The 72,089-nt window shown below is 41.0% G+C and overlaps 2 protein-coding genes across 3 annotated transcripts; one reads left to right on the forward strand and one right to left on the reverse strand.

Annotated features, from left to right (window-relative positions):
• The first annotated feature begins 2,149 nt into the window (after positions 1-2,149).
• On the forward strand, positions 2,150-22,774 carry sts (steroid sulfatase (microsomal), isozyme S). The gene is made up of 12 exons (XM_084051093.1): positions 2,150-2,170; positions 4,683-4,905; positions 6,172-6,293; positions 7,649-7,771; positions 9,730-9,818; positions 10,494-10,633; positions 11,918-12,103; positions 13,062-13,198; positions 16,197-16,334; positions 17,073-17,232; positions 19,363-19,514; positions 22,107-22,774. The coding sequence occupies exons 2-12, from the start codon at positions 4,721-4,723 to the stop codon at positions 22,493-22,495; spliced, it is 1,821 nt and encodes a 606-aa protein (XP_083907219.1). The 5' UTR covers positions 2,150-2,170; positions 4,683-4,720; the 3' UTR covers positions 22,496-22,774.
• An 8,798-nt stretch (positions 22,775-31,572) lies between these two features.
• Positions 31,573-41,294, reverse strand: pnpla4 (patatin-like phospholipase domain containing 4). Of its 2 annotated transcripts, XM_084051159.1 has the most exons (7): positions 41,262-41,294; positions 38,895-39,091; positions 37,487-37,581; positions 35,453-35,588; positions 33,969-34,034; positions 33,010-33,162; positions 31,573-31,828 (listed from the first exon to the last, which is right to left on the reverse strand). In XM_084051159.1, the coding sequence occupies exons 2-7, from the start codon at positions 39,072-39,074 to the stop codon at positions 31,697-31,699; spliced, it is 762 nt and encodes a 253-aa protein (XP_083907285.1). In that variant the 5' UTR covers positions 39,075-39,091; positions 41,262-41,294; the 3' UTR covers positions 31,573-31,696. The 2 variants fall into 2 exon arrangements, with proteins under 2 accessions (XP_083907285.1, XP_083907286.1); XM_084051160.1 differs by lacking the exon at positions 33,969-34,034.
• Positions 41,295-72,089: the final 30,795 nt, after the last annotated feature.

Raw genomic sequence — 72,089 nt, forward strand, 5'->3', positions numbered from 1 at the left:
GGGACAAATTTCATTTCATCGACACATATGCTGACCTGGCCTGGAATCGAACCTGGGGCAACCAGGGCATCTGGCTCCCTAGGCGGGCTCACTAACCATTCAGCTATGGCCGCAACATTTATATTTAAAATAAAGTGATATAATACTAATGAATAAGACCTTAAAGTATACTGCGTTAGTTTCATTGATCCAAGGTGGAACACAATCGATCGATCGATTCATTGATCGATCGATCGATCCTTCAAATAAACACGCTCTGAAAATGCACGCGGCCCGCTAGGTTCTATCGTGAGCTTGTAGATCTGCTATTTGCGGTCCCAGAGATAGAAATGCCATTAAAAGGGGGTCCGTAGCCTTAAAACGCACATCAAACGGCAGGGGTCCTTGAAATTAAAATGGTTGAGAATCTCTGCTAGAGCCGTAAAAAAATAAATCATCTCTTATGGGGGTCCCTGGCATATCTTTTCCAATGGGGGTCCGCGGGCTAATATGTGTCAATGGGGGTCCTTGACATGAAAAAAGGTTTGAGAACCACTGAGTTATTACATTATAGGTTAGGTATTATTCCCCGGTTAGCAGTAGTGGAAAGTAACTAAGTACATTTACTTAAGCACTGTACTTACAATTTTTAGGTAGTTGTACTTTACTTGAGTATTTCCAATTTCCAAAACTTTTACTTCTACTCCACTACATCTCAGAGGCAAATATTGTACTTTCACTCCACTACAATTATTTGAAAACTTTAGTTACTAGTTACTTTGCAGATATAAATTATTACATTATAAAACATACATTAACCACTTTAGCCCTATCTCATACCGAGGCTATTTAAAAATAGCAGATCTACAAGCTCAACGCGTCGTGCTTGTAGATCTGCTATTTTCAAACATTTTTAGTACTTTTACTTTTGGTACTTTAAGTACATTTTGATACCAATACTTTTGTACTTTTACTCAAGTAATGTTTTAACACCAGACTTTTACTTGTAAGGGCGCGCTCCCACCAAAAGTTGGCTGGCTGCTGTTAAACGCAGGTTGTGCGCGGCCACAGTTTTTTGCAGCCAGCGGATTCTAAAAAAACGCTGTGACGCGCCTGTCACTCACATTCAAGACCGTCCCCGTAGCCCGCACCGCCACTAGACACTAGCCACTAGACAAAAAAAATTCTTTGCACTTTCACACTTGGGGTTCGTACATCTACATACACATTCAAATTTAAAATATAAAATATTTACCCCATGGCCACGGATGTTACAATCATGTACGGGTCCTCATAAGTATCCGTATCTTCCGTATTGTTCAATAAAAAGCATTTTAATCCAATCAGTGGTCATTTTCTCCGTATGCTTTCAACTGCGCGACCCTAGCGGTTGAGAGGTGTATTGCACTGTTGGTACATTATAACTCTATGGGAAAATGGCCACCAATCGATTAAAATGCTTTTTATTGAACAATACGGAAGATACAGGTACTTCTGAGGGCCCGTACATGATTGTAAAATCCGTGGCCATAGGGTAAGCACTTTATATTTTAAATCTGAATGTGTATGTAGATGTACGAACCCCAAGTGCACAATCATAAAGTACTGGGTGAGATGCAACAGCTACAACCAGTTGGTCCACTGAGAGCACCGTGTTGCTTCCTGAGTCTTGGGACGGTCCGCCTTCGACTCACCCGATTGGACAGAGGGGGAAAATCAGCTCCTGCCTCCAGCAGTTTTATGCTTCTTCGTGCAGAGCGGATAAACGCAAGGTCTGCGCGACAAGCGGAAAAATCTGCTCTTGCGTGAATCCACGCATTTACATTGACAAAGCATTGGCAGATTCTGCCCCAGAGGTAAAATAAAAGTGCGGTGGGAGCCAGCAGGGGTCAGTATGTCTCCATGGAAGTAGCATAAAGGCTCTGTCATACTGATTGTCACGTGACAGTTCAAAACAAAGTGCTGTGAACTTCCTGCTTTCTGTGTGTACACACACACACACACACACACACACACACACACACACACACACACACACACACAGTTGAAGGGTTTGTACCATAGAACTCTTAGTAGTGACACATTAACATGTTTATCATGATGACACACACACACACACACACACACACACACACACACACACACACACACACACACACACAGCTGAACAGTCAGTACAGCAGCTTTAAAGGTAGGCTACCTTACTTTCATTCAATGTGCAGACACACAGGGCTGTTTAGTCTACACATACACCTGCTTTTAGTTGATTTACCTTACATTTCAAGGTGGTGGCAAGCTATAATGTCTGGTCTCTACAGGTCTTTTAGTAAACACAAAATAAATGCATTTCAGGTGATGAAACAGTCAGACAAATAAACAAACTAACAGACACAATTGGAACTGGAACACTATAGTATCAACGTGAAGCTGAAAAAGTGATTCTCTCTTCTGAGTATTATGTATGAATCTTAATGATTAACCAGTGGTGGAAAAAGTACTCAGCTTTTGTACTTAAGTAAAAGTATCAATAGCCTACTGCAATGTAGAAATACTCTGTTACAGTCCGGAATTAAAAATGTACCAGAGTAAAAGTGCAAAAGTATTGGTATCAAAATGTACTTAAAGTACCAAAAGTAAAGGTACTCAATTTTTTTGGGGAAAATAGCAGATCTACAAGCTTATAGATCTGCTATTTGCATATAGCCTATGTATAAAATAGTGCTAAAGTGGTTAGTTAATCATTTATATCTGCAAAGTAACTAGTAACTAAAGTTTTCCCAAAAAATTGTAGTGGAGTACAAGTAAAATATTTTCCTCTGAGATGTAGTGGAGTGGAAGTAAAAGTACTGAGTAATTGTACTGAGTTACTTTACACCACTGATGATTACTATAAGGTTATGTCATACTGTACATTATGTAGGGGGGGGGGGGGGGCGGTGACATAGTCATTTAGCTGAGTCTGTTACTCCATTGTGAGTTTTCATGTTTGTTTGTTTTCATTTGTATGTTGCACTCTGCTACAACAGTGGTTCCCTGTTTGGAATTATTATTTATTATGTATTTGTTTTGGGGGGATGAGGGTCCCTCAGACGATTAGCTTTAATGTCCAACATTGTTTTCTCACTCAACAGTAAACAAACCAACAGTATACGTGATACAGGGTATCTGCACAGTTATACATTTACAATTTAATGACTGTTAAGACCTTTTTAATACCAAATTGGCCAAAATGTCAAATATTACGTGAGAAAGAGGCAAACGTTGTGAAAATAGCCGTTCTACAAGCTCACAGTCAAACTAAATGTAATTCCTCAACTCCTACAATTCCAAGTCCTTGTCAGGGTGTTCAAATATGATTATTGTGGGGGGTCGCGGCCTGAAAAGTTTGTGAACCCAAAAAAGTTGCATTGAGATCATTCTCTGTGACGCCAATATTGAAATAAAACCATCCCACAAAGCCTTTAACCAATTAAGCTCTATATTTGTGTACAAAATATACCAGTGGTTCTCAAACTGTGTTTTATTTATTTTCCAAGGACCTCCAGTTTGGTATGGCATTAGGGATTAGGCCATAACAATTGCCTTGCGTTTGCCCGTTGCAAGTTACGAGTCACTGGCCATCTTTCGCCGCAGGCTGAAAACCCACCTCTACAGGAAACACTACCCTTCCTCTTTGCCTGGCCTCCTTGTTGTCAACTAGTTGTACGAACTCTTGTTTTATTGTTGCATTGTTTTATTGGATCTTGTTTAGTCGATACACTTATTTGTTTTAGCTCTTGCTCATTTGATTTTGCTATTTTGTCTCATCTGTTTAAGAAAGTAGGTAGCTGATATATTGCACTTTTACCTTAGCGCTAGGTATACTCTTGGTTGCTTGTTTTTGCAGGAAATGCACTTAAGACTTCTGGTGATTAGTAGTTTCGTACCCTACCTATGTTGAAGGCACTTATTGTAAGTCGCTTTGGATAAAAGCGTATGCTAAATGACTGTAATGTAATGTAATGATGTCATTTGTCCATGTGTGGTCTATCCCTATGGAATTTATGGAATGCATGTGAAAATAAATTAAAAAACGTAATACTTCCTAAGGTTAAGATGAGCATCAAATCAATATTTTAAATGTTTTTTTTTGCTCATGCATTCCATGGACCACACATGGCAAATGACATCAACATCAACTTGCGACGGGCATTGTCCCCAATAAGTGAAAGATGAACTGTTTCTAAAATAAACACAATATTTAAGGTGTTTTTTAGTTATAGATGGACAGTTATAGAGGACAATTATAATGTATTAACCCATTAAGACCTGAGGCCGATTCTACAAAAATGTCTTCTAAATCCTAACTGTTTTTTGAAAATATGTATGTTTCTACGTATATGAGTGGTTCCCAAACTTTTTCATGTCAAGGACCCCCAAAATGATATGTATTTGGCCGCGGACCCCCATGTCAAAATAATTTGTTCCAGGGACCCCCCCAGAAGCAAAGATTTGAGTTACAAATGTTCGCTTTAAAAGAATATATATATAAAGATTTGCACACATTTTCATGATTTTTCAAAAATAGCACTCGGTGCCGCGCTACGAGCTTGTAGATCTGCTATTTTTGAAGAGCCAAAGTGTAAAATAATGCATTTATTGTCTTTGCACAAAAGGAGAAGGTTTGCGAACCCTTTTTTGTTTATTTTTCTCCTTTTTTGCAGTGTAAAAGAGCGTTGCCTGTCTGCTGGCTGTCCTGACCATGCTGTCCCAGTCCCTGTGTGTGTGGCTGTGCTGGCTGGCTGTCCCACTGTGGGGTAGGGGGGCAGGCTGCACCTCTCTTCCTGGGGAACGGGGCAGCAGCAGCAAAAAGCCCAACTTTGTTCTGATCATGGTGGATGACCTGGGCATCGGGGACCTTGGTTGCTACGGCAACACGACACTGAGGTAAAAAAAAATAAGAAGAAGGAAAGGAAAATAAAACCTTAACCCATTCAGACCTGAGGCCGATTCTACAAAATGTCCTCCTAAAAGTTTTCTGAAAAATGTTGTTGCTATGTCAGTGGTTCTCAAAGTTATTCATGTCAAAGACCCCCAAAATTGTATGTATTTGGCCGAGGACCCCCATCTCAAAATATGTTGTTCCAGGGACCCCCCTGAAGCAAAGATTTGAGTTAAAAATATTTGCTTAAAAAAAAAAAAAAATATATATATATATATATATATATATATATACACAAAGATTTGTACAAATATCCACAATATTTAAGAAATAGCAGATCTACAACGCCTCTCAAACGAGAGGCGTTTGAGAGGCGTTATATGGGCAGACCATATACTGTATGCCCCCATATACTGATAACATCATGGATCTCCATATATGTCCATAAAAGGGAGACAGATAGACAGACAGACGGTTAAAACGGGTGCCATGACAACGGGTATAATGTGTATTGCATAACAGGCATCCATTCCCTATTTTCACTGTTCCCAACTTGCATCGTTCCCAAGTAGGCCGGTGCCCGACAGGCACAGGTCTAAAGTCTCAAATAATTGCAATTAGGCGATCATGTGATAATTGTGACGGCCTAGTTGTTGACAGCATGTGTTGCTTTCGTCGACTAAAACTATGACGAAAAATGTTGGTCGACTACCTTTTTACACTGACGAAAACGAAATAAAAACTAAATAAAAACTAAGCTACGATGACTCGAACTATGACTAAATATACCGACCATTTTCGTCAACAAATAAAAACTAGACTAAAATGTTAGTGAGGGATCTAGTGGAGAAGAGATCCAGTGGAACTAAAAGACAAGTCATTTTATGTTTGGTTGCGCTCTGAAAATAGCAGATCTACAAGCTCACAACGCGTCGCAGCGTGACACGTTGTGAGCTTGTAGATCGGCTATTTTCAGAGCGCAACCAAGTGTAAAATCTGCCATTACGACACCATCAAGGCACCGACAAAATGCATTACAGTCGACTAAATCAACTGTAGGTTTAGTCGACTGTAATCTTAGGATATTTAGTCGACTAAAACTAGACAAAACATTTCAGATGACCAAAATATGACTAAAACTAAATGGAATTTGATTCAAAAGACTATGACTAAAACTGAATCAAAGTTTGTTGTCGACACTAATTGTCAGGTGTGGTGTGGTGTTGGGTTGAAGGTACGGTGTGTTGTTACTTGTGTACTGTACCCTGCAGGACCCCCAACATCGACAGACTGGCCCAGGACGGGGTGAAGCTGACCCACCACATCGCGGCCGCACCCCTCTGCACCCCCAGCAGGGCGGCGTTCCTCACCGGACGTTACCCCATACGCTCGGGTCAGTTCAGCCACTACTGTACCACTTAACACCCTGATGTCATATTGGTGTTAGCTTTAAATTCTTAAAGGGATAGTTCACCCCCAAAATGACTTTTTTCCCCCTATCCATTAGTCACACCATGGAGACTTGAATTCGTGGATATTTTTTTGTTTTTGTTGCATTCCTATAAGCCAATAATTTGATGACCAGCAGCGGTTCCGGTAGGAAACACACAGTCTCCTTTGTGTCTCCTACCGGAACCGCTGCCTACCGGTCCGCTGGTCATCAAATTATTGTTTTAGGATTAGGAATCTGACTAAAACAAAGAAATATCCACGAATTCAAGTGTCCATGGAGTGACTAATCGATAGAAAATAAGTCATTTTTTGGGTGAACTAAAGTAATCATTGCTATAAAGCAGGGGTCTTCAACGGTTTCAGTTCAAGGACCCCCTAGTTGAGAGAAAGATGAAGCAGGGACCCCCTCTATATAGTATAACATTTAGTCTCTACACCTATATACCTCTTTGCCAAAAATAGCCGATCTACAAGCTCACAACGCCTCGCAGTGTCAAAAAATTACATATCACACAAAGACTTTGGCGGACCCCCTGTAGTAACTCTGAGGACCCCCTATTGAAGACCTCTGCTATAGAGTGTTTGTTCAGTTAGCTCTCTAGTTCTTTAGTATAGTGGTTCTCAAACTTTTGTATACCATTGTATTTGGCTTTGGACGCCCATCTTTATATATTTTTTTTGCCAGGGACCCCCCCAGAAGAGAAGATTTATGTTAAAATAAATTCAAAATTATTCAAAACCTTTCAAAAATGTTAGATATTTTTCTAATCTTTAAAAAAAAATAGCAGATGTAAAAGCTCGCTGAGCGTCACTTTGTGCCACGCTAGGTACAGTATGGTGGGCACTGGGATGTAATGTTATGTTATAAGCACCAAAATGAGAAAGTACTCATTGTGCAGAATGTCCCATTTCACAAGTTTTCAAATGTATAAAATTCTTTTGAAAATAGCCGCTTATCGCGACGCATTGTGAGCTTGTAGATCGGCTATTTTCAAATAGCCGAAATGTGTATAGGGCTGAAGTGGTTAATGTATGTTTTGTAATAATAATGAAAATCTACAAAGTAACAGATAATTGTAGAGGAGTAAACGTACAATATTTGCCTCTGAGATGTAGTGGAATAGAAGAAAAAGTACTGAAAATTGGAAATACTCCAGTAAAGTAAAAAAAATACCTGTACTGCTCTGGGATGTAATGTTACAGTATGTGTTATGTTGTGTTGTACAGGTATGGTGGGCACTGGGATGCTGGGGGTCTATCTCTTATATTTATATGTTGTTATGTTGTGTTTTACAGGTATGGTGGGCACAGGGATGCTGGGGGTCTATCTGTTCACAGCGGTGTCAGGAGGCCTCCCCAGCCACGAGGTGACGTTCGCCAGGATCGCCAAGCAGCAGGGCTACCAGACGGCTCTCATAGGTACGGTACAGCAGGGCTACCAGACGGCTCTCATAGGTACGGTACAGCAGGGCTACCAGACGGCTCTCATAGGTACGGTACAGCAGGGCTACAAGACGGCTCTCATAGGTACGGTACAGCAGGGCTACCAGACGGCTCTCATAGGTACGTTACAGCAGGGCTACCAGACGGCTCTCATAGGTACGTTACAGCAGGGCTACCAGACGGCTCTCATAGGTACGTTACAGCAGGGCTACCAGACGGCTCTCATAGGTACGGTACAGCAGGGCTACCAGACGGCTCTCATAGGTACGGTACAGCAGGGCTACCAGACGGCTCTCATAGGTACGGTACAGCAGGGCTACCAGACGGCTCTCATAGGTACGGTACAGCTGTTGTCATCAAACCTTTTTCGTGCCCAAGGACCCCACAAATCCTGGGGGACCCCACTTTGAGAACCAATGTAGTACAGTACTGACTGTGTCGGGCTGGGTGCGTCAATACTGCTGGGAGAGGGAAGGGGTGTTCCCCACAGCAGTGTTGTTTTTGACAGTCATAGTCTTTTGAATAAAATTCCATATAGTCATATTTTAGTCATGTGAAATGTTTATGTCTAGTTTTACTTACTTCTTACTTACGCCTACTACCCCTTCTGGGCCGTCAACACGTGATCTCCAGGCGTCTCTGTCTTGAGCTGTTCTCTCCAGTTGGTTCCATGTCATCTTCATGGTCTTGGTGTCTGCCTCCAGGTCTCTCCGCCAGGTGTTTCTTGGCCGACCCCTTTTCTAGTTTTAGTTTACTAAATATCGTAAGATTTTTAAGATTTTAATCCACCATTGATTTAGTCACCAAAAAGTTATTTGTTTTCCGAAAAAGTACCTATCTGCAAGCTCACAACGCGTCGCGCTTGCAGATCGGCTACCTTCGGAGCACCACGCACGCGCACAATCGAGCATAAAATGAATTGTCTTAGTTAATAATAATAAATAGTAATACATTTTACTTGTAATGCGCTTTTCATTCACAAGGAATCTCAGAGTGCCACATGGCAAACCATCATCTATCATATAAAGTAATAAAAAAAAGCAGGGTTTAAAAACAGATGTGACTAAACAACAATTCAACACGAAAATGCCCTATGAAACAAAAATGTTTTCTGGCCTATTTTAAAAGAGTCCAGGGTCTGTGGTGCTCTCAGGTCAATAGGGAGGCTGTTCCACAGGCCGAGCAGAAGGCCCGGTCCCCCATAGTACGTAGATTTGTACCAGGGACATCGAGGAGGAATCTGCTCGTAGATCTCTACATCTTGCAACATAGGAGTGGAGGGAAGTGAATCTTTTTGGGATCACATCCGCCCGTTCCTTCTCTCGCAGTCAAGATCTTTAACCCATTGAGACCTGAAGCCGATTCTACGTGTCTCCTAAATTTCAACAGTTTTCTGAAAAATGTATGTTTCTATATCAGTGGTGCTCAATCTTTTTCATGTCAAGGACCCCCAAAATTATATGTATTTGGCCGCGGACCCCCATCAAAATATCTTGTTCCAGGGACCCCCAGAAGCAACGATTTGAGTTAAAAATGTTCGCTTTAAAAATATATATATTCAAAGATTTCCACACATTTTCACGATTTTTCTAAAATAGCAGATCTACAAGCTCATAGCGCGGCACTCGGTGCCGCGCTATGAGCTTGTATATCTGCTATTTTTGAATAGCCCAAAGTGTAAAATAATGCTTTTTAGCTCAAATCTAAAAATGAGACAGTTCCAGGTCTCAATGGGTTAATTGACGTAGATCTGACGTCAATGGCAATGAACGTGTTCAGAATTTCCCATACAAACTGTCAGAAATGGAATGAATATTCACTATTCAGATCTAGCGTTGCTTGTGTTGGTGTTGGGCTTTCACGTGGATCTACCACGTGGAAACTTGTTGTGACCCTCTTTTTCGTTCATTCGTTGTTGTTTTGTGTCGGTATAGGAAAATGGCACCTGGGCCTGAACTGTGAGAGCAGCGAGGACCACTGCCACCACCCCTCTGTGCACGGCTTCCAACGCTTCTACGGCACGGTCAGAATCTATTTACAATATTCAATTTATGCATTTAGCAGACGCTCTTAATACAGAACAATTTACAGTAAGCAAGGTAAACACGAGGTAATACGTCAAATGCGTAGAAATAGTCATCTCGGATCATAGGTAAACCAAGAACGTATTTTTAATAAACCTCTGGCACACAATGTGTTAACCACGTAAACCCTCTATACTTAATAAACTTGGCGTTTGGCTGGCTCTGTACTTGGTTTGCTCCCTTTTCCATTTATACCGGACCTTTCTGCCAGAAATAGCCGATCTACAAGCTTGAAGTTCTGCTATTTTCGGCTAATGTTCCCCTCAGAATAGGGATGCTAGGGTTCAAGTGGTTAATGTAAAAAGCATATCATATCACACAAAGATTTGGCAGCCCCCCTGTAGTAACTCTGAGGACCCCCCAGGGGTCCCGGACCCCCTGTTGAAGACCCCTTTATTATTATTATATAAAACATTATAATATTGTATTGACATTCCTTTCACACTGTTTCACTAATCACACACAAGCACTTGGCCACACACATTTGTTCAGACGTGATATTTTATTTTGCTTTAATCCATGGGTGCCAATGCCATACCTTTGGTTGCGTTTGTAGGCCAGCATCGTGATCAGAATCAACTGAACAAGTGGGTGACATTGTTTTTTTTTTTCAGGTGATGACCAACCTGAGGGACTGCCAGCCTGGACACAGCTCTGTGCTGCTCAAAGTGGACCACCACATCCCCTACCGCGCCCTGGGGTTACTGGTCGCCACCACCGCCCTCCTGCACTACACCGGCGCCGTCACCGTCCGGTAAGGCCCGTCACAGTCATTACAAACATTAAAGGGATTGTAGGCAACATTAAGCCTACATTTGAAACATATTTATATATATATATTTTGCATTTTTTCCCCTCTATCAGCCACTATATAATGATGCTGGGGTGTTTTCCTGCATTGAAACACAGTCCTCTTTCTGAAATCCGTATTTTCCCTACTGTTTATGTTTGTCCGGGTCGTAAATTAACGCACGCATGTGCGCGTCCGTGTCCGTGGGAACTTTTTACTTTCGGTTTTAAAACGCTTTCAAACTTATTTTTTGAGGCACAGAATTTACTTTAAAAAAATCGTTTGGATAGAATTTAGTTGTTTAACTTCATATATGTGGTCAATTTATCATGAAAGAGCCTATTTAAAAATAAAAATTCAGAGAACCGGCAGGGGCGGGCAGTTCCGCGAATTCTATCCGAATAAAGCAACCTATATTCGGCATGGCTCGTTTTGAAGCCCCCTTAACTCTATGGAAGTCACCCCCTGGTGGTCGGGGAAAGGAACTGCTGGAGTTTTTTTCTTTGTTTATCTCTGAACTGTCTACAATCCCTTTAACTGCCTGATTAGGGCGGCAGTAGACTGCACTAGCCCGTCCCATATCTGGCCTAGAGGGGCGGGTTTAACATCCCCGGCGAGATAATGCGTGTGATCCCATTGGTTCACCGATCTGTCAGCCAACCCCCGCCCCCCGTCAACACAACATTACGAGCGACGCCCACTGCACTCTGGTTGGTTGGGGAAATTAAACACTTCCTACACCGGGTACACCGACGCGCTGGTCCAGGCTTTTATTTTTTTAGCAAAACTAAACAATAAAAGCCTGGAGATCGAGGCTAGGGCGCGGCAGTGGCTCAGGGGTAAAGCGGCCGGATGGGAACCTAAGGTTCCCTGTTCGATCCCGGGCTCCCCCAGAGTTGGTGTTGAAGTGTCCTTGAGCAAGACACTGAACCCCTAATTGCTGCTGATGAGCAGGTTGGTGAATGTGTGTGTGTGAATGGGTGAATGTAATGCACAATCTATGTACAGCGCTTTGGATAAAAGCGCTGTACAAATGCACCATTGACTATATAAATGCACCATTTACCTGATCAGTTATTATTTGAGATAATCACAATTATTATTATATAAATTATAATCACAAGTCATTTAGATGTATATGTTCTCAACGCTTAATGCCAAAAATACAATGACATTGTTAATCGCAAATAATTGTATGACAATTAACATGCGAAATGTCACGACTGTGACAACCCTATACCGTGACAGGAGGGGCGTGGTCCTGGGCGTGGCGTTGGTGGTAGCCATCGGCGTGGGGCTCTTCGGGGTCTTTGTGGTGGTCTTCCCGGACTTGAACTGCCTGCTCATGAGGGACCACACCATCGTGGAGCAGCCCTTCATCTCCGAGAACCTGACCCAGAGGATGACCCACGAGGCTGTGCACTTCTTAGAGAGGTAAATGGTTAACCCATTAAGACCTGTGACCGGTTCTAACACTTCTAAATCAGTATTTCTTAAATTGATATGTATTTGGCCACGGACCCCCATCTGAAAACGTTTTGTGCCAAAAGTATTTGACATTTTCCAATATTTTCAAGATTCAAAACTAAAATGTAAAAAAAATAGCAGATGTACAAGCCCACAGCGCGGCGTGGCACAAAGTGACGAGCTGTGAGCTTGTACATCTGCTATTTTTGAATAGCCAACGTATACAATCTGGATACAGTGGCTCCATGATTGCGATGCCGTATTAACTTGGGTGGGTGAAAAACATTTTAAAATAGTGAAAATAGCCGATCTACATCTACTCGTTGTGAGCTTGTATTTTCACTATTTTAAAATGTTTTTCAAAGTAAAAAAAATGCCTAAGAAGTTTAGAGATATGGCATAAGGTCGCCTAAACTTTTAAGGCATTTTTTACTATTTTGAAAAACATTTAAAAATAGTTCAAATAGCCGATCTACAAACTCATCTAGATTTAGTTTTATTTTGAATACAATTCCGTGTAGTTTTAGTCATATTTGAGTCATCTGAAATGTTTTAATTTTTGTCTAGTTTTAGTCGACTAAATATCGTTAGTTGACTAAATCTACAGTTGATTTTGTCAACAAAAATGTATGTTGGCGGTGCCTTGATGGCGTCGTAATGGCAGATTTTCACACTTGGTTCCATGCTGAAAATAGCCAGCGCGACGCGTTGTGAGCTTGTAGATCTGCTATTTTCAGAGCGCAACACCCAAGCACAACCAAACATAAAATGACTTGTCTTTTAGTGCTACTGGATCTCTTCTCCACTATAGTCCTTCACTGACATTTTAGTCTAGTTTTAGTTTTGTTTGTTGTCGAAATTGTCAATATATTTAGTCTTAGTTTTAAATGGTTAAGTGTTTTTTAACATGGTGGTGTGTCCGCAGCAATGCGGCCGGGCCCTTCCTGCTCTTCTTCTCCTTCGTCCAGGTGCACACGGCCCTGTTCGCCTCCGCTCCCTTCAGGGGCTCCAGTCAGCACGGCATCTACGGAGACGCGGTGCACGAGGTGGACTGGAGCGTAGGTGAGTGCTGTGCACCAGCGTTGTTATTCAACCTGTTCTGCTCAAGCTCAAAACGCCTCACACTGAGCTTGTAGATCGGCTATTTTTTTAACTGGAATCCTGAAAAGTATCATTTTTATTTAATTTCATATACTTATGTTAACTTTATGAACTTAAATACAAATACATTGGACATAAAAAAGACAATAGAATTGTAATACTAGTCATTAAGCTACTAATAGACTGAAGTAATTAAAGCGGGTCATGTTTGCATGTTTGGAATTGTAACAGCTGAAATCAATAAAATATCACTATTCTGATATTAACCTGTGGGCCGCATTAAGTGAAGGTGTTGTATAAGATTGTGTTGTAGATTAAACTTGTAGATCGGCTATTTTTGGCAAAAGTTCTCCTCAGAATTGGGATGCTAGGGTGGTGAATGTAAAAAAACAAAACATCATATCACACAAAGATTTGGCGGCCCCCCTTTGGTAACTCTGAGGACCCCCTGTTGAAGACCCCTGCTCTACACCAAATCTCTTTGCCCAAAAACCTACAAATCTACAAGCTCTAGAGTTTCTGGTTCTGCTATTTTCTTTCTTTGCTCTTTGTCATTTGCATAAGTACACTAACTATAGGGCTTAAAAGTGGTTGAAAAAAATGCCCGCCCTCTGTCTGTCCATTTACAAAGTGACCCTTGCCTAAAGTGTTGCATATCTATGTGTTTATTCTGCCGTTCCTCTTCAGACTCCACCTTAGCCCATAAGCACTTCACCCAGATCTGATGACCATTACATTTTAAACGTTTAAAAAGTGATTTTCATAGCTGCTATTTAGACAGATGCTATAGGCTCAATGTTTACCTGGTATCCTATAGTTTCTATAGTTTAAATGTACAGATTATATTGTGATGGTCTATTTTTTTTAGACAGATGCTAGGTAGTAGGTAGCCTCGGAAACCCATGCCTTTTTTTTTGTTTCAAAAGAAAAAAAGCCTGGGAGAACCTTGCAGGAACGCTGGTATTAGGACCTTGTTATCTCCTAACCAATCAGAGTGCTCCAAACCCAGGCGCTGGAATCCAGCGCCTGGGTTTGGCTCCGCCCTTCAAGACCATCGATTGGGCTCGTTCTTTCAGTCTAGGTAGTAGGAGACTCTTTGAGTAGGAGACTCAGTCTTCTACTGGTAGACTCCGACTGGTCATCAAATTATTGGCTTAGGAATGGGACAAAAACTAAACAATCTCCATGAATCCCAGGCTTCATGGGGAGTGTAATTGATAGAAAATAAGTCATGTTTTGAGTGAACTACTCTGGGGAAGAATCTGTCATTTTTAAAATTTCTATCTATTAAAAACATAGCAGATCTACAAGCTCATGGCATGGCACTTCTTTTAGAAAAATCATGAAAAAACTGAAAATGTGGCACGCTATGAGCTTGTATATCTGCTCTTTTTGAATAGCCCAAAGAAATCTAAAATGACACAGATGCGTCCCACGAATTGAATGGCTTAATATATCATATAACCAAATCAGACCCTTCCTGACAGTTGGAGCTGCCAAATCGTATCTTCACTGTATGATCCTATCACACATTGAATACTGTAGAACAGCTCTACAAAAGTGTGCTCAAAGTGTTTGACAGGAAGCCTCACTCATATCATCATTGTAACATCCTCCGGAGGCTATTTTTTTTTAGCTTTGACAACTTCAACATTTTTTTTTTTTTTTTTTTTTTTTTATCCCACGATTTTGTAACCCCTATTTTTTTTCACCCAGTGCCAATGCCTAAGCTGTAATCCTGGGCACTACCTTCCCTCTGCCAACCTAGGGAGGCCAGGGCCGAGCTCATGCCTCCTTCAATGCATGAGAGCCAACTGACCTTCTTGTCACCTGACAGGGGGGGAGTTTCCCTGGTTGGACGTAGCGCGTGGAAGGAACACGTTATTCCAACCAGTTCCTTTCCCCTCCATCAGGCGCCCCGGCTGGCCAGGGGGAGGCAGTATAGTGACCAGGATTACTGCATGTTTGTAGTGAGGGTACCTACCCTAGGAGACACGGGGAGAACATGCATCTTCAACATTTTCAAACAGGTTGGGGTCATACAAGACCCTACATGGTCTGTGCCCGCCCCCCCCCCTAAGTGAATTCATTGAAAGGAAACCTGAAAGAGGAATCAGTACCAGATCAACCACTCGAGGCGATTGCGAAGTGCCGCACCGGCAAACAACTTTGGGTCAAAATGTCCTCTCAGTACAGGGTTGTGTAGCATGGAATGGCCTTCCTCTGCGTGTAAGGGATTGTGCTACATTTCCATCTTTTAAATTCAATCTGAAAAGATGGTTGCTTGAAAACCAAAGCTGAAACCATTTGTGATCACGTTTGTCTCCGCCAGGAGACTATGTTTTCGTTCTCGTCCTTCCGTGTGTCCACCAAGCTAACATTGGTGAAGGTTCACGTGACACGTGACAATATGTTGAAAGGGTGTGCTTTGATTGGCTAGCGAGACGCATGATGAAATATAGAGAACCTATAAATAGGTGTGTCACTTCAAAAGATCATTTATGTGTTTTGAAGTGAGGTAAGACAGGATTAAACAGTACTGGCGGAGACCTGTGCTCCGAGGAGCACATTTTCTAGTTTAGGTTTATTTTTATGCCCTATGTAATGTTATGTAAATGTATTCCACCGTTTGTCTGTTTTTCTGATTTTATGTTTTGTGTGAGGACTGTGGATGAAATTAGCATCTTTGCTAAATCCGGTGTATTTACGCCCATGTGACGTCCATTAATGTGCTCTGTCCTGTCCAAATAAACAAATAAAGTAAAGTAAAGAAAGAAAGATAGAAAGAAAGAAATACTTTTTTTGTTGTTGAACCAAACCTTCTCTTATGTGGGTCTCCTGGCACACACTCTGGGCAGATAAGGCTCCGTGGCTTTAATACGTATATCAATTTGGAATGACAAAGTCTTAACAACCACATATTTGTTACAGTATAATGTGTGATGTAATCTGATCCCAGGTCAGATCCTACAGACAGTGGACAGGCTGGGCCTGAGGGACGACACGCTGGTGTATCTGACCTCAGACCAGGGAGCTCACCTGGAGGAGATCTCTGCCAGCGGAGAGGTGCACCGGGGATGGAACGGGATATACAAAGGTGAAGAGCCTTAGAGTGGGGTCCGGGGACCCCCAGGGGTCCTTGAGGGAGTTCCCAGGGGGTCCCCAGCTAAATGATGGATAGTTAGGAACCAAATGAACCCTTATGGGTCTGTAACTCTGACAGTGTACAAATGGGTTCCATTTAGTTAAATGAACATATACAATGCAGGGGTCCCATTATATAAATTGGGGTCCCAGAGATATAAATGCCATTAAATGGGGGTCCGTCCGTAGCCTAATGCATGTTAAACTGGGGGGTCCTTGAAATTTAAAGTGGCTGAGAATCACTGCTTGAGCCGTACAAATCTTCTCCAATGGGGGTCCCTGGCCTATCTTTTCAAATGGGGGTCCGCGGGCTAATCCGTGTCAATTTGGGGGTCCTTGACATGAAAAGGTTTGTCACTCTATTGAGCTTGTAGATCTGCTATTTGTTATTATCTTAAATGTGTGCAACTCTTTGAATATATACAGTATATATATATATTGTTTTTAAAGCGAACATTTTAACTCAAATATTTGCTTCTGGGGGGTCTCTGGAACAACATCATTTGAGATGGGGGTCCGCTTCCAAATCATTTTGGGGGTCCTTGACATGAAAAAGTTTGAGCACCACTGCAACATACGTTTTGCAGAAAACTGATTTAGAAGACATTTTGTAGAATCGGCCTCGGGTCTTAATGGGTTAAACCAATACTGAGTCTGATTGGCTGTCGTTGCCTCCCTACACACACCACAGCGGGCAAGTCGACCAACTGGGAGGGGGGCATCCGGGTCCCAGGGATCGTGCGGTGGTCCGGGACGCTGCCGGCGGGCCGGGAGGTGGACGAGCCCACCAGCAACATGGACCTGTTCCCCACCGTGGTGAAGCTGGCCGGAGGAGACCTCCCCCAGGACAGGTGGGCTCAGCGATTACATTGACAAGGGGACCCCCTTATAGCCGCGTGGATTAAAGGAGTAGTTCACCCAAAAAATGACTTATTTTCTATCAGTTACATACCGTATAGACTGAAAGAACGAGCCCAATCGATGGTCTTGAAGGGCGGAGCCAAACCCAGGCGCTGGATTCCAGCGCCTGGGTTTGGAGCACTCTGATTGGTTAGGAGATAACAAGGTCCTAAGACCAGCGTTCCTGCAAGGTTCTCCCAGGCTTTTTTTCTTTTGAAACAAAAAAAAAGGCATGGGTTTCCAAGGCTACATACCGTATGAAGCCTTGAATTCATGGGAAGTTTTTCGTTTTTGTCTCATTCTGAAGCCAATAATTTGATGACGGTAGGAGACTCAAATGCAGATCCTACCCAAGTCTCCGGCGGTCATCAAATTATTGCCTTAAGAATGCGACAAAAGCAAAGAAATCTCCATGAATTCAAGGTTTCATGGCGTGTGTAATTGATAGAAAATAAGTCATTTTTTGGGTGAACTACTCCTTTAAATTTCTCACTGATTTCAGTCACTGGGATTCCATAGAAGATCATGTTGTGCAGCGAAAATAGATGATCTTTTCAGGCCGCGACCCCCCAAAATAATCATATTTGAACTGGGGACCCCCCTAAATAATCATATTTGAACTGGGGACCCCCCACACTAACACTATCACGGTGCGAGGCGTTGTGAGCTTGTAGATCGGATATTTTCCCACTGTTTGCCTCTTGTTTGCATCTTGTTTGCCTCTTTCCCTTATACAATATGTGCAATATTAACAGTGTGAAAATAACAGATCTACAAGCTCACAACGCCTCGCGGTGCGAGCCGTTGTGAGCTTGTAGATCTGTTATTTTCACACTGTGTGCCTCTGTCCCTTATGTAATATTTGCCAATTTGGTATTACAAAGGTCTTAAAAGTCATTACATTGTAACTTTATAAATGTGCAGATACCCTGTATGCACACTTATACTGTATGTTAGTTTGTTTACTGTTGAGTGAATGTTAATACATTAGGCTAATCATCTGGGGACCCCCCCAAAATAATTTGGGGACCCCCTTGGTCCCGGACCCACTGTTTAAGACCCCTGTATTTAGACCACTAGGGTTTTTACAACCATTGCAACTGTTTCTGAGGTATAAATGTATTGAAGTAAAGTCGTCAAGGTCGACTTCATTGGCTCATAAAGTATGACATTTGTGGGCTTTCACCCCGTGTTCCACACATAAAAAAAACTTTAGAAACATTCCCATTCACACAAAGAACACCGAGATGTCAATAAATGAAGAGACAAAAAACGTACAAGGTTCCAAAAGGCGCATAAAAAAACATTAAAAAAGCCAAACGCATCCATTTTAAATCGAGGACCTTAACCCATTAAGACCTGAGGCCGATTCTACAAATGTCTTCTAAATCAGCAGTTCTCACTTTTTCGTGCCAAGGACCACCAAAATGATATGGATTTGGCCACAGACCCCCCCCCCCCCCATCTGAAAATGTTTTGTACCAGGGACTCCCCCAGAAGAGATGATTTGTGTTAAAAAAAATCTAAATATATATATAAAAAAAAAACGTTACAAGATTTTTCAAGAACATTTAAAAAATAGCAGATTAAAGCGCTGCTAGCTTGTAGATCTGCTATTTTTGAATAGCCAACGCTAACATCTAAAATGACACGGATGCTTTCCCGGTTTTCAAATCTTTAAATATAGGCCTATGTTTGTTGTAAGAAAACATTTTAACTCAAATCTTTGCTTCTGGGGGATTCTACAAATATATTCTAAATCATAACAGTTTTTTTAAATTATTATTATGTTGCTATGATATCAGTGGTTCTCAAAAGTTTTTCATGTCAAGGACCCCCAAAATTATATGTACATGGCTGCGGACCCCCATCTCTAAATATGTTGTTCCAGGGACCCACAGATTTGAGTTAAAAATGTTCGCTTTAATTTTTTTTATATATAGTCAAAGATTTGCACTCGGTGCAAATCTTTGCACCTATGAGCTTGTAGATCTGCTTTTTTGAATAGCCAAAGAAATCTTAAGTGACACAGATGCGTTCCCGGTTTTAATGCATTAAAGAGTTGTTGTGTCTTTGTGCAGACAGATAGACGGTCGTGACCTCATGGCTCTGCTCCAGGGCAGAGAGGAGGAGGAGGAGGAGGAGGAGGAGGAGCCATCATCACCTCACCACCAGTTCCTCTTCCATTACTGCAACGCCTACTTGAACGCCGTCAGATGGCGTCCGCCCAACAGTGAGATACTTTCATTTGTTTGAAGAATTACAACAGCAAACAGAGAGAGGCAGGCGTACAGTTTCTTAAAAGGTTTCTTAAAAGTCAGTGGTTCTCAAACTGTTTCAAGGCAAGGACATGGAATTGATATGTATTTGATATGTATCACAAGCCTGTAATATGCGTAGTCATTGAATCCGCCAGGCCGAAAGGCATGGCGAGAGAGTATGTTTTACACCCTGTCCATCCGTCCATCTGTCTGCGAGCAGCTAATCTCCGGCACCGTTGGCCCGGTCGCTGTCAAACTGCGCACACACACACTCCCTGGATGCCACAGCAGAACCTCTGCCCCACATTTTTCAGATCAGCCTGTCATAACGCCACCATGAGGCCGACTTTTGCTAAACAATTTCTTTGGTATTACTCCTGTCGTGTAATATCGGGCCCTGTGCTTATGAAATAGGAAAATATTATGCTATTAATACATTATAACCCAGAAATTGTTAAAGTGTCCCAAAGCATGAGGAGACTGGAAATTTACCAAGCTATTAGTGGTGAATGCCAGCTGTAGAGTTGGTCAAGATAACACTGCCAGGTTTCCTGTCCATTGTCTGGGGTGTGAATCTATGACACCCCACCCGGGCCGAATCTTTTGTTTACTCAGAGAGAGCCTAATAATAATTATGTAGGAGCGCCTGTCGCCAGCTGTCTCTCCCAAATCATCAAACTGACTCAAGAATCAAGTAGAATAAGCCTATACAAAGTGTACTAGTCTTTGCTAATCATACAGATGGATAGAACTAAGTTTTAGTAAAATAAAGATTGTTCTGTGTCTAAGCCAATGTTAAGACGACATCATTGTGTAAAGGATTTTGACTCTCTCTCCAGAGGAGAGGAGCGGAGCTGCAGAAGAATGCGTTTCTTTTAAAGTAACTTTGATCATCTAAATAATTCATACAACGTCAGACATGTCAATGTTTAGATTCATTTCGAAGCTAATAAAATGTTGAATAATAATGTTATAATGTGAGCTTGTGTAAAGGTACAGTTTGATAGATAAATGTTATATACTAAAACTAAGGCAGATCGTAACCCAGTGTGTGACTTTTAGGCCCACCCCAAGAAATCCATTGTTCTTAGCAACCTGTATTGTGAATGGTCAGGAAGAGGGCCCGTGGCTTGCATATAATGTGATGTGTTTGTGAGAATCGGGGCTCTGTAATCTGGACCCACGCAGAGCCATGTTCAGCAAGAATGTACCAGGTTCTGTGAACAAGACGCGCCGTATGTTGAATTGACTTGGATGTATGGATTGCTGAGAACTTTGACAATAAAGTGAATTGTTGAGAATGTAAACTCGGACTCTGAGCGTTGGCTTATTCTCCGCCGCCGGATATGGATTCTTATTTCTACCGGTCCGCTATGTTCAGACACCACACTCCTAAACATTTTGTCCAAAAACACGCAAATCGGTACACAGTACCATAGTCACGTGATCTAGACGGATCTGTCCCATTTTCCATATTCCATCCTCATTGGCTAAGATTGGCTTCCAAAGTTTGCAGGATTTGTTTGTTTTGAACAAAATGCCTCAAATCATGAACGCAGCATGCGAGTTCCATGACATTTTCCACGTATATTTCCACTTGGCCCAGGAAGAAATGCCACCAGCAGGTCTAATTTAGCAAAACACATTTTTGGAACAAAATGCCTCAAATCATGAATGCAGTGTCCGATTGCCGTGAAAGGCCTAAGAAGAAATGGCACCCTTTGTATTTGTATTTTATTTATGTATTTAAGCGCGGACCCCCATCTCAAAATATGTTGTTCCAGGGAGCCCCCAGAAGCAAAGATTTGAGCGAAAAGTAAAAAAAAGAATAACTAGAAAAAGTGCTCCTCGGAGCACAAGTCTCTGCCAGCAGACTTGTGTTGGGAATGTTGGGAATGTTCTAATTCTTATGTTCTAATTCTTACAAAAAATAGAACATGTTACTGTGTCATAGTAACATGACACAAGTGTCCTATCCGTCTGTATAAGTGTCCTATCCGTCCTGTCTGTATAAGTGTCCTATCCGTCCTGTCTGTATAAGTGTCATATCCGTCCTGTCTGTATAAGTGTCCTATCCGTCCTGTCTATGTAAGTGTCCTATCCGTCCTGTCTATGTAAGTGTCCTATCCGTCCTGTCTGTGTAAGTGTCCTATCTGTCCTGTCTGTGTAAGTGTCCTATCCAATTGTTACAGTATCCGCCATTTCTCAGCCATTTCGTGATTATTCCTGTCTTACCTCACTTTGAAAGAGGCACAGACTCTTTCAAAGTGACACATGTATTTATAGGCCGCTATACGTCACTAGCCAATCAGATCACACTATTTCACCGTATTGTCACGTGTCACGTGAGGCTTGACCAATGTTAGCTTGTTTCACGGAAAGTGAAAACAATGTCTCCTGGCGGAGACAATAATCAAAGATTTGCACACATTTTCACGATTTTTCAAATAAGTAGCAGATCTGCTATTTTTGAATAGCCCAAAGAAATCAAAAAATGACACAGCCATGCGTTCCCGGTTTGCACGTATTAAAGGCATGTGTGTTTTGTGTCGTCGACCATGCAGGCAGCGCCGTGTGGAAGGCCTTCTACTTCACGCCCGACTTCCACCCGGAGAACGAGACGGCGTGCTTCCACACGCACGCCTGCTTCTGCACGCCGGCCTACGTCACGCAGCACCGCCCGCCTCTGCTGTTCGACCTCTCCCGGGACCCGTCGGAGACCACGCCGCTGACCCCCGCCACCGAGCCGGCCTTCCACGCCGTCCTGGAGGCCATGGAGGCGGCCGTGAGGCGCCACCGCGACTCCCTGGAGCCCACCGGCGCCGGTGGCGCCGCGGAGAGCCAGATGTCGCGCTGGCACATGGTGTGGAAGCCCTGGCTGCAGCCGTGCTGCTCCTCGCCCGCAGAGCTGTGCCGGTGCCGGCGGGACGAGCCGGTGGCGCTGGGTAACTAAACTATAAAGGGTTTGGGGGGGAGAGAACCGGAACTGGTGGGAACCCGGAATCCAACACCGAGGAACCGGAACCGGGGTTCCGTCACATTTGGAATTAGGGATGCACCGGATGGGAAATTCTTGGCCGCAGGGACGTGCACAGATAGACTCTAGGTGGTGCTAGAGCACCTGCCCTTTGCCCTCTTGACCAGAAGTGCCCTTTTGAAAAAAAGGAGAAAAAAAAGTTTGTTTTTTTTTTAGTTTACTGCAGGGGTCTTCAACAGGGGGTCCGGGACCCCTAGGCGGTCCTCAGAGTTACTACAGGGGGTCCGCCAAATCTTTATGTGATATGATTTTTCTTTTTACCATAACCACTCGAAACCTAGCATCCCTTTTCTGAGGAGAACTTTAGCCAAAAATAGCAGATCTACAAGCTCACAACGCCTCGCGCTGCGAGGCGTTGTGGGCTTGTAGATCTGCTATTTTTTGCAAAGAGGTATAGGTGTAGAGGGAAAAAAGAGCAGACCAAGTAAACAAAAAAAAGTATAATTTACTTGAGCACCTGCCCCTCAAAAATGTCTGTGCACGCCACTGCTTGGCCGAAACCGAATATAGGAAAGAGTTGGCCGAATAACCGATTACCGAATGGCCGAATATGATTACCGGTATTTAAAAATATATATATATATGTATATTTTTTTTAAAGCACATTTTTTGTACCATTGCTGTCATGGCTGTGCCTCTGTTGTAGAGCTACATGATTATGGCAAAACGTATAATCACTATGGGTCCATTTTGAGATCAGTTATAAAATATGTATATATTCGGTATTCGGCGTTAAAATCTTTTTTTTTTGGCCATATTCGGCCGAATATATTGGGTGCATCCCTATTTGGAATTGTTTCCGGAAACCGTATCTTTTTTCTTTTTTTTTAATCAGAGCTGGTATTTGCACTTCACGTCTGCTGTACAATACAGCAGGCGTCATTTTAATTTCAAGGACCACCATAACTCTGAGAGGTTACAAATGGGGGTAACCACACCGGACAGCACACAGGAATCCCCCGGCTGTTGGCTACTATTGAACTACTGATTTTTATTTTTGATAAAATGTTCTTAAAGGACAACTTTGTTTTTTTACAACCAATGTTTATGTTTTAGATTGTAATTAAAGTAAATAAAAGATGAGTGTTAACATTTTTTAATTTACTGCTTTCTATAGTTTTAGCAATTTTCACAATCTTTTTTACAGTGTTTTCACAGTGGGCAGGGGCATTCTGTCCGGTGGCTAAATATGTATTTTTTCTAGCCCCCAATAACTCACATCTGGCCATCTCAGACAGCCGGACCTTTTTTATTGTGTAAAAAAGGCATATTTAGCCACCGGACAGAATGCCCCCGCCCACTGTAAAAAATATCGCAAAAAATGCTAAAACTATAGAAAGCAGTAAATGAAAAAAAAATTACACTCATCATTTATTTACTTTAATTACAAGCTAAAATATAAACCTTGGTTGTAAAAAAACAAAGTTGTCCTTTAAGGGCCGCAAAAGCGAATCGAACTAATTGACATGATCGATTATATAAATTGATAAAACAATTTAGTAGAATAATATTGATTAAAGGGATATTTCACTTTCAAACATGTTTGTAACGTGTAATTGGGCAAGCTTGTACATCTGCTATTTGTCTGTTTCCAATGTCACCCTTTCTTCAGTAAAACTACATCACATGGCCTTTTCCTTGGATGTAAATGGGTTTAGTTTAACCCATTAAGACCTGAGGTTCCCGGGGGTCCCCGGACCCTTCTTTGAGAACCACTGGCTCACTGTCGCTGAGCCCGTTCAGTGTTGATTTCGTCGACTAAAACTATGACGAAAAATGTTCGCCGACTACCTTTTTTCACTGACTAAAACTAAATAAAAACTAAGCTATGACGACTAAAACTGAGACTAAATATATTGACAATTTTGTCTAGACTAAAAGGTTAGTGAGGGACTAATGGAGAAGAGATCCAGTAGAACTAAAAGACAAGTCATTTTATGTTTGGTTGCGCTCGGGTGTTGCGCTCTGAAAATAGCAGATCTACAAGCTCACAACGCGTCGCAGCGCGTTGGCTATTTTCAGCATGCAACCAACTAACCGACTAATTAGCATACATTTTAGGCCCAGCCCGGCCCGAAAACATCGGGCAGGGTCGTGTTTGGGCAGAATTTGAGAACTCTATTAGCTTTCTCATGTGTGTGTGTGTGTGTGTGTGTGTGTGTGTGGGGGGGGGGGGTAGCCTATAGCGTGGGTCTCTCAGCGCCTCTCTATCGCCTCTTCGACTCCGCCCGCCCGCCCTGGAAGGATTAACGGTCGGGGAAAACGCAACTCACGTCCGCCGATGCTGTGGAGAGGGGGGAGGGGTTGTCAGTCAAACGCGGGGAGAGACCCCAGGAGCGGTATAGAAACACGCAGTTCAAACGTTGGTTTCTGCTGTAGCACTTCAAAGGGGAAATGGAGGATATATACGCGTTCCTAGAGGACATTCCCAATTCCACCATGATGATGTTCCACCGTGTTCTTCTTGTGAAGTTTCTCTCTCTCTCTCGCTCTCGCTCGCTCTCTTTTAATCCCCAATGCTGGCTTCCAGCTGAGGGAAATTAAACGCCTCCTTGGAAACCTGATGGAGGGCCCTTTGCTCACACACACATACAGTAGCAGCTGCTTTTTATCATGTCTGAGCTGAGCTGCTGGTGGAAGCAGTAGGCTACTCTGATTGTAGCCATGTACCACGATGTAGAAACACTCTGCGTATAGGCCTAGTACAGACGAGTCCACGGACCCGCTGCCTGTAGCTAATCATAACCGCGGTGTCGCGGTACGGAGCGGCAGCCGCTTGACACCGCGGTTATGATTGCCGTTCTGTGGATTCGTCTATATTGGGTCTTAACCAAGCCGATTCTACATGTCTCCTAAATCTCAACAGTATTCTGAAAAACGTATGTTTCTATATCAGTGGTGCTCAATCTTTTTCATGTCAAGGACCCCCAAAATTATATGTATTTGGCCACGGACCCCCATCAAAACATTTTGTTCCAGGGACCCCCCAGAAGCAAAGATTTGAGTTAAAAATGTTCGCTTTAAAAATATATATATTCAAAGATTTGCACACATTTTCACGAATTTTCAAAAATAGCAGATCTACAAGCTCGTATATCTGCTATTTTTGAATAGCCCAAAGTGTAAACTAATGCTTTTTAGCTCAAATCTAAAAATGACACAGTTCCAGGTCTTAATGGGTTAAACAAGGGGGTCAGTGACTCCGAGCCCTAGGGGGTCCTCAGAGTTACCACGGGTGGGGGGGCGGGGACACTTTTTTTTTATTTTTTATAACAAGTTGAATCGTAGCGTTCCTGTTTGTTTTTGTCACATTCCTGAGCCAATGATTTGATGACCGGGTCATCGGTGAATAGGAGACTCAATACAGAAGACTCTGTTGGAGACTATTAGAGCCGGTCATCAAGTTTTTGGCTCAAGAATGCGACAAAAACAAAAAAATCTCCATGAATTCAAGGCTTCATGTGGTGTGTAATTGTGTAATTGATAGAAAATAAGTAATTGTTTGGGTACTACTCCTTTAATGAAATGAAGTCTAGGATGAAATGAAGAAAACGTGCACTTGAACTGGATATAGAGCTATTTAACACTTATTTTTACCAACAGAAAAAACCCTTTAGTGCAGTACTTGAGTAAATGTACTTAGTTACTTTCTCCACCACGGTTGCTCATGTGTACGTACGGGCAGAGAGAGAGAGAGAGAGAGGAGGGAGAGAAAGGGGAAAGAGAGAGAGAGAGAGAGAGTACTCGGGAACACTGTTGTCATGGCTGCTATCTGATAGAAGCTGAGGCGCGTTGGGGTCAGTCGTATATCCTCTGTCTTCATAATTCATAGCCAGCGCTTCATCATCTCAAGGACACCGGCCGCGTGGAGCAGAACACGCTTTGTGCTGGAGTAATATCACAATACTCTGTTTAACCCGTTAAGACCGGGGAACAAATCTGTGTCATTTTAAGATTTATTTGGCTATTCAAACTTGTAGATCTGCTATTTCTTTTAAATGGTGGAAATTTGTGTAAATCTATATATATTTTTAAAGCGAACATTTTTAACTACAATCTTTCCTTCTGGGGGGGGGGGGTCGCCTGGAACGATGTTTTTTTGCCATGGGGGTCCGCGGCCAAATACATATCATTCTGCACCACTGTTATAGCAACATACTGTTAAGATTTAGAAAACATTTTTAGATATATATTTGGCCACGGACCCCCATCTCAAAATGTGTTGTTCCAGGGACCCCCCCAGAAGCAAAGATTTTAGAAATGTTCGCTTTAAAAAAAAAAATATATATATATATATATATATATATATATATATATATATATATATATATATATATATATATATATATTCAAAGATTTGCACACATTTTCACGATTTAAAAAAAATAGCAGATCTACAAGCTCATAGCGCGGCACTCGGTGCCGCGCTATGAGCTTGTGGATCTGCTATTTTTGAATAGCCAAAGAAATAAAAAAAATGACACGGATGCATTCCCGGATTGAATGGGTTAAGTTACAAAAAGAAAGACAAAGGTCCTGTATTCAAAATCTGACTTGAGGAAAAGAACGAAAAAATTGGCATCAAAATATACTTTAAGTACCTAAGGATAAAGTAGGATAGTACTAGTACTACACAGAATAGCACATTTTACACGTTTATAAAAAAAAAACCATTCGTACAATTACTTCGAAAATAACCAATCTACAAGCTCACAACGTGTTGCACCGCGACACTGTGTGAGCTTGTACATCTTCTATGTTCAAATTGATCCCAGTGTAAAATAGCCTATACGCCCAAGTGGAGTGGAGTAAAAAGTACAATATTTGCCTCTGAGATGTAACAGTGGAATAGAAGTATGAAAAAGCTAGACAGAAAGTAAAGTAAAAGTACCTCAAAACTGTCCTTGGGCCCCATGTGGTTGAGTGGAGTCCCTCAGGGTTCTGTACTAGTGTCTTTACTGGTTTCTGTTATAAGTGGTTAAAGGTAGGGTAAGTGATCTTTGGTTAAAATAAATGTTAAATTTGCTCTATAGTGTGATAGTAATCATTGCTATAGAGTGTTTGTTCAGTAACGTGAGTCTCCATGTCTCTCCAGTTCTTTATTAAACAGAAAAATGCATTTTCAGGTCAGGATACCAATTTGATCCAATCAGGATAGAGAACTCAGTCAGGATACAGATTAAACAAGTGACATTGAAATGGGAAGTGATGACACAGATAAATGAGCAGACACAATTGGAACTGGAACACTATAAAAATGAAGCTGATAAATGGGTACTCTCTTCCTGATTGGTTGAAATGTTGTCACCTACCTGAAATGTATATTTTGTTTATTAAAGAGCTGTAGAGACATGGAGACTCATGTTACTGAACAAACACTATAGCAATGATTACTATCAGAATATAGAGCTTTAATAAAATGTAATTTTGTCCAATCTGTATGGTAGAGTATGTTAATACAATATAACTTAAATATAAGTGGTTAATGTATGTTTTGTAATAATCAAAAACAAAAAAAGTAACTAAAGTTTTCAAATAATTGTAGTGGAGTAACAATTGATTACAATATTTTCCTCTGAGATGTAGTGGAGTAAAAGTAAAAGTATTGAAAATTGGTAATATTCCAGTGAAGTACAAATACCTAAAAATGTTACTTCGGTACAGTACTTAATTAATGTATGTTTTGTAATAATCAAAAACAAAAAAGTAACTAAAGTTTTCAAATAATTGTAGTGGAGTAACAATGGAGTACAATATATTTGCCTCTGAGATGTAGTGGAGTAAAAGTAAAAGTATTGAAAATTGGTAATACTCCAGTAAAGTACAAATACCTAAAAATGTTACTTCGGTACAGTACTTAATTAACCCATTGAGACCTGAAGCCGATTCTACATGTCTCCTAAATCTCAACAGTTTTCTGAAAAACGTATGTTTCTATATCAGTGGTTCTCAATCTTTTTCATGTCAAGGACCCCCCAAATTATATGTTTTTGGCCGTGGACCCCCATCAAAATGTTTTGTTCCAGGGACCACCAGAAGCAAAGATTTGAGTTAAAAATGTTCGCTTTAAAAATATATATATTCAAAGATTTGCACACTTTTTCACGAATTTTCAAAAATAGCAGATCTACAAGCTCGTAGCGCGGCACTCGGTGCCGCGCTATGAGCTTGTATATGTGCTATTTTTGAATAGCCCAAAGTGTAAACTAATGCTTTTTAGCTCAAATCTAAAAATGACACAGTTCCAGGTCTTAATGGGTTAATGTATGTTTTGTAATAATCAAAAACAAAAAAGTAACTAAAGTTTTCAAATAATTGTAGTGGAGTAACAATGGAGTACAATATATTTGCCTCTGAGATGTAGTGGAGTAGAAGTAAAAGTATTGAAAATTGGTAATACTCCAGTAAAGTACAAATACCTAAAAATGTTACTTCGGTACAGTACTTAATTAAATGTACGTACAGTAGTTACTTTCCACCACTGGTACACACCGCGAGGACCCACACTGAACACGACAGCCTGTTAGAAGAGACTACATCATGTGACGACACACGAGGAGGCTCGTGTCGAGACCACGGCGGGCGGCGATGTCAGCCGTTCCAATTATTCACCCGCACTGACACCGCCGGCCCGACCGCCACTCTGACAATATGATTAACCGAGAGCCGCTGTTTCATATCATGCATGAGTAATGGGCTGGGAGGACATCTGGAGCCCTATTTCAGCCAATTGTATTCCACATATGTATGTGTTGTACTGTACTGTATATATATGGTTTATAACCCAGTGGTTCAACAAACTATATCAGCTGGAGAACACAAAATGATACGTTTGGTGTCTCCCCCGGAGACTAGAGTTCTCACCGGGCCTGAAAATTAAGGCCCAGCCCCGAACAATTACCTTAATTGTAGGCCCGAGACGGACCGAACCCCCCCCCCCCCCCCCCAAAAAAAAAAAACCTTCAAGTCCAATAAAATTGTTAATGGGCTACAAAACACAAAATTAAAGGTAGGGTAAGTGATTTTCTTTGGTTAAAATAAGTGTTAAATATCTCTATATTGTGATAGTACTCATTGCTATAGAGTGTTTGTTCAGTAAAAGGAGTCTCCTTGTCTCTCCAGCTCTTTATTAAACAGAAAATACATTTTCGTTTCAGTTTCATTTCCAATTTTATCCAATCAGGATAGAGAATTTAATCAGGATACAGATTAAACAAGTGAAATTGGAAGTGATGACACTAAGAAATGAGCAGGCAAAATTGGAACTGGAACATTATACAAATTAAGCTTAAAAATGGGTACTTTCTCCTGATTGGCTGAGATTTTGACACCTACCGAAAAATGTATTTTCTGTTTATTAAAGAGCTGGAGAGACAGGGAGACATCTGTTACTGAACAAACACTCTATAGCAATGATTACTATCACAATATACTATAGTACTTTAACCTTTTAACAAAATACTTTTTGTTTTAACCAAAAAATATCACTAACCCTACCTTTAAGTTTAATCCTCGTCTTCACACCTTACTCTCCATAATCTCCGCCTCGCTCTCCCCCTGACGGTCTCGGCTCTGGCTGCCGCTGCCAAGCAACGGTCGAGCGCCGAACACAGCAGCAGATCTACAAACCCACAACGCAAGGCATCGGGTGTTGCATTCTGGGCTTGCATGTCTGCTCTGTTCAGTGTGCAACACCGCCAAGTGACAAAGTACAAATCAGGCTTTTGTCTACCTTGTCGTCTGTCTGATTTATGACTCGAATAAGTAACCGATCTTTAAGTTCACAACGAGTTAGATCGCGATGCATTGTGAGCTTGTAAATCAAATGACAACGAGTCTAAAAAGTCATCTTTATAGAGTGATTAAGCATGAAATTGTTTATTTTGATCTGTACATAACATGTTATTATGCTTCATACTGTATACATTCTGTTAGAATACACCAGCCGCTGCCCTTTTTGGGCTTTGGTTATGTTTCCCGACAACCTGGAAATACTCTTTTTTTTTTTGTAAAGATTTTTACATTTTAAACCACAGCGTATCTAATATAACGTCACTTTACGTCCTCATTCTTGGCAGGAGAAGACGCGCTGTGGTTTAGATTGAGAGCAACGTGGACCTGCTGGTACGCCCGTGCCCATTGGGTGTGCCCAGTGCCTCTGTGAGCCAAGCACCGTGGTGCCAGTCGCTGCGTAGTGACGTTCACATCTGTGTAGGATGCAGGAACGGGCCGAACGCCTGCGTTTCACCACACTGTGGCCCCCCTTCTCCACCGGGGTTGAATCGGTTCCGTTCTTCTTTTTTCCCTCCTTAATTTTGAACCAGTTCAGAGTGTTTCCACTGGAAGCGAATTGGCTCAGAACCCTAAAAGTTGGTTCCGGACTGGAACCAAAACATATTAGTTTTTTCTTGGAAACCAAAGTGGTCGTGTTGGACAGGTTTGGAAGATGCAGATGTGATATGAACAATGGTAAAAACAAGCGAAAAATCATCATATAAAAACTGTATGAAACTGTATCTGCCATTGACAATTGAACTTCCACCGTGAAATGGACACTTCGATGCATCTGTGTGACCACTTAAACCATTATTTTATACTTTGGCTATTTTTGAAAAATCGTGAAAATGTGTGCAAATCTTTTAATATATATACATTTTTAAAGCGATCATTTTTTACTCAAATCTTTGCTTCTGAGGGGTCCCTGGAACAACATATTTTGAGATGGGGGTCCACGGCCAAATACATATAATTTTGCGGGGTCCTTGACATGAAACAGTTTGAGAACCATTGATTATAGCAATATAAGTTTTTGGGGAAAAAACAGACATTTGTAGAATCCCCAGTTACAAATGTTCGCTTTGAAAAACATATATTATTTCAAAGATTTGCACAAAATAATTGTCATGATTTTTCCAAAATAGCAGATCTACAAGCTCATAGCGCGGCACTCGGTGCCGCGCTATGAGCTTGTAGATCTGCTATTTTGCAATAGCCAAAGTATAAGATGAGAAGGTTCCAAGAATCTAGAACGGGACCAGTTCTAGAACCAAAGTTCTTTTTGGTTGGAAAATGGTTCCAGTGACTCGTGCATAAAGAAGGGGGTGAGAGTTCCGGTGCTCAGTCCATCCAGCGTTCTCTCCTCAGGAACCTCACGGCGTCGTCGAAGCCTTCGTCGCACAGTTCCCGCATACGGGCGGGCGGCGGGGGGAACAGGGCCCGGTTCAGACGCACGAGGTTGTCTTTGGAAAACTAAGAGGAAAACAAGGGGGAAAGAGAGCACAGAATGTAATGTAATGAAACTACGTTTTCATCCACTTTTAAAGCTGCATTGTTGTGTATTATATTTTGACAGCCACAAGGGCAGAACAGAAAAAAACGGCACTTTCATACAAATATTGTATATTGTCCACAAGGCATGATTTCTTTTTTTTAATTATTATTATTTTTTTATCATAAACACACACTTTATGAGGGTTTCTGATACCCAAGTTACAGTAGATTGGCCATTTTCATCGCCCGACAATGTGGTTAGTATGGAACTCAACCTGTGGTTCACATATGTCTGTGGAACGTTTTCGCTGTAATTTTAGTTAGTTTTGTAAAGTTGGGCGTCTTTTTTTAAGCCTAATTGTTATCATCATCTTTATCTAAAATTCTAGTTTCAGTTATTTCTGACAGTTTTAGTTTTAACTATAATTACCCTGGACCTGGGGTGTGCATGTCGATTATTTTACTGCTATCAATAACGAATATTGAGAAATAAAAACAGACATCTTTTACATTATTGCAACTAAACCATTAAGAAAACAAAAGCTTTAACAGTGAATTTATGCTGGTGTCCTCGCAAATGTGTTCTTGTTTAGCCAAGGCTAACATGACAATGCTAATGTAGAAGAAAATACATATTACACCCATACTAGGTATCCTCTAAAAATGTACTATGGGCAGGGTTTGTATCACAATATAGCCTTTGCAACTATTTAAAAAAATGTATAATAATAATGATTTCTTCTTTTTTTTTATTGATGATTACTGAAATATTTGATTATTCTGACCCATCCCTAGTCTGTGGTTAAGGCTAAACTCACCGTGTAGTTTGAGTTATTTTCGTCAGTGTTAGTTAATAACTTAAACCCCAGGTTGCACAGGGTTCTACGCTAGTGTCTTTTATGTTTTCTTTTTTTTGTGGGGAAATCTGTCGATAGGCTATTTTCTGCCAAAGCTTTCCCCACAATATGGATGTAATTATACGTGTTTAAGTGGTTACGTATAATTACCCCTGGTCTGAGGTATAGAGATTAACACTAAACTCACCGTAACGTTCATGTTTGCCAGTCTGAGGTTGGAGGTTGGTGCGTCCTATGTGAACAGCGGGCCGCCGGTGAAGGGTTAGGCTACCGTGGTGTCAAAAAATGTGGTCTAAAACTCACCATAACGTTCATGTTTGCCAGTCTGAGGTGTAGGTTGGTGCGTCCTCTGTGCACGGGGCAGACGTCCTGCGGGCCGGCGAAGGGCGACACCGTGATGGTCCGTCCCACGGGCAGGATGGGCAGACTGTCCGTGAAGCCTCCGTCGATCCATCTCTGGACAGAGAGTGAAAAACACACAGCATGTTGTATCATCTGGGAGAACGTTTTGTCACTGGGTTGAGGTACAAGTACACAGTGTTTTAACCCATTAAGACCGGGAACGCATCTGTGTCATTTTAGATTTGAGCTATGAGCACTATTTTATACTTTGGCTATTCAAAAATAGCAGATCTACAAGCTCGTAGCGCGGCACTCGGTGCCGCGCTACGAGCTTGTAGATCTGCTATTTTTGAATAATGTTGAAAATTTGTGTAAATCTTTGAGTACATAACATTTTTTAAACAACATTTTTAACTCAAATCTTTGCTTCTGGGGGGTCCCTGGAGCAACATATTTTGATGGGGGTCGGCGGCCAAAAACATATAATGTTGGGGGTCCTTGACATGAAAAAGATTGAGAGCCACTGATATAACAACATAAGTTTAGAAAAAAAAAACATCTCCATATTTTAACTTTTTTTTATCATCACCTTTTGTGTCACACAAAAGTAACAAAAATAGCAGATCTACAAGCTCACAACGCCTTGCGACGCGAGGCATTGTGAGCTTGTAGATCTGCTATTTTCAACATTTTTAATCGTTTTCAAAATCATAAAAGAGAAGGAACGGTTTTGGACATGCAACGGTTTCCACCCGACAGCAACGATATAATAATATTGTATGATGGAGAATTGTCTTTTTATCTTTCTTTTTATTATTTTGTCATGCATGACATTTTGTGCAACCGTGCCACGGTTTGTCCAGGATCACCATGTGTCACTTTATGGACTAAAAGTGTGAAAACGATCTTAAATCCATTACCTGTCCTTGGAACTCGATTGGTTTGAATCCAGCGTAAACGGGCACAAAACTACTGGCCAGCAGAGCCTTAAACATAACATGAAGAGCAACATTAATGACTTCAGCATTAATAATAATAATAATACTTTATTCACTCAAAACAAAGTTACATGTTTTAAATAAAAAGAGTTTGAAATAAAGACAATAACATATAAGTGATGTATATTCATAGGCCAATAATGCATGTATGCATTAAAAAAAAAAAAAGCACAGTGAGAAAGGAAACATTATGAAATGTCACTCTTTGTAAACTGGCCTTTTGATAAAAGTACATAACCCATTGATACCTGGAACGCATCTGTGTCACTTTAGATTTCATTGGCTATTCAAAAATAGCAGATTTACAAGCTGCCGCGCTATGAGCTTGTAGATCTGCTATTTTTGAAAAATCGTGAAAAAAATTTGTTTTGATTTTTTTTTTCAAAAAACTGTTAGGATTTAGATTTTTTTTAAGAATCGCCTCAGGCCTTTATAGAAGTAATTTAAAAGAAGACAGGTTTTTTTGACCAGAATCAGTCTGAGCTCCTCAGGGCAGGTTGTTCCAGAGACAGACAGACAGACAGACAGACACTATTAAAAAAAAATACATCTTGAACATTAATTTCAAACATAAATATTATTATCATTTTCCTAAAAATACAATTGGATACAAATATTGGGTTTATTTTGCCGAAAAACTACTTTTTTACCATAACTAATTTTAGACCCATACTGATACAATGATGAAGAATAATGAATCCTTCATCACTATTGAGAATACACACATTCACTTCCTTTCTTTTCTTTGGGGGGAATAAACAAACCGTACTGCAGATCAAGGGGAAACAAAACAAGGACATAATAAACCAATCATAAACATTTAACCACTGAGCTGTGGTTGTAAAAAAACACGGGTTTATGAACAGTGTTGCCATGTCTGCTTATTATAAGTGACTTTGGGCTTGTTTTTCTGTAATGTCGCTTGTAAGTTATTGGTATTTTTGGGCTTGTTTCTGAAGTGTAGTTGCTTATTTGGGCTTGCTTCCTAAAATGTTGATTAAACCAGTGGTTCTGGTCAAATATTTGTGTTAAGATATTTAAGAAAATATTCCACATTTGTCACTTTTTCTAAATATATGTTGTTTTAAATAGATCTACAAGCTCACAACATGTCACGTCACAACGCGTTGTGAGCTTGTAATAATAATAATAATATCTATAAATTATATAGTGCTTTTCTAATTACTCAAAGACGCTTTACATGTGTGTGGGTGCCAGGGGAGAGGAGAAAAAAAAATAACTTATAAATAAATGCTCTATTTTCAAATTGCCAATGCACTGTACAATGTAATAATGTACAGGTTTAAAGTGCTCACGTGGCCTATAATAATAGTCTCTTCTTTTGGGCTTGTTTTCATACACCTGGTTGCTTATCTGGCAACGAGCCGTTCTGGCTGTCCGTATACCTTTATGAGTTCGTCCCTCGAGGCAAAGCGAGAAACGATGGCGTTCTTGCGGCTCCCGGAGTGCGTGATGGAGACGTGCAGGCGGTCGGTGGCCAGGCTGTGGGCATCGGCGGGCAGAATCTCCTCTATGCCCTCCCTGGAGAGAGAGAGAGAGAGAGAGAGGAGACGGAGCCAACGAACAGATGGTCGTTTGTCATGTTTTTTCTTTTTTTTTAACCCATTAAGACCGGGAACGCATCTGAGTCATTCTAAGATTTCTTTGGCTATTCAAAAATAGCAGATCTACAAGCTCATAGCGCGGCACCAAGTGCCGCGCTATGAGCTTGTAGATCTGCTGTTTTTTGAGGGAAATCGTGATTTTTTTTTTGGGGGCAAATCTTTGAATATTTATATTTTCTAAAGCGAACATTTTTATCTAAAATCTTTGCTTCTGGGGATTCTACAAATGTCTTCAGTTTTTTGAAAAATGTTGCTATAATATCACTGGTTCTCAAACTTTATCATGTCAAGGACCGTCAAAATGATATGTATTTGACCGTGGTGGACCCCCATCTCAAAATATTTGGTTCCAGGGACCCCCCAGAAGTTGTAACATGAGTTAAAAATGTTCGCTTAAAAAACATTTATATATTCAAAGATTTGCAAAAATGTCCACGCTTTGAAATAAATAGCAGATATACAAGCTCATAGTGTATATCTGTATATACTGTATATCTGTATATATATTTTTAATAGCCCAAAGAAAGAAAAAAAATGCCACACAGATGCGTTCCCGGTCTTAAAGGGTTAATAACAGCCCCGCCAGGCGCCCTAAACGGAACGCTCTTTAGGGTGACTTGTAATTATTAGACAATCTGCCAGAGCGCAGAGCGTAGAACACAGAAGATGCTGATCTGATGTTTGTAAGTGGGACATACAGTACCTGAGCTGATGTACCAGTTCCACGCGAGTGCGTTGCATTTTTTTTGGGAGAGTAAAGCCTCAGTCATACTTGGGTTGTGTATCGTGTTGTTGGTGCACGGCCCAAGGACCCCCTAGCTGAGAGAGAGTCGAAGCAGGGACCCCCTCTATATTGTGTTTTAGATGCAACGTTTACTGTTCTTTTTCCCCTCTACACCTATACCTCTTTGGCAACAATAGCCGATCTACAAGCTCACAACGCCTGTCTAAAGTTCTCCTCAGAAAAGGGATGCTATAGGATTCAAGTGGTTAAGGTAAAAAAAATGAAATCATTCCACACAAAGATTTGGCAGACCCCCTGTATTAACTCTGAGGACCCCCTCGGGGTCCCGGACCCCTTGTTGAAGACCCCTGGTCTATGGAATGCAATTTCACCGACTTCCGGTGTCGGGATCAACGTAACGGTCTTTGCCGCTGGATTTCTTGTACTCAAAAATGTGTGTGTGTGTGTGTGTGTGGGGGGGGGGTAGGCAGAGTTTTGGGTCTCCACAACCACTTCCTCCTGGTAGAAGGACCAAACCAGCCTATAGGCCAGTGGTTCCAAACGGTTTAGCTCGAGACCCAAAAGAGAAATTAAGACGTTTGCCTGGGACCCAAACTAGTGAAAATGTAGCAGATCTACAAACTCAAGCATACAGTACATATGTCCCGCCCCACTGTTTGGGAAACAGTGCTATAGGGCAGTGGTTCTCAACCAGTGGTCCGGGGACTACCAGTGGTCCTTGGCTGGGTACCAGGGGGTCCCCAGGGAAATTAGAGTCACAGTCATTTTAATCACTCAGCTTTGGCTATTAAAAAAATAGCAGATCTACAAGCTCATAGCGCGGCACCGCAAGTGCCGCGCTATGAGCTTGTAGATCTGCTATTTTTGAAAAATCTTGAAAATGTGTGCATATCTTTGAAAAAATATATATATACATTTTTAAAGCGAACATTTTTAACTCACATCTGGTTCTGGGGGTCCCTGGCACAAAACATTTTCAGATGGAGGTCCGCGGCCAAATGTACATCAATTTCGGGGTCCTTGGCATGAAAAAGGTTGAAAACCACTGCTATAGGGTATGATTGTCTTACCGTAGTGTGAGCATGAAGTCGTAGCCTGGTGTGACGGCTCCAAGCCTCTGTTTCCTCACCTCATCAGCAAACCTGTAGGTGAACTCTTTACAGAGCTGTAGGGGGGGGACAAGACGAGGACCCCTGCAGTTAGCTATGTAGGACAGGGGTGGGCAACGTTGATGATGGAGAGGGCCACACCAGGGGGCCACATTGCATATTGTTGTTGTCGGGCAGAAAACGAACGCACTGTGTGGGTGTATGCACCAACACGAACGAATCTCCATTTCTTTTTTTTTTTGGAAATTAATGCCGTACTTTTTCATTCTAGTATGTCACACAAAAGTAGTAAAAATAGCCGATCTACAAGCTCAAAATGCGTCGCGGTGCGACGCATTTTGAGCTTGTAGATCTGCTATTTTTGCTGTATTGGAATCCTGAATATTTTTTGGGTATTTTCGAATTGGAATCCTGAAAAGTTAGACTTTTATTTAATTTCAAATGCATTTAGTTATACTTATGTTAACTTTATGAACTTAAATGCAAATACACTGGACATTAAAAAAAAAGTCATTAAATTAATAATAGACTGAAGTAATTAAAGCGGGTCATGTTTGCGTGCTTGGAATTGTAACAGCTGAAATCAATAATATATCAGTATTCCCCTGTGACCGAACTAACGCTCTGTAGCAATGATTACTATCAGAATATAGTACTTTAACCTTTTAACACAACACAAAAATTAAGGTAGGGTAAGTGGTATTTTTGGGTTAAAACAAAAAGTATTTTGTTAAAAGCTTAAAGCACTATATTCTGATAGTAATCATTGCTATAGAGTGTTTGTTCAGTAACAGGAGTCTCCCTGTCTCTCCAGCTCTTTAATAAACAGAAAATGCATTTTCCGGTAGGTGTCAAAATCTCAGCCAATCAGGAGAAAGTACCCATTGTTAAGCTTCATTTGTATAGTGTTCCAGTTCCAATTTTGTCTGCTCATTTCTTAGTGTCATTACTTCCAATTTCACTTGTTTAATCTATATCCTGATTGAGTTCTCTGTCCTGGTTGGATAACATTGGAAATTAAACTGAAACTGTAACGAAAATGCATTTTCTGTTTTATGAAGAGCTGGAGAGACAAGGAGACTCCTTTTACTGAACAAACACTCTATAGCAATGAGTACTATCACAATATAAAGCTATTTAGCACTTCTTTTAACCAAAATATCACTTACCCTACCTCTTAACATCCACACACTTTCAAATATGTTTTTAAAAAATAGTGGAAATAGCAGTTCTAAAAGCTCACAACACTTTGTGATGCGACGCGTTGTGAGCTTGTAGATCAGCTATTTCCAAAACATTTGAACAACCTTTGAGTATAAAATCATTAAATACAGACCTATATATTTTGGCCATAGCATATTATTATTACCTCTAGCTTGTGTGGAGCTGTGACCATCAGCGCGGCCACCAGGGAGCCGGCGGAGGCCCCTGCGCAGGCCCTGAGGGACCCCTGCAGCCTGGCCCCGTGCCGGAGGATGGCCCCCACGGCCCCCAGCTGGTAGATGCCCAGGAAGCCGCACGCAGCGAAGGACAGGTTGACCACCGTCATTCTGTCACTGTCTGTCACTGACCACACGGAGAGGACATGGACACTGTCAACAATCTGCTTTAAGACCTGAGACAAATGACTTCTAAATCAGTGGTTCTCAAACTTTTTCGTGCCAAGGACCCCCAAATTGATATACATTTGGCCGCGGACCCCCATCTGAAAATGTTTTGAGTCAGGAACCCCCAGAAGAGAAGATTTGTGTTACCACTTTCACGATTTTTAAAAAAATGTGCAAAAATAGCAGATATCCAAGCGCGCTACAAGCTTGGATACATGCAATTTTTGAATAGCCAAGTAAGCGTATAAAATATGGATAGACGTTTTGCTGGGGACCCCCTGGAACCCCCTAAACCTAAAGGACCCCTGGGGGTCCCCGGACCCCACTTTGAGAAGCAATTATGGTATAGGACCTTAGGATTTAAGTGGTTAACACAAAAAAGGCATAATTAACCTATTAAAATCATGCACACTCAAAATAATATATCTATTATTATTATTATTATTATTATTATTATTATAAGGATGTACCGTGCATGTTCTAATCATTTATACTTTACTTTAGCCTACTTAAAACCATTTTTCATGTATTTTATTATGTTTTAACATTTTGGACAAAATAGCCAATTTTACATGAAGGTGCCCAGATGTCCCTAGTGCCCACCTATCCTGTATTACATGGGAGGTGCCCAGATGTCCCTAGTGCCCACCTATCCTGTATTACATGGGAGGTGCCCAGATGTCCCTAGTGCCCACCTATCCTGTATTACATGGGAGGTGCCCAGATGTCCCTAGTGCCCACCTATCCTGTATTACATGGGAGGTGCCCAGATGTCCCTAGTGCCCACCTATCCTGTATTACATGGGAGGTGCCCAGATGTCCCTAGTGCCCACCTATCCTGTATTAAATGGGAGGTGCCCAGATGTCCCTAGTGCCCACCTATCCTGTATTACATGGAGGTGCCCAGATGTCCCTAGTGCCCACCTATCCTGTATTACATGAAGGTTCCCAGATGTCCCTAGTGCCCACCTATCCTGTGCTGTGTATCTGTAATTACATCAGAGTGTAGAAGAGAGAGTAACGTCACGCTCTGATCTCGCCGCAAAGCGGGCTGCGATGGGCTATTAGTTCCAAACATTGGAACTATCTTAGCTGTAGTTTACAACCCTCGTAGACGTATTTACGATTCTGACGTCTTCAATCTACGAGAGTTGTAGGGTGCACGTCCCATGCAGGGGAGCACTTTCTGCACTTTACCCCGCGACACTCCAAACATGTACAAATTGAAAATAAAAGGTGCTTACCGCAAAGCCCCAAATGTTAACTACCTTCGCGGGGTAGTAGTAGTGATCCCCGTCGAGGTATATCTTTCAATAAAGAAGTCTTTTAATCCAGCTTGTGTCGGAATCTTCACTGTTCTTCTTTTGTTTTAAATGAGTTTGAACTGTGCATTAGCGATTTGGCGGTCGGGAGGTGTATTGCGCACTGCTTCTTCTTTTGTTTAAAATGAGTTTGAACTGCGCAACAGCGATTTGGCGGTCGGGAGGTGTATTGATACATTGTGTTTTCAATGCGCAATACACCTCCCGACCGCCAAATCGCTAATGCGCAGTTCAAACTCATTTAAAACAAAAGAAGAACAGTGAAGATTCCGACACAAGCTGGATTAAAAGACTTCTTTATTGAAAGATAAACCTCGACGGGGATCACTACTACCCCGCGAAGGTAGTTAACATTTGGGGCTTCGCGGTAAGCACCTTTTATTTTCAATTTGTACATGTTTGGAGTGTCGCGGGGTAAAGTGCAGAAAGTGCTCCCCTGCATGGGACGTGCACCCTACAACTCTCGTAGATTGAAGACGTCAGAATCGTAAATACGTCTACGAGGGTTGTAAACTACAGCTAGAACTATCTCATTGAGATAGACAGAGCACTTCCGCATTCCATTCTTACGATGAGAGTCAACGCTAGTGTTATAACTCTCTTATACGGCTCTGGAATACATGACATGTATGTAACATCACATTCACAGCCATTCTAGGGCTGCTCCTGGTCCATGTTGTTGGAACATGAATGGCAAATACATGCACATGAAATACTCCATGAACACATCAAACGTTTATAGTATGAGTTACGTCTAAGAAGCTGTAGTATTAGATGAACAGTACAGTGTGTACAGTATAATATTACCTCATTCATGAGTGTCCTCCATGCTTGTGAAACCGGCGGTAACCTAAGCAACCAACTTACTAGCCAATCGCAATGCTCCGTTGCTCCCCACCGTCCGGCCGGGCTATGGGATGGTTCGCCCATGTGACTTCGAGGTGACTTCAAAATAAAAGCTCAAGGGTGCTTTTTGACAGAAAATGAAATAAAATAAAACAACTTATAAATTGACTTATTTTCAATGCTTGACAAATTAAATGAAATAAAATAAAGCGTTTTTTTAGTGGATTGTCACCGGTCAGCCCAGCTATAATTTACTGTACTATTTAAACTTTGAGACTTTTAATGTTGCTGTTTACATAAATGTCCCTGACCTGGACAAAGAGACAGTCAGTCTAAAACACATGTTAGTAAAATGTTATTTACAGTAACTTGCTTGAACTGTAGACAGGTCCATTCATTATCTGAGTGTTTATCTGACTCGTGTAGTCTAAATTGCAAAATGTCACATAAATAGTCTTTTTTGTTATTGTTCTGCCATTCAACAGATGCTGATATTAGTCAGGGAATTATTATCAGAAAAACATTTACTCAAGCACTGTACTTTAATTTTTTTTTTATCAGCTTTCCAATTTTCAATCTACTTCTTTCTTCTACTCCACTACATATCAGAGGCAAGTATTGTATTTTTTACGCCACTACAATTATTTTAACATTTTAGTTACTAATTACTTTGTAGATTTTGATTATTATGACAAAACATACATTAAACACTTCAGCCCTATATATATACTTTGGCTGTTTGAAAATAGCCGATCTACAAGCTCACAACGTGTCGCGATAGGTGGTGCTAGAGCACCTGCCCTTTGCCCTCTTGACCAGAAGTGCCCTTTTGGGAAAAAAAAATGTTTTGTTTTTTCAGTTTACAGCAGGGGTCTTCAACAGGGGGTCCGGGACCCCTAGGGGGTCCTCAGAGTTACTACAGGGGGTCCGCCAAATCTTTATGTGATATGATTTTTCTTTTTACCATAACCACTCAAAACCTAGCATCCCTTTTCTGAGGAGAACTTTAGCCAAAAATAGCAGATATACAAGCCCTGTGGGCTTGTAGATCTGCTATTTTTGGCAAAGAGGTATAGGTGTAGAGGGAAAAAAGAGCAGACCAAGTAAACAAAAAAAAGTATAATTTACTTGAGCACCTGCCCCTCAAAATGTCTGTGCACGCCACTGGATGGATGGATGGATGGATGGATGGGGCCCAATAGATTTATTTGTGGGCTCATCTCTTGACAATAGATTAGGGTTTTGATCAGTGCGGGACCCCCATGGCTGGCAGACACATGGGTCCAATTAATAGTCTGATGCCGTGCCAACGTTTGTGCACAACGCTGTGAGCTCTGCAGCAAGGTAACACAAGGTAACACAAGGTAAGACCAGTGGAGGGTTTGCTCTGTCACATTTATACTTGAGTTAGAGAGTACTGGAGTGTACCTGCATTAAACAATATATATGAAGTATTCAAAAGTACATGGTTTATTTTTTTAAACTTAAAATACGTGTTAAAAAGTACAAATTACAAAGCACAAGACTATACAGCACTGCCACCCATGTGGCCAGGGGCGGATTTAAGAAGTTAGGGGCTCCAAGCAAAGCTCTGGTTCGGGGCCTATTTTGCGCGCGCGAAAATGCGAAGAAAAAAAAAATGTATTAAGAAAAAAAAAAAAAAGGGGGGAGGTGGGGGCTCCCCTGCCTTGGGGCTCCAAGCAAGTGCTTGGTATGCCTAGTGCAAATATCCTGCATGTGGCAGTGCCTTTCCACACAAGTGGAAAGGTGAATTTTCAGGGCTGTTTTAAATGAGATGACTCTAACTCATTTAAAACAGCCCTGAAAATTCACCTTTCAGGAGGCCAAAAGGGGAGGTACGGTAGTACAGTACCATTTCTCCCTGGCTTAGACAGACTCCCCCCCCCCATTCCTTTGACCCCCCCCCCCCCCCCCCTGCTGTTTTTTTCTGACTCTGTACATTATAGTGTTGTCTTTTCTGTATTTTTTTTTGGGATGATTTTGAAGTTTGGTGCTATTTTACGTGTTTATGAATTGAATACAAGGACCTCAATGGAAACAAGACGCAAGGACTTTTTTTGGACGGACCTTTTAGACAAAGTGTTTTAACTGTACTTGTGCTGTTTTACATTTTTGCCTAATAAAATATTCAATCGATCAAAGTACATTTAGTTATTAATGCCAATGCATTGCTGGATTCAAATGTTGACATTTTCCCAAACAGGGTTGCGTTTTGTTAAAGTAGCAGTTTCCCAGGCCACCACTGTGGAGTCTATATAGGGAGTTCAAATCCACTGCAGTGGATTTTAACCTATAGACTCTATACAAACACAGTTGGTGCCGGAAGGGGGTCAGAAGGGCCTGAATGCCCCCCACGATTTAGCGATCGACTTGTCGCTGGTCTATTTAATTGTTTTTCCCCCTGACCGGCGCTGGTCTATAGCACCCCACCGTTCCCATTGTGTTATAGGCTATCGTTGTTCTGTATTGTATTGGCTGCATCCTTCCCTCTCGCCGCAAAGACCGTTTTGGTTCTGCTACTGCCAGGGCTACGTGCAGTTGCTCTCTCAACTCCATCAACTAGGGCAGTGGTTTTCAACCAGTGGTCCGGGGACCACCAGTGGTCCTTGAGGGAGTACCAGGGGGTCCCCAGCAAAATTAGTTAACATAGCGTCACAATCATTTTTAACCACTTAGCTTTGGCTATTTTTGAAAAACCTTGAAAAAGTGTGCATATCTTTGTATATTTATATTTTTTAAAGCTAAAATTAACTGATATCTTTGCTTCTGGGGGTCCCTGGCACAAAACATTTTCAAATGGGGGTCCGCGGCCAAATGTATATCAATTTAGGGGTCCTTGGCATGAAAAAGGTTGAAAACCACTGAACTAGGGGCCAGACAAGCTAATACACAACAAAGCGTTGATCTTTGTATGCTGGCTGTGGGTGAGAGAGAATTCAGATGGCTGCGGGGCTGCTAGAATCAAGCGCCGCTATGATAGACCGACTGACCAGGGATCAGATTACTGCAGCGCAATATGTGGAGGGAACAAAGTTGTTCCCCCATCAGTTAAAGGTGTAGTTCACGCAAAAAGATACTTATTTTATATCAATTGCGCACCCCATGAAGCCTTGAATTCATGGATTTCTTTTAGTTTTTGTCGTATTACCAATAATTTGATTACCGGCGGAAAGATGCTAATGTATCCGGTAGGAGACTCAAAGTAGACCTTTGTGTCTCCTACCGGAAATACACCCGGTCATCAAATTATTGGCTTAGAAATGAAAAAAAAAAAAAAAAAAACATGAATTCACGCTCAAATCATACCTCCATGGAATCAAAGTGCACGTGCACCGTGGCATGTGTGACCATGCATGGATTCCTTATTCATCGAGGTGAAAACATGCAATTTAATGTCATTGTCAATGTCTCTTATTGTAGGCTGCCACAGTTAGGCTAGATTTCATAATGGAATATAGCTGACATCTTGCCTACTGTGTTAGAACAGCATTTTAGGTTCGTCGGGTCCATAAAATAACGTGTGCCGTCCGGTTGCGTTTTTTTTTCTTCCTTTTTTAATGTCGGTTCCACTCGGATCTCGGAACCAATTCCAGGGGTCCATTAAGGTTAGGGTCTGTCATTTTGAACCGTGAAGTGTATAATATTATATTCAAATATGTTCATTGTTTATTCTGACTTCCTTATTACTAAGTGATGTTTATCCAAATGCAATGTTTCATGTAGTCCTCCTAACTTTCACCGTAGAGTAAGCTTGAATTTCCCTTAAATAGAAAGTCTGAAACATGCAACATACAATCTGGTGTTTATCCAGAGCTACTTATCGCTTATAGTTAGTTAATTTCGAGGACTCGTTGTCCATTTGGTTTAGAGTAGGCCTATAGCCTACTCTTCGGAGCTACACCAAACTGAGACAGTGAACGTCATGACTCCAAAAGATCTTTTGAAAATAGCCGATCTACAAGCTCACAATGCGTCGCATCGCGACGCATTGTGAGCTTGTAGATCGGCTATTTTCAAATGGACGAAATGTATACAAAATCTACAAAGTAACTAAAGTTTTCAAATAATTGTTGCGGAGTAAAAGTATAATATTTGCCTCTGAGATGTAGTGGAGTAGAAGTAAAAGTACTGCAAATTGGAAAATACTCCAGTAAAGTAAAAAAAAAAGTTACTTTACACCACTGGTGGGTTGTGTAGGACGGGAGGAGTAGTATACAGTAGGACGGAGGCGTCCTGTCCTCCCAGTGGGGCCTCCTTGCTGGCAGGAGAGTCAGTAGGACACAACCACAGTGACAACCCACAGCGATGTGCGATGGGGAGGAATACATTGTGGAGTAAATTGGGGAGAATAATAATTATTACCTAAAAAAAAAGAAAAGAATAGCAGACATTTCCCTCAAAGAAAGTTGCGCGCACCAATTAATTCTAACAGAGGAAATAGGTTCATCCCGAAGGAATTTAGACGTATCGTGCAAACGGACCGAAATAATAAACCCAGTGTATACGTGTACATGTACAGTATATACGCTTTTAGCTGCACTTTGTCTCTTTGCCGCGCCTCAAGCGCCATCCCATGGGTGCAATTCTTCCCGGGCTAACTCTTTCAGTCAGCAAACTATTTCCCAAGGTCCTACTCTGCTCTTAGTCCCACCCACCCTCTCCCCCTCCCCTCCTTAGTGGGGCGTCAGCAGAAATGTCCTGTTTCCCTTCGTCTTGTTCACGGTTACGGTTTATGGACCCAATAGAGTTCAAAACTAACAGCAGCTTCGTCACAATAGTGCATAATTTGGCCAATTAAAATGACGGGGGGAATGGTATAGCTAATGGGTTTGTTTGTTTTTTATCTGGCATGATGTGAAACTATATGATTCTAATAATAAACTGCTTCTGACATCTCTCTCTCCCTCCCTCCCTCCCTCCCTCCCTCCCCCCCTCTCTCTCTCTCTCTCTCTCTCTCTCTCTCTCTCTCTCTCTCTCTCTCTCTCTGCCTATCTTTCTCTCCCTCTACCTCCCTCTCTATCTCTCTCCCTCTCCCTCCCTCCCTCTATCTCTCTACCCCTCTGTCTCTCTCTGTCTCTCTCTCTCTCTCTCTCTCTCTCTCTCTCTCTCTCTCTCTCTCTCTCTCTCTCTCTCTCTCTCTCTCTCTCTCTCTCTCTCTCTCTCTCTCTCTTCGTCATGTTGTCAACACAACAGTGAGCCACATCAGATTATCTCCAGTTAACATGTCAGTGTTGACTCTGCTTTCTCCTCCAGACCTACAGTATAAGCTGAGCTTGTACTGTTCCCTCCACCAACAGTTTACAGTCTGATTCTGTCTGTTTCTTGTGTTTTTGCAAGGTCAAAGTGACCTTGACCTTTGGGACCACCTAAACACTTCTACATCAGTTCATCCTTTGTTTTTTGAATGTATGATATTCCTGAGATATGGTGTTCAGGTGAGGCTATCATGGACGGGCGGACAGACAGCCGGATGGACGGATAACCCTGAAGACAATGCACAGAGAGTGTTATGGCTGAAATCACTCTCTACTTCTCTCTCTGTGTTTTCCTTTTCATTTGATGCCACAGTATGGATTTGCCAGTGGTTTGTGTGTGTGTGTGTGTGCGTGTGCGTGTGCGTGTGCGTGTGCGTGTGCGTGTGCGTGTGTGTGTGTGTGCGTGTGTGTGTGTGTGTGTGTGTGTGTGTGTGTGTGTGTGTGTGTGTGTGTGTGTGTGTGTGTGACCCTTCTAACCCTTCATGTGCGTGTTAAAGCAACAAAGAACGTATTGTTTTTTTTTGTAGTATAGACTAATGTTTGGGAGGGCCTAGTGTAGAAGAGATCCAATAGAACTAAAAGACAAGTCATTTTATGCTTGTTTGCGCTCGGGTTTTGCGCTCTGAAAATAGCCGATCTACAAGCCCTGCTGTGACGCGTTGTGAGCTTGTAGATCTGCTATTTTCAGCATGCAACCAAGTGTGAAATCAGACATTACGACGCCATCAAGTCACCGCCAAAATACGTTTTAGTCGACTAATTATCGGAGTACGGAGTACGTCTAAATTGCTGTATTGATACTTGTACTTAAGTAAGACATATATTAGTACTTTTTTCAACACTGGTTACTGGCAGGGCTACAGTGCAGTTGCTCTCTCAACTCCATCAACTAGGGGCCAGACAAGCTAATACACAACAAAGCGTTGATCTTTGTATGCTGGCTGTGGGTGAGAGAGAATTCAGATGGCTGCGGGGCTGCTAGAATCAAGCGCTGCTATGATAGACCGACTGACCAGGGATCAGATTACTGCAGCGCAATATATGGAGGGAACAAAGTTGCTCCCCCGTCAGTTAAAGGAGTAGTTCACTCAAAAAGATACTTATTTTATATCAATTGCGCACCCCATGAAGCCTTGAATTCATCGATTTCTTTTATTTTTTGTCGTATTACTACAATACTTTTTTATTTTTTAATTACTACAAACCAATAATTTGATCACCGGCGGATGGATGCTAATGTATCCGGTAGGAGACTCAAAGTAGACCTTTGTGTCTCCTAAGAACGTATTGTTGTTTTTTTTTGTAGTAGACTAATGTTTGGGAGGGCCTAGTGTAGAAGAGATCCAGTAGAACTAAAAGACAAGTCATTTATGCTTGTTTGCGCTCGGGTTTTGCGCTCTGAAAATAGCCGATCTACAAGCCCTGCTGCGACGCGTTGTGGGCTTGTAGATCTGCTATTTTCAGCATGCAACCAAGTGTGAAATCAGACATTACGACGCCATCAAGTCACCGCCAAAATACATTTTAGTCGACTAATTATCAACTGTAGATTTAGTCGACTAAAACTAAACTAAAACATTTCAGATGACTAAAATATGACTGAAACTAAATGGAATTGTATTCAAAAGACTATGACTAAAACTAAATCAAAATGTGCTGTCAAAATCAACACTGGACCGTTCTACTTGAGTGATTATAGCAGGGACCCCCCCACTACATAGTGTAATAAAATTGTGTTGCAGATTTAACCTTTTCATAGATTTCATAGATAGCTTCATAGACTCGTTTGACAGCACTGTCATCAGTGTCGTGTAACGTGTGTATTTTCATTTTTTGGTTCTGAACGTGCGAGGCGCTGTGAGCTATTGTTGGCTAATGATCCCCTCAGAATAGGGATGATATAGGGCGGAAGTTCCTCTCACACAAAGATCTGGCAGCCCCCCCCCCCCCCCACTGTAGTAACTCTGAGGACCCCCTAAGGGTCCTGGACCCTCTGTTGAAGACCCCTGCTTTAATTCATTCTACCCTGCAGGTGGTTTTGTGTTTCTCTGTCTGGTGGACATGTTTTAGTTTCTGTCAAAGAAGTGGATTTTAGTTTGCTTTATTGATACTTATTTGAAAAGTTCAGGAAAATCTTCAGATTTGGGGGCATCACTGAGTTTGTGCTGGCTGCCCTAGTGTTGTGGTTAGAGCATAGGCCCTCCATGCGGAAGGTGGTGGGTTCAAAACCCTACTCAGGGTTGAATTTAGGGTTCAGATCTGAGCCAGGTCTCCTGCTGGAGGCGTGCCTGAAGCCTGTCCTTAATGGACTCCAGACGTAAAAACAGAAGCTAATAGTTTGTTGTGTTTGTTATGTATTTTGACCACACTCTCATTAGAAAAAAAGTTATTTTGTGGCATAAGAGAAGACTTTTCAAAATGTAAAAAAAAAAAAGAAAAAAATGAAGAGACAAGCCCCCCTCAACAACCCCTCCCTGGACCACACTTTGAGAAACACTGGACTAAACATCATTATACAACAGGTAGTTCCGACCAAGCAATCTGATTGGTTGAAATAGCTTTCTAGCCGTGCTTCAAACCAGCATCATAGCACGGGCCGAATCACATTAATAAATCACTCCGCACTGCAGTCAGCGCCTGCTTAGACCATATATGGCACAGCTGTGCTGTGACGTCACGCTGTCCCACGGTACGAAAACAAACAGAGAGTATCCTGACCCACCGGAGAACAAACAGCTACGCAAAATGGACTATGTTTATGTATGTTGTAGCCTAAATCGCCTAAAATCCTATAATAAAAGGAATAACTGGGAAAAAAGTGTTCTTTATTTCAATGGTAACATCCATACTGTATAAATATCCTCCTGTGTTAAAGTAAAATTACTCCCATTTCGTTAACAGTCCAATGTATGTTATAAAATAGCCGATCTACAAGTTCACAACGTGACGCGTTGTGAGCTTGTAGATCGGCTATTTTCGCCACGCGATACCTTCGTACGACGGAGCATATAGCCTACTGGAATCAGCGGTGTTGTGCCTCAGCTGCGCGCTCTGAGTGCCTCAGAGCGCTGCTACAGGGACTATTTTGTCTCAGTCAAATAAACTCTTCTCTTTACAGGGAAACATAATAGCGAAACATTTTTATTATGAATTGCCCCACAATATGAATACATTTGGATGTGTTTTGTTGGTAACTGTTGTATAATCGCAATATTACACTCGAGGGTGTGCTTTACCTTACATTATTGGCACTTCAGTGATGCTGGCGGAACTCGGCTGCGCCTCGTTCCTGACCGCATCACTGGCGTGCCAATAATGACGGTAAAGCACACCCTCTCGTGTAATATTGCTTAAATGTACTGTTAGAAAGCCACAGTCGTTTGAATAGCATTCATGAAGCCAAACTTTACTCCATGCGGGGACTGTTTTCACCTAGACTTTGCAAATCAATCCGTGCATTAAAATCCACTTAAAGAAAATTATAACGCATAACTTTGAAGTAGAAACCCTCTCTCAGTGATAGCTCACCAGGGCCTGTAATGAATTTGCCTCCTACTTCACTGACAACATTCATAAAACGGCACAGGCAATCAGTGCCTTTGTATGGGGTACTTCAAATTAGTTCAAACATCATGACACGATTTCATCTGATCTACCTTACAAAAAAAATCCACCTGAAATCCTCCACACACACATATATATATATATATATATATATATATATATATATATCTATCTATCTATCTATCTATCTATCTATCTATCTATCTATCTATCTATCTATCTATCTATCTATCTATATATCTATATATATAAATATATATATATATATATATATATATATATATATATATATATATATATATATATATATATAAAACATACATTTGGGTGCCCTAGCTATTTTTGTAGGGGTAGTTGAATACAGCATTCTCATTATCACACTATATCGAATACATCTAATAAATATGGGGCCTGCCCAAATGTCTAATTCAGACAAAACAGGCATACACACATGTCAGTAAAACACATGAGCCATTTTAGTTCATCGTCAATAAGTAGCTTATTAATAGCCTACAGGCTACAGCCCAAGGTGTATCTCCTGGAATCTCTAGGAAACTGAAGAAAACTACAAATGGCTGCCAAGTGACGTAAACTCTCTTGGCTCCAAGTCAAAGTTCACCATGCAGGGTGTCATGTTACAAAACAACAGATCTACAAGTTAACAACGCGTGGCATTGCAACGCGCTGCGAGCTTGTAGATCTGTCCTTTTTGACAAGTGACGCTCGAGCGCAGGGACGGTGCGTCACAGCGCGAGCTTTTGAAGTTGGTCTCGAGCGGAACAATAACAATCCTCCTGAGAATAAAACAATATAACTGCGTCATCGTTGATTCATCAAGAAGCAGATAGAAGAAAGCAGCTTAAAGAAAAGGGAATGTTTTGAAGTGAGTGTTTAATGGCAAAGAATGTGGCTTTTGACGTTGTTACTGGGGAAACTTTATTTTGGTCATTTGCGATTTTGTACCTTGTTTTTGTCATGTATTCTGGTGGCTTTGAAGACGGTGATAATGGATGTTATGGATATATAAGTATGTTAACAATATGAGCCTCCCATGTGGCAAAAACACAGACTTTAAGACGTATCTTGATGGGTATAGCTGCCCAAATGATAGTATTATTACAACCATTTTGTGGCTGTCAACAGAGTTTAACAACTGTCAACCTGGCATCCCTATTTTGGACATGTCATTATAAGTGAAAATAGGGAAAATAAACTATTAATGGTCGCATAGTGACACGTGAGCTGAGATCGTAGATCATCTATTTTGCTATAGTAGCCTTCTATGGTTCTCAAAGTGGGGTCTGGGGGCTTAAAGCAGTGCTTTTCAAACTTGTTCATGTCAGGGACCCCCAAGTTGACACTTAATTAGCCCGCGGACCCCCAATTTGAAAAGATACGCCAGGGACCCCCCATAAGAGAAGATTTTTTATGGCTCTAGCTGTGATTCTCAACCATTTTAATTTCAAAGACCCCCAGTTTGACATGCATTAGGCTACGGACCCCCATTTAATGACATTTCTGTCTCTGGGACCCCAATTTATATTGTAAAATCAAGATTAATTTAACTAGTGTACGATGCCGGGTCCATTTGGTTCCATTTGTACACTCAGAGTTACAGACCCATAAGGGTCCATTTGGTTCCATTTGTACACTCTCAGAGTTACAGACCCATAAGGGTCCATTTGGTTCCTACTATCCATCATTTAGCTGGGGACCCCCTGGTACCCCCCCCAAGGACCCCTGGGGGTCCCCGGACCCCACTGGCTTAAAGGGCTGTCAGTGGGCCCCCAGCAAAATAAGTTAAAATAGCATAACAATTTGTTTGACCACCATAACCTTATTTTATAGTTGCCCTATTTATCTATTTATCACATTATTTATGTATAACTGAGTATGTATTGGTACGAACGTGTTATTGCATCACATTGAAGACTATTTAGGCTAGTATTTATTTTATTTGTTGTGTTTAAACTGAAGTACCATGGCTACTTACTTACTTTTAAGTAAGGAAATCCCCTGCATAGCCCACTTACCTACAAATGCTCACATATTTGGTTTAGTTCTACTTTCATTGGTTTCTCATAAGAATAAGCTATATTAGTGGATGTCATACATTGTGATTGCCTCCTAAACACAGAGTTAAGCCTTTTTGAGATGCTGATGGAGATTACCATAATAGTAATTTCTTTATCTACTGATGATTTTATGATTTTATTTTAATATAAATTAGCATGCTGATTATATGGTTATAGGCTAACATTCATCCTAGTTAGTACAGTAATGTGTCAATTGCCTCCTTATTGATCTGTACCCAGTATTACAGTTACTGTAAGAGGTGTAAGGTAACACTTGTATTGCAATACCGGTATTTTTATCAGTGGATTTGAGTATGCACGTTAATCAGATATCAGCCAAAAGCATCACTAATTTGAGTAGTAGTATGAAAGTAGTTGAATTTGCCTTTCAAATAAATGTGAGACAAGATGGTTAATGCTATTCCCTCTTCCCCAGGGCCAAGCTCAGACCAGCACTTCTTCTGGCATGTCAACACCAATGCAGTATGACCACATGGTGCTCACATTGGATGGCCAGGTGATCACAGATGAGAGTGAGTACATCTCCATGGCACTAGGACTCCTATTGTGTGTTTATTTTATGTTCAGAATCCAGTACCCTAAAGGACTGAACAAGACACTGACCTTTTTGGAGTTGTGTTGTTCTGAAATTCACAGTAAAAAGTCACAGTAAAAAAAGAATGTACAACTCCATCTGTGAGTAGCTTGTAGGAGTAGGGGTCAGTATTCTCTCTAGATTTTGTCCTGACGATTCAGCACTGATGTTCAAGTTAGCGACATTGAGTGTATATTTAGTGATGATATAGAGGATATTTGTATCTTAGTTTTATCAATACATTATTTATTTGATGCTATATAATACCGTTTGTATTGAGTGTGTGGTGTTCAGCCAACAGGCCTTTTAAAAACATCTATCAGATCTTCTACAATAGTCAAAACGTGTGTGTGTGTGTGTGTGTGTGTGTGTGTGTGTGTGTGTGTGTGTGTGTGTGTGTGTGTGTGTGTGTGTGTGTGTGTGTGTGTGTGTGTGTGTGTGTGTGTGTGTGTGTGTGTGTGTGTGTGTGTGTGTATTTTTTTTAAAGTGAAACATTTTTAACTTAACTTTCATGTCCTTGACAATTTGTAGATCTGCCTCAGGTCTTAATGGTCTCATGTTCTTAATGTTTTCTCTTTTTTTTGTGTGTAAAGCACATTGAATTGCCTCGTTGTCGTTGAAATGTGCGTTTACCAAATAAACGTTTACCATGGAGATTTGCATCACCCTATACCCTCATGCAAGTTTAAAGTCCCTGCAAATTGAGGTTTCGTACCACCCTGCTAAATGGAACGGTACACTTTGGAAAAAGGATCAGCAGTGAAGCCAAGCGAGTCACAGACAATATGGGCTAAACGTGACCACTAAGCCAACCATTCTCACCGTTTTCAACTGTGTGAAATATGTGTTTGTTTATTTTTACTTTCCACGCTGCACAAGTTGATCTTTGAAACAACTCCCCGCTGCTATGTTTATTCCTATAACAACACCACTACATGTTTAGGGCAGTGGTGCTGACTGCTGATAAATTAGAGAACCTAATATAATGCACGTATGTATGTCCAATGTACGTATACAGTATATGTCTATCGAAGCAGGAGGGCCTCTGCACGATTACAACCGTCATAATTGATCCCATTATACAAATGGAACCAAATGGACCCCAACGGGTTCATTTGGTTCCATTTGTACACTCTCAGAGTTACAGACCCATAAGGGTCCATTTGGTTCCTAACTATCCATCATTTAGCTGGGGACCCCCTGGAAAGTGTTAATGCATCACATTGAAGATTATTTAGGCTAGTGTTTATTGTATTTGTTGTGTTTAAACTGAGGTACCATGGCTAGATTTTAAGTAAGGAAACCCCCTGCATAGCCCACTTACCTACAAATGCTCACACATTAGGTTTAGTTCTACTTGCATTGGTTTCTCATAAGAATAAGCTATATTAGTGGATGTCATACATTGTGATTGCCTCCTAAACACAGAGTTAAGCCTTTTTGAGATGCTGATGGAGATTACCATAATAATAATTTCTTTATCTACTGATGATTTTATGATTTTATTTTAATATAAATTAGCATGCTGATTATATGGTTATAGGCTAACATTCATCCTGGTTAGTACAGTAATGTGTTAATTGCCTCCTTATTGATCCGTACCCAGTATTACAGTTACTGTAAGAGGTGTAAGGTAACACTTGTATTGCAATACCGGTATTTCTTATCAGTCGATTTGAGTATGCAATTGATCGTTAATCAGATATCAGCCAAAATGCTAATATTGTGCATCACTAATTTGAGTAGTAGTATGAAAGTAGTTGAATTTGCCTTTCAAATAAATGTGAGACAAGATGGTTAATGATATTCCCTCTTCCCCAGGGCCAAGCTCAGACCAGCACTTCTTCTGGCATGTCAACACCAATGCAGTATGACCACATCGCGCTCACATTGGATGGCCAGGTGATCACAGATGAGAGTGAGTACATCTCCATGGCACTAGGACTCCTATTGTGTGTTTATTTTGTGTTCAGAATCCAGTACCCTAAAGCATTGGTTCTCAAAGTGGGGTCCGGGGACCCCCAGGGGTACTTGAGGGGGTTCCAGGGGGTCCCCAGCTAAATGATGGATAGGAACCAAATGGACCCTAACGGGTCCATTTGGTTCCATTTGTACACTCTCAGAGTTAAGATAACATTGATTTTACAACATGAATTCGGGTCCCAGAGATAGAAATGCCATTAAATGGGGGTCCGTAGCCCTAATGCATGTCAAACTGAGGGTCCTTAAAATGTATCTTTTCAAATGGGGGTCCGCGGGCTAATAAGTGTCCATTTGGGGGTCCTTGACATGAAAAAGTTTGAGAACCACTGCCCTAAAGGACAGAACAAGACACTGACCTTTTTGGAGTTGTGTTGTTCTGAAATTGAAAGATGCAGGGCAGGCAAACTTCCTGTCACTTCCTGTCAAGGAAAAAAATGTACAACTCCATCTGTGAGTAGCTTGTAGGAGTAGGGGTCAGTATTCTCTCTAGATTTTGTCCTGACGTTTCAGCACTGATGTTCAAGTTAGCGACATTGAGTGTATATTTAGTGATGATATAGAGGATATTTGTATCTTAGTTTTATCAATACATTATTTATTTGATACAATATAATACCGTTTGTATTTAGTGTGTGGTGTTCAGCCAACAGGCCTTTTAAAAACATTTATCAGATCTTCTACAATTGTCAAAACGTCTGTGTGTGTGTGTGTGTGTGTGTGTGTGTGTGTGTGTGTGTGTGTGTGTGTGTGTGTGTGTGTGTGTGTGTGTGTGTGTGTGTGTGTGTGTGTGTGTGTGTGTATTTTTTTTTAAGTGAAACATTTTTAACTTAACTTTCATGTCCTTGACAATTTGTAGATCTGCCTCAGGTCTTAATGGTCTCATGTTATTAATGTTTTCTCTTTTTTTTGTGTGTAAAGTACATTGAATTGCCTCGTTGTCGTTGAAATGTGCGTTTACCAAATAAACGTTTACCATGGAGATTTGCATCACCCTATACCCTCATGTTAAAATATATAAGTTAAAATAGCATAACAATTTGTTTGACCACCATAACCTTATTTTATAGTTGCCCTATTTATCTATTTATCACATTATTTATGTATAACTGAGTATGTATTGGTACGAACGTGTTATTGCATCACATTGAAGACTATTTAGGCTAGTATTTATTTTATTTGTTGTGTTTAAACTAAAGTACCATGGCTACTTACTTACTTTTAAGTAAGGAAATCCCCTGCATAGCCCACTTACCTACAAATGCTCACACATTAGGTTTAGTTCTACTTTCATTGGTTTCTCATAAGAATAAGCTACAGTATATTAGTGGATGTCATACATTGTGATGCTTGCCTCCTAAACACAGAGTTAAGCCTTTTTGAGATGCTGATCGAGATTACCATAATAGTAATTTCTTTAGCTACTATTTTTATCAGTCGATTTGAGTATGCAATTGATCGTTAATCAGATATCAGCCAAAATGCTAATATTGTGCATCACTAATTTGAGTAGTAGTATGAAAGTAGTTGAATTTGCCTTTCAAATAAATGTGAGACAAGATGGTTAATGCTATTCCCTCTTCCCCAGGGCCAAGCTCAGACCAGCACTTCTGGCATGTCAACACCAATGCAGTATGACCACATGGTGCTCACATTGGATGGCCAGGTGATCACAGATGAGAGTGAGTACATCTCCATGGCACTAGGACTCCTATTGTGTGTTTATTTTGTGTTCAGAATCCAGTACCCTAAAGGACAGAACAAGACACTGACCTTTTTGGAGTTGTGTTGTTCTGAAAGTCACAGTAAAAAGTCACAGTAAAAAAAGAATGTACAACTCCATCTGTGAGTAGCTTGTAGGAGTCAGTATTCTCTCCAGATTGTGTCCTGACGTTTCAGCACTGATGTTAGCGACATTGAGTGTATATTCTCTTTTTTGTGTGCAAAGCACGTTGAATTGCCTCGTTGTCGTTGAAATGTGCGTTTACCAAATAAACGTTGCTTGCCTTTGCCATGGTGATTTGGATCACCCTATACCCTCATGCAAGTTTAAAGTCCCTGCAAATTGAGGTTTCGTACCACCCTGCTAAATGGAATGGTACACTTTGGAAAAAGGATCAGCAGTGAAGCCAAGCGAGTCACAGACAATATGGGCTAAACGTGACCACTAAGCCAACCATTCTCACCGTTTTCAACTGTGTGAAATATGTGTTTGTTTATTTTTACTTTCCACGCTGCACAAGTTGATCTTTGAAACAACACCCCGCTGCTTTGTTTATTCCTATAACAACACCACTACATGTTTAGGGCAGTGGTGCTGACTGCTGATAGATTAGAGAACCTAATATAATGCACGTATGTATGTCCAATGTACGTATACAGTATATGTCTATCGAAGCAGGAGGGCCTCTGCACGATTACAACCGTCATAATTGATCCCATTATACAAATGGAACCAAATGGAGCCCAACGGGTTCATTTGGTTCCATTTGTACACTCTCAGAGTTACAGACCCATAAGGGTCCATTTGGTTCCTAACTATCCATCATTTAGCTGGGGACCCCCTGGAAAGTGTTAATGCATCACATTGAAGATTATTTAGGCTAGTGTTTATTGTATTTGTTGTGTTTAAACTGAGGTACCATGGCTAGATTTTAAGTAAGGAAACCCCCTGCATAGCCCACTTACCTACAAATGCTCACACATTAGGTTTAGTTCTACTTGCATTGGTTTCTCATAAGAATAAGCTATATTAGTGAATTTCATGCATTGTGATTGCCTCCTAAAACAGAGTTAAGCCTTTTTGAGATGCTGATGGAGATTACCATAATAGTAATTTCTTTAGCTACTGATGATTTTATGATTTTATTTTAATATAAATTAGCATGCTGATTATTATGGTTATAGGATTTCAGTCGATTTCAGTATGCAATTGATATTGTGCATCACTAATTTGAGTAGTAGTATGAAAGTAGTTGAATTTGCCTTTCAAATAAATGTGAGACAAGATGGTTAATGCTATTCCCTCTTCCCCAGGGCCAAGCTCAGACCAGCACTTCTTCTGGCATGTCAACACCAATGCAGTATGACCACATGGTGCTCACATTGGATGGCCAGGTGATCACAGATGAGAGTGAGTACATCTCCATGGCACTAGGACTCCTATTGTGTGTATATTTTGTGTTCAGAATCCAGTACCCTAAAGGACAGAACAAGACACTGACCTTTTTGGAGTTGTGTTGTTCTGAAATTGAAAGATGCAGGGCAGGCAAACTTCCTGTCACTTCCTGTCAAGAAAAAAAATGTACAACTCCATCTGTGAGTAGCTTGTAGGAGTAGGGGTCAGTATTCTCTCTAGATTTTGTCCTGACGTTTCAGCACTGATGTTCAAGTTAGCGACATTGAGTGTATATTTAGTGATGATATAGAGGATATTTGTATCTTAGTTTTATCAATACATTATTTATTTGATACTGTATAATACCGTTTGTATTTAGTGTGTGGTGTTCAGCCAACAGGCCTTTTAAAAACATTTATCAGATCTTCTACAATAGTCAAAACGTGTGTGTGTGTGTGTGTGTGTGTGTGTGTGTGTGTGTGTGTGTGTGTGTGTGTGTGTGTGTGTGTGTGTGTGTGTGTGTGTGTGTGTGTGTGTGTGTGTGTGTGTGTGTGTGTGTGTGTGTGTGTGTGTGTTTTTTAAAGTGAAACATTTTTAACTTAACTTTCATGTCCTTGACATGGACAAGTTTGAGCACCACTGATATGCAAGGGATAATGCATGGGGAGGTAGTCATTATTGACATTTAAAGCCCGACAGGGCGATTAACCACCGAGGCGAAGCCGAGGTGGTTAATCGCCCTGAAGGGCTTTAAATGTCAATAATGACTACCTCCCCATGCATTATCCCGCTTATTACACGGCTACTTAATAAATACATAAATACATTTACCCAAAAGTAACAACAAAACGAAGTATTTCCTTGCTTACGGCAATGAAAGTATTCCATAAGTATTGGGCTGGGCGGACAAGTTCGCCTCGCAAAAACAAATGACGAAATGGAAAAAAACTCGCCCCAAAACACACTCGCCCCCCATTCTATTTACTGCCGATTTGCCTGTAATACTGCCGGATTTGCCCCGGGGCGACTATGTTTTGGGGCGAGCGTTTTGGTATTCCCCCGTTGTTGCGCCACGATAAACAAGGAAGTGTAGTGGATCAAATAGAATGACTTTTCGGTTATTGCATCGTCTATTTCTCACTTCAAATGTTTTCAAAAACATTCTTGAGAGCAACGTTTAGTTGTAAATGACATTGGTTGTTTGTTTACATGGCTGTCATGTTGGATAAAGCATAAAATCAAGCAGCGCAGGTTGATATGAGCAGGTGTTCTGAGTCTCTGATTACACAGTGGTCCGTTATTGAGCTCATCGGTCATTATCCAGAAATAATGACCGATGACTGACCAATCAGAATCGAGCATTCAACCAAGCCGTGTAATAAACTGTAGCAACATACGTTTTCCAGAAAACTGTCTGGATTTAGAAGACATTTGTAGATCTGCCTCAGGTCTTAATGGTCTCATGTTCTTAATGTTTTCTCTTTTTTTTGTGTGTAAAGCACATTGAATTGCCTCGTTGTCGTTGAAATGTGCGTTTACCAAATAAACGTTTACCATGGAGATTTGCATCACCCTATACCCTCATGCAAGTTTAAAGTCCCTGCAAATTGAGGTTTCGTACCACCCTGCTAAATGGAACGGTACACTTTGGAAAAAGGATCAGCAGTGAAGCCAAGCGAGTCACAGACAATATGGGCTAAACGTGACCACTAAGCCAACCATTCTCACCGTTTTCAACTGTGTGAAATATGTGTTTGTTTATTTTTACTTTCCACGCTGCACAAGTTGATCTTTGAAACAACTCCCCGCTGCTATGTTTATTCCTATAACAACACCACTACATGTTTAGGGCAGTGGTGCTGACTGCTGATAAATTAGAGAACCTAATATAATGCACGTATGTATGTCCAATGTACGTATACAGTATATGTCTATCGAAGCAGGAGGTCCTCTGCACGATTACAACCGTCATAATTGATCCCATTATACAAATGGAACCAAATGGACCCCAACGGGTTCATTTGGTTCCATTTGTACACTCTCAGAGTTAGAGACCCATAAGGGTCCATTTGGTTCCTAACTATCCATCATTTAGCTGGGGACCCCCTGGAAAGTGTTAATGCATCACATTGAAGATTATTTAGGCTAGTGTTTATTGTATTTGTTGTGTTTAAACTGAGGTACCATGGCTAGATTTTAAGTAAGGAAACCCCCTGCATAGCCCACTTACCTACAAATGCTCACACATTAGGTTTAGTTCTACTTTCATTGGTTTCTCATAAGAATAAGCTATATTAGTGGATGTCATACATTGTGATTGCCTCCTAAACACAGAGTTAAGCCTTTTTGAGATGCTGATGGAGATTACCATAATAATAATTTCTTTATCTACTGATGATTTTATGATTTTATTTTAATATAAATTAGCATGCTGATTATATGGTTATAGGCTAACATTCATCCTGGTTAGTACAGTAATGTGTTAATTGCCTCCTTATTGATCCGTACCCAGTATTACAGTTACTGTAAGAGGTGTAAGGTAACACTTGTATTGCAATACCGGTATTTCTTATCAGTCGATTTGAGTATGCAATTGATCGTTAATCAGATATCAGCCAAAATGCTAATATTGTGCATCACTAATTTGAGTAGTAGTATGAAAGTAGTTGAATTTGCCTTTCAAATAAATGTGAGACAAGATGGTTAATGATATTCCCTCTTCCCCAGGGCCAAGCTCAGACCAGCACTTCTTCTGGCATGTCAACACCAATGCAGTATGACCACATCGCGCTCACATTGGATGGCCAGGTGATCACAGATGAGAGTGAGTACATCTCCATGGCACTAGGACTCCTATTGTGTGTTTATTTTGTGTTCAGAATCCAGTACCCTAAAGCATTGGTTCTCAAAGTGGGGTCCGGGGACCCCCAGGGGTACTTGAGGGGGTTCCAGGGGGTCCCCAGCTAAATGATGGATAGGAACCAAATGGACCCTTATGGGTCTGTAACTCTGAGAGTGTACAAATGGAACCAAATGGACCCTAACGGGTCCATTTGGTTCCATTTGTACACTCTCAGAGTTAAGATAACATTGATTTTACAACATGAATTCGGGTCCCAGAGATAGAAATGCCATTAAATGGGGGTCCGTAGCCCTAATGCATGTCAAACTGAGGGTCCTTAAAATGTATCTTTTCAAATGGGGGTCCGCGGGCTAATAAGTGTCCATTTGGGGGTCCTTGACATGAAAAAGTTTGAGAACCACTGCCCTAAAGGACAGAACAAGACACTGACCTTTTTGGAGTTGTGTTGTTCTGAAATTGAAAGATGCAGGGCAGGCAAACTTCCTGTCACTTCCTGTCAAGAAAAAAAATGTACAACTCCATCTGTGAGTAGCTTGTAGGAGTAGGGGTCAGTATTCTCTCTAGATTTTGTCCTGACGTTTCAGCACTGATGTTCAAGTTAGCGACATTGAGTGTATATTTAGTGATGATATAGAGGATATTTGTATCTTAGTTTTATCAATACATTATTTATTTGATACTATATAATACCGTTTGTATTTAGTGTGTGGTGTTCAGCCAACAGGCCTTTTAAAAACATTTATCAGATCTTCTACAATAGTCAAAACGTCTGTGTGTGTGTGTGTGTGTGTGTGTGTGTGTGTGTGTGTGTGTGTGTGTGTGTGTGTGTGTGTGTGTTTTTTTTAAAGTGAAACATTTTTAACTTAACTTTCATGTCCTTGACATGGACAAGTTTGAGCACCACTGATATGCAAGGGATAATGCATGGGGAGGTAGTCATTATTGAAATTTAAAGCCCTTCAGGGCGATTAACCACCTCGGCGAAGCCGAGGTGGTTAATCGCCCTGAAGGGCTTTAAATTTCAATAATGACTACCTCCCCATGCATTATCCCGCTTATTACACGGCTACTTAATAAATACATAAATACATTTACCCAAAAGTAACAACAAAACGAAGTATTTCCTTGCTTACGGCAATGAAAGTATTCCATAAGTATTGAGCTGGGCGGACAAGTTCGCCTCGCAAAAACAAATGACGAAATGGAAAAAAACTCGCCCCAAAACACACTCGCCCCCCATTCTATTTACTGCCGATTTGCCTGTAATACCGCCGGATTTGCCCCGGGGCGACTATGTTTTGGGGCGAGCGTTTTGGTATTCCCCCGTTGTTGCGCCACGATAAACAAGGAAGTGTAGTGGATCAAATAGAATGACTTTTCGGTTATTGCATCGTCTATTTCTCACTTCAAATGTTTTCAAAAACATTCTTGAGAGCAACGTTTAGTTGTAAATGACATTGGTTGTTTGTTTACATGGCTGTCATGTTGGATAAAGCATAAAATCAAGCAGCGCAGGTTGATATGAGCAGGTGTTCTGAGTCTCTGATTACACAGCGGTCCGTTATTGAGCTCATCGGTCATTATCCAGAAATAATGACCGATGACTGACCAATCAGAATCGAGCATTCAACCAAGCCGTGTAATAAACTGTAGCAACATACGTTTTCCAGAAAACTGTCTGGATTTAGAAGACATTTGTAGATCTGCCTCAGGTCTTAATGGTCTCATGTTATTAATGTTTTCTCTTTTTTTTGTGTGTAAAGCACATTGAATTGCCTCGTTGTCGTTGAAATGTGCGTTTACCAAATAAACGTTTGCCATGGAGATTTGCATCACCCTATACCCTCATGCAAGTTTAAAGTCCCTGCAAACTGAGGTTTCGTACCACCCTGCTAAATGGAACGGTACACTTTGGAAAAAGGATCAGCAGTGAAGCCAAGCGAGTCACAGACAATATGGGCTAAACGTGACCACTAATCCAACCATTCTCAACTGTGTGAAATATGTGTCTGTTTGTTTTCTACTTTCCACGCTGCACAAGTTGATATTTGAAACAACTCCCCGCTGCTATGTTTATTCCTATAACAACACCACTACATGTTTAGGGCAGTGGTGCTGACTGCTGATAGATTAGAGAACCTAATATAATGCACGTATGTCCAACGTACTTATACGGTATACGTCTATCGAAGCAGGAGGGCCTCTGCACAATTAAAACCATCATAATTGATCACATTATACGTCTTTGCATGTAAATACCTCCCTTGATATTAACCCATTAAGACCGGGAACGCATCTCTGTGTCATTTTTAGATTTCTTTGGCTATTAAAAAATAGCAGATATGCAAACTCGTAGTGCTTTTGCTGAAGTAACAGTCTTCCCTCACCAAATTTAACTCACAGAATTGACATTGAGTCAACAAATCTCATCATGTTCATATACACTTTCGATGTGACAATTGTGAGTCACTAAGAACTGTACCAGGCATCATGCAAGTAATGGGAATACTTAGTGCCCCCAACAGCAAAACATTTCATATAATTTCATTTTACTGTATATTCACTTTTTCTTTTTTACTCTCAGTCACTCTCAAAACCCAATTCTACAATCAGTCATACATATGTAATAAACCTGAAGGCTTCAAGCTGAGTGCCGCGCTACGAGCTTGTAGATCTGCTATTTTTGATTTTTTTTTTTTTAAATGAGTGCAAATCTTTGAATATATATTTCAAAGCGAACATTTTTAACTCAAATCTTTGGTTCTGGGGGATTCTGCAAATGTAGTCTGTTGTCATTGACATGTATTTTTCCGCAGACACCCCCATCTCTAAATATTTTGTTCCAGGGACCCCCAGAAGCAAAGATTTGAGTTAAATGGTATACATATTCAAATATTTGCACAAATATTTCACATTTTTTCAAAAATAGCAGATAAAATGACACACAGATGCATTCTTGGTTTTAATGGGTTATACAAGGTTTGCTCGTGTGCGTGGATGTTTAACAGCATAGTGTTCTTTTATGTGTAAAATTACACTGTGTGGTACGGACACACCCCCCATCTAACATGCTGTGTCCGCGGGGAGCTGGGCTCCAGATGAAAGAGAGACACAGAGGTCCAATTTCAGATAATCAGGGCTCATTATATCCCAAAAATGTTTTATAATTAAGTGGCACTTTTCGGGGGAAAGAAAATGATGAGGAGAACCTTCATCGTCTCTGTAGGGTAGAAACCTCATATGTCCAAAAAACTGTTACTTTTCAGGATTCAAATTAGAAAGCATCAAAAGTCACCGGCTTCCAATGCTATCAATGCATTGAATGGGACATTGTCACGTTTTATACCCCGGACCACTGGTTGAGAACCGCTGATTCTTCACCGAGAAAAAAAAACAAGTCAAGAATATGGAGATCAGAGGTTTCTGCCTGACAGCGACGTTATCTAAGCCAGTGGTTCTCAAACTTTTTCAGGTCAAGTACCCCTAAATGAATGCGGATTTGGTCGCGGACCCCCATCTGAAAAGAGTTCCAGATGTGGTGTTAAAAATGTAAAAAAATATTCAAACATTTTCAAAGAATATCAAGATTTTTGGAAAATAGCTGATGTATGTAGGGCCCTGGGGGTCCCCGGACCCCACTTTAGGAACCCCTGCATTAGACCACGGACCACCATAACTCTGAGAGTGTACAAATGGAACCAAATGGACCCGTAAGGGTCCATTTGGTTCCATTTGTACACTCTCAGAGTTACAGCAACATAAGGGTCCATTTGGTTATTAACTATCCAACATTTATCTGGGTGCCCCCTGGAACCCACTCAAGGACCCCTGGGGGTCCCCGGACCCCACTTTGAGAACCATGGATCTAAGCCACATGCTGGTCCTGTTGGAGGAGAGTGACGCTGGTGTGTGTTCACATGTTCAGATTGAAGAGGGGGGGGGGGGGCTGAGGGGAAGGGGGGGGGGGGTGTAATTACACTTCTCACGGCTTGTTGAGTTGTAGATAAAGGCCTGAAGATATTTTATATTTTTTTTACATTTTTAATGGATGAGTGGGAAGGCAGCTGTCCGGCAATGCGTGCGCGTGTGCACGCACGCATGCACACACGCACACACACACGCACGCACACGCACACACAAGCTCTCTATCTCGCTCTTATTCTCTTTCTCTCTCTCTCTCTCACACTCTCTGTCTCTCTCTCGCTCTCTATCTGTCTCTCTCTCGCTCTCTATCTTTCTCTCTCTCTCTCCGCCTGTCTCTCATTCCCTATTTCTCTGTGCCTCTCTCTCTCTTTCTTCCCCCCTCCCTCCCTCCCTCCCTCCCTCCCTTCCCACACACACACACACACACACACACACACACACACACACACACACACACACACACACACACACACACACACACACACACGTTTGTGTGTGATTGTGACAGCTATTGCAAAGGCAGTGCAAGGTCACAGAGAGAGATAACGTAAATCTGTTGAGAGAGAGAGAGAGAGAGAGAGAGAGAGAGAGAGAGAGAGAGAGAGAGAGAGAGAGAGAGAGAGAGAGAGAGAGAGAGAGAGAGAGAGAGAGAGAGAGAGAGAGAGAGAGAGAGAGAGAGAGAGAGAGAGAGAGAGAGAGAGAGAGAGAGAGAGAGATCAAAGCAGAATGGAGGAAGTGACAGCAGATAGAGAGAAGTGCCACAACACACGTGTCACATCTCTAGGTGTATAGGCTATATGTATGTACAATATGCATTAGAAATAATAACACCCTGGCTGTTTCAATCTAAACCCCAGTAGATCAGCTCATGTACATTGATGAATGGAATGGCACTACATCCTATGTCTTGTGTGCTTGTTCTGTCTCCAGTTTTTTTTATTATTTATTATTTAGAGTAGCCAATTATTTTTTAGCCCTTTTTCTCCCCAATGTACAGTAGTCGTTGTGCCAATCGATTCCTCCTGTCTCTCTAGTGTTATGTCAGTTAAACATAAAACTCGATGAGCAGGCTGGTGCCTTAATTGCATGTCAACTTTCCTCAGAAATGATATTCAAATATTGGTCTTAAAAATGTACAGATATTCGAATATATTTGAATATTATTATCAAAAACATATTTGTTTTTTTTTCAACAAAAAAAAACTTTTTTTTTGTGACAGAAACAATACAAAAAACAATGTATCGAGTGCTCGGATCCAATAAAACATATCTTTTGTTTGTATTTATAACTTGATACATTGTTTTTTGTATTGTCCCTGTCAAATAAACATTAAAAAAAAAACACGTATTTTTATTTTTTATATTTGAATATTAATTTTCATATTCTAATAGACATGTTTTCCCCATATTCGAGGAATATTCTATATTCGAATATTAATTCACCAGCCCTAGTATATGAATGGGTGAATTTGATGCACATTGTAAAGCACTTTGGGTACAAGCCGATCTACAAGTCCACGACGTGTCGTGACCATCTATGTATCAGCTATTTTGGGCAAAGATATGTAGTGACCGAAAACATGCAGGAGGGGCCCTTGGATAGAGCCATGGGGGACGCCGGTCAAATAGGGGTTTAATAAGTGGTGACGCTAGGCCTGTCACAATTATTACCCTACATAATATTATGATCGCAATTATTTGAGATAATCTCAATTATCTTTGCATAATCGTCATAATCGTTGCCATTTAGATTTTTTCATATATTTTCAAGGATAATTTTTTTTTGCAGAAATAGCAGATTTACAAGCTTACAACGCGTCACGATTTCTGCTATTTGTATAAAATGATTAAATATGTCAATAATTTCTTTGTATATTTAAGTTTTGTCATTATCTGCCCCATGTGCAATTTTTGATTACGAAGCCTAAAAGGTAAACAAAAAAATGACATTTGTATTCATATGTGTTCCAACGCCAAACACACAATTAAATCGTTTTTATTATTGGAGTGACAATAAATCGTCAACTTAAATGTGTAATCGTGACATCCCTCGGTGACTCGGATCTTTTACTTTACTGGAGTATTTCCCATTTTCAATACTTTTACTTCTACTCCACTACATCTCAGAGGCAAATATTGCACTTTTACTCCACTACAAGTTTTTGAAAACTTTAGTTAGTAGTTCTTACTTTGCAGATATAAATGATTACTTTATAAAACATACATTAACCACTGTAGCCCTGTTTTGTACCTACAGTAGGCTATTTTAGTACTTTTACTTTTGGTACTTTAAGTACATTTCGATACCAATACTCATGTACTTTTTACTAAAGGATTTTTTTTATTCCACACCTTTGCTTTTAACAGTGTACTTTTACATTGCAGTATTGATACTTTTACTTAAGTAAAACATTTGAGTACTTTTTCCACCGCTGGCAAAAAGAGGCAAACAAACATTGAAGTCCTCTGTCGACAGAGGAGATAGCAGCACAGGATTTATTCAACCTGTTTGATAACAGTTTATCACTGCGTATAGCATAGCCGGGCAAAACAAGGAGGGATTCTGTGGCAGACGCTTGGATTTGGATCCTACACACACAGCTGATTAAAGATCAATATCATGACGACAACACAGAGCATTGTTGCTTTTCTCTATAACATGCAGCCTTTTATTGAATTATTGTGTTATAAAACTGCAGCCAGATTGAGGACAGGTCTGCTGGCTTTCGTGTGGTGAGGCACACGGAGAACAATAATGGTTCTTAAATGGTTCTATAAGAGGCTATTATGGTTAGAAACATTTTAGCCTGAGACCCAAGAGACCCAATGAAGTCAAAATAGCCGATATAGAAGCTCACAACGTGCTGTAAATCTGTAATTTTCACATAGTTTTTAATAGGTGTTTTTGTTTTATCATTTGAAAATGTATTAATGTTTTTTTTTTCATGGAAATTGTAGATTTTTTTTTTTTTTTAAGTTTAAGTTTTTTTTTGTTTTTTTTTCATGTAGAAAAAAAAAAGATGGGTTTGCGACCTTCAAAACCTACTGTTTGGGAAACACTGAGACTTAAGAGCCATTGCATTTAGTGAATAGTTCTTCATGTTCCTCATATGGTTCTATAGAGAATCTTTTTTGATGGTTCTCTGAGGCACCTTGTGACGAGTTGTGAGCTTGTAGATCTGCTATTTTCAAGCATTTTAGTACTTTTACTTTTGGCACTTTAAGTACATTTTGATGCCAATACTTTTGTACTTCTACTCAAGTAACATTTTGAACACAGGCCTTTTACTTGTAACAGAGTACATCTACATTGTAGTATTGATACTTTTACTTAAGTAAAAATCTGTACTTTTTCCACCACTGGAGGTACCAGGAAAGACTATAAAGCTAACAGGAAGTGAGGCGGCCGGGGGGGGGGGGGGGGGGGGGGGGGGGGTTATTTTGCCCATGAAACAGTGTTTGTTGTGGTGGTTTGACAAAGAGACTCTTTAAAACCTACACTGCAATCCTAATGAGAACTTTAAACCATGGACTATTGTAGTGGATAAACGTTAAGACCTTAACCCATGAAGACCTGAGGCCGATTCTAAAAATGATTTCTAAATCCTAACATTTTTCAAAACATAGCAGATATACAAGCTCATGGCGCGGCACTCGGTGCCGCGCCATGAGCTTGTATATCTGCTATGTTTTAATAGCCAAAGATATCTTAAGTGACACAGATGCGTTCCAGGTCTTAATGGGTTAATAAGGGAAACTTGGTGTAAATGAAGAGGATATTCTGATGGTGGATATTATGAACTTGAAACAGTCTCAGATTAAAGGAACAGAGGAATCTGCTGGAGCCTCCTGACATAGAGGTTGGGTGAGAGGAATATCATTTTTTATTGTTATGCAATGCACTGCTGTTTTCTTTCGGGACTTTGAGGATTACTTGATCTTTGTTTCAACCTTTTATCATCTCAAGGACCACCAGTTACATATGCATTAGGACCTCCATTTGATAGGATTATGTATCTCTGGGACTGTAAACTCCTCAGTGTTACTATAACTTCGAAAGTGTGCAAATGTAAACTTTCGGAGTTGCAGACCCATAAAGGTCAATATGGACCCTGTAGCCGTAAACAACTTGGATGCTGCAGTATAAATGCTATCTGGTATCTAGAGTTGCAATACCCTCCATTGACTAGCCCGTTCATGAAACAGAAAAAAAGCACAAACAACGATAAACTCTCTCAACCCATTAAGACCGGGGACGCGTCTGTGTCATTTTCAGATTTCTTTGGCTATTCAAAAATAGCAGATCTACAAGCTCATAGCGCGGCACCGAGTGCCGCGCTATGAGCTTGTAGATCTGCTATTTTTTGAAAAATCGTGAAAAAATATTTTTTTAAATATTTTTTCAAAAAACGTTTTGGATTTAGAAAACATTTTTAGAATCGGCCTCAGGTCTTAATGGGTTAATATTGCAGCTATACGGAAAGCTTGAGTTATCCTCTTTGTCTCTGTCAAGTTTTTGTTTCATGAACAAGTCATGACCTACTTCTTCTGTCAATACACTCCGTGCAGTGAGTGGCTGCTTTTTGTAAGTGCTCGAGTATGGCCCACTCGTCCTTAGTGCCCACTCTTCTTGAATCCAACTGCACACACAGTACAGTTCAGAAGTCCTGACGTCACTCACTCATCCCCTTTGTTTCCCCAATCTGAATTACCATAGACGCGTTCAATATCGCGGCATATAAGAATTGTGGTCCAAAACTAAACAAACTGTCCCGCTCAATATTTTAAGGGAGGTGGCTCTGTATATCGTTTACGATAGTCAGTCACTTATATTTGATACGGTCTGTTTCTGGCGAAAATGTATACGTTTGGCGGCGGTAACGCTAGCGTTTTCTCGCCGTCAGTTGATGCTTCATATCCATACGAGTCAAACCGCCGGGATCATTTGTTTATTTTTTGGAACACAGATCTTAATATTCCACGACGACAAGCGCTGCGAGGCGTCGTGAGCTTGTAGATCGGCTATTTTCGGCAAAGAGGTTTGGTGTGGAGGGGGAAAAGAGCAGACCAAGTACAGAGTCAAAGGTGACGTTTACTAAGTATTGAGGGTTTAACTGGTTAAATGACTGAACATGAACATGAACCCACTGATGACAGTGCTGTTAAACGTCTATGAAAAAGTCTATGAAGCTATCTATGAAATTTATGAAAAAGTTTAATCTGCAAAACAATATTATACAATACTAGAGTCTCGGGGGGCTACGCCCCCCTCGACCCCAGACGCGCACGGGGCTCTAGGGCTGTGAGGGCGCGCTTATTTTGGGGTACCAAAATGGTACCCCAAAATGGTAGCCGTCGCCGTTCGGTGTTCGGTGCACGCTAAACGGTAAGAAACTGATTCACCTTCCGTTTTGTCCGAAATGTGGTGAGTTTAATAAATTATGTTGCGACGTGGAAACTGTGAAGTGAGCAATGATAGGTGCCCTACGCCACCCGTAAATTGTGAAAGTCCGCCGTGGCTACTGTGTTGGCGACATGTGGTGTGTCGGCGTTGTGTTTACTCGATTACAGAGCTGTGGCTATAGCGTCAGCGGCGCGCGGAAGTAACTTGCCGTTTATATAATTAGATGTAGTGGGGGGTCCCTGCTTCATCTCTCTCTCAGCTAAGGGGTCCTTGGCCTGAAAAACGTTGAAGACCCAAGGTTTAGGAGGTTTCTTTCCTCAAAGGGACCACGCTGCTCTCTCTGTAAGAGACGATTCGTAAACTTGTAAAAACGAGAAAAAGAAATGCATTGATATGCTTTCACGAGTGAGCAAAAAATTGCCTGAGGAGTAAGAGCTGCAGTTATGGAATTGATTCTTAACTATGTGGAACGCTTGTGTGAATGTATCGTCTCGTTTACGATGCGATGACACCTCACTGCATTTATGGTCAAGTTCACACACGGTGATATACAGTAGTGGGAAAATGTATTGTTTCCGCCTTTAGCCTTTCCGCGCTCCGAATTGTTTTCCTGCAAGTGTGACTTAAGCCATTAAGACCTCGAACGCATCTGTGTCACTTTAGATGTCTTTGGCTATTCAAAAATAGCAGATCTACAAGCTCATAGCGCGGCACCGAGTGCCACGCTATGAGCTTGTAGATCTGCTATTTTATATACTGTTAGGATTTAGAAAATGTTTAGAAGCGTCCTCAGGTCTTAATGGGTTAATAATAATAATAATAATAATAATAATAATAATACACTTTATTTGTATAGCACCTTTCATGAAATGCAGCTCAAAGTGCTTTACAGAGCAATAATAAAGCACAAGTGCTTTACGGAAAAACAGTATAGTATAAGATTAACAATAAAGCAAAAAAAAAAATGCAACAACATAAAACAGCATTAAAAACATAGCAAAAAAAGGGCAGTGAATCAGGCAAAAACACTGCAGACGTGAATAACAAAACAGAGATTTAAAAATCATCTAAATCAAAGGCTTTCTCACTTTAAAATGAACAGCTCTCTATCTCTATTTATTTCATTGACTGGAGTCCCCCCAGGGATCTGTACTTGGTCCCCTCGTTGTTTTTTCTCCGCTCCACACCATATCTCTCTGTCGAAAATAGCCAATCTACGAGCGCAAGCGTGTTGTGCGCTCGTAGATTGGCTATTATTGACTAACGTTGGCCTATATTCTGACATGGCCACAATAGGGTCGCGAGGGTTCAGGTGATTAATCTTCGCTTATCAACACCTCAGCTTCATGTGTGCACCGAGTGCAGGCAGCGCGGCCATATGATTTGTACGTGTTCCGCTGAATAGTAAGTAGCGTACGGATTGTATAATTTGCTCCCTGTGATCGGTGTGTGTTCAGGGGGGCCACGTTTAACGAACGCTGCAGCTAATTAACGCCGGTTTCGCCGTCATCAGCACTTCTCGCCCCCGGCTCCGATCAATGGAATTAACCCATTCAGACCGGGAACGCATCTGTGTCATTTTTTTTCCCATTTCTTTGGCTGTTCAAAAAATAGCAGATATACAAGCTCATAATATAGCGCTATTTTTGAAAAATCGTGAAAACATTTGCAAATCTTTGAATATATGTCTTTTTTAAAGCGAATATTTGTAACTCAAATCTTGGGCTTCTGGGGGATTCTACAAATGTCTTCTAAATCCTGACCGTTTAAAAAAAAAAAACGTATGTTGCTATAATCAGTAGCTCCCAAACGTTTTCATTTCAAGGACCCCTCAAAATGATATGTATTTGGCCGTGGACCCCCATCTCAAAATAAGTTGTTCCAGGGACCCCCCCAGAAGCAAAGATTTGAGCTACAAACGTTCCCTTTACATATTCAAATATTTGCTCAAAACGTTCAAGATCTTTCAAAAAAAAAAATAGCAGATCCA

The sequence above is a fragment of the Gymnoscopelus microlampas genome, assembly GCF_963454915.1.
Source record: "Gymnoscopelus microlampas genome assembly, chromosome: 24".
In the NCBI taxonomy this organism is placed as follows: Eukaryota; Metazoa; Chordata; class Actinopteri; order Myctophiformes; family Myctophidae; genus Gymnoscopelus; species Gymnoscopelus microlampas.

Coding starts and splice junctions, on each gene's coding strand:
- sts (XM_084051093.1), top strand. CDS start 4,721: ATGCTGTCCCAGTCCCTGTGTGTGTGGCTGTGCTGGCTGGCTGTCCCA. Junction 6,294..7,648: donor ACGTTACCCCATACGCTCGG/GTCAGTTCAGCC, acceptor TGTGTTTTACAG/GTATGGTGGGCACAGGGATG. Junction 17,233..19,362: donor GGAGACCTCCCCCAGGACAG/GTGGGCTCAGCG, acceptor GTCTTTGTGCAG/ACAGATAGACGGTCGTGACC.
- pnpla4 (XM_084051159.1), bottom strand. CDS start 39,074: ATGACGGTGGTCAACCTGTCCTTCGCTGCGTGCGGCTTCCTGGGCATC. Junction 35,589..37,486: donor GACTTCATGCTCACACTACG/GTAAGACAATCA, acceptor CTCTCTCTCCAG/GGAGGGCATAGAGGAGATTC. Junction 33,163..33,968: donor CAATCGAGTTCCAAGGACAG/GTAATGGATTTA, acceptor CTCTCTGTCCAG/AGATGGATCGACGGAGGCTT.